General features: G+C 42.2%; 2 protein-coding genes across 4 annotated transcripts; both read left to right on the forward strand.

Annotated features, from left to right (window-relative positions):
- Positions 1 to 14122: 14122 nt before the first annotated feature.
- LOC310871942 (uncharacterized protein) lies at positions 14123 to 19853 on the forward strand. 3 transcript variants are annotated; one of them, XM_083783585.1, is made up of 10 exons: positions 14123 to 14288; positions 14481 to 14587; positions 14979 to 15021; positions 15131 to 15280; positions 15627 to 15747; positions 15951 to 16163; positions 16529 to 16612; positions 18399 to 18540; positions 18747 to 18909; positions 19076 to 19853. In XM_083783585.1, coding segments are annotated over exons 3-10 (1110 nt in total). In that variant the 5' UTR covers positions 14123 to 14288; positions 14481 to 14587; positions 14979 to 15019; the 3' UTR covers positions 19311 to 19853. The 3 variants fall into 3 exon arrangements, with proteins under 3 accessions (XP_083639711.1, XP_083639709.1, XP_083639710.1); XM_083783583.1 differs by having other exon boundaries at positions 14496 to 14587; XM_083783584.1 differs by having other exon boundaries at positions 14505 to 14587.
- Positions 19854 to 22177: 2324 nt separating this feature from the next.
- cspg4ba (chondroitin sulfate proteoglycan 4ba) lies at positions 22178 to 52433 on the forward strand. Its single transcript, XM_083785027.1, has 10 exons — positions 22178 to 22371; positions 26208 to 26371; positions 30010 to 33582; positions 33674 to 34147; positions 34847 to 35023; positions 38796 to 38994; positions 42070 to 42201; positions 48380 to 48552; positions 49362 to 49545; positions 49678 to 52433. The coding sequence occupies exons 1-10, from the start codon at positions 22290 to 22292 to the stop codon at positions 51741 to 51743; spliced, it is 7224 nt and encodes a 2407-aa protein (XP_083641153.1). The 5' UTR covers positions 22178 to 22289; the 3' UTR covers positions 51744 to 52433.
- The last annotated feature ends 3473 nt before the right edge of the window (positions 52434 to 55906 follow it).

Genomic DNA, 55906 nt, shown 5'->3' on the forward strand with positions numbered 1-55906 from the left:
GCTCGTCACGAGCTCACACAGTGAGTGAAACCATAACATGGGTCAGTTAGCTGGCCAGAGAATGTGGGCACGTGCCCCCATCAGTGTGCGGGTACACAGTATACGATAGACGGTGATAGGTGTTTGTATGAGAGTTACAAGAATGCCTCAAAGGACAATCAGTGTTGTTGATGATATAATTACGCTAGTCCAATGATGTTTCTGTTGACAATCATACTCATCAATGTTAGTCACACACACAAGATGTTCTCTTCTTCCGAAATGATACAGCAGCGACTCACACGTCAAATATTTGGTTATTAATAACATCCTCTTTCACAAAAACCAAGAGGGGAGTACACACAGTGACTCTCCAGTGACGTGGCTAAGGAGAGATTATATGAATGCACAATGATACTCTGTCTGGCCTTGTGTGCATGTGTTTGTATATCCTGGGGAAAATGCCAAACCCTGAGAAATCTTGAAAAAATGTATTGTGTTGCAATAAACGTCGGCTTACTCACCTGTACAGTAGCTATGCCTTTTTTTCCTGTCAGCAAGGCTTTGCAATGGCATTTATTGTAGGGGTGGTGGAGTGTGTTGTAATCTCTGCCCCCAACCACATTGTGACCACCATCTTTCCATAACAACATGCTTCACATACTGACTGGGACATTGTGTCACCTGAGTATCCATGCTTTTCAGAGCTATAAAACACTCAGTAGAGGGCAGACCTCTACCAGAGCACCACAATTAAATGTGCACAGAGACAAACACAAAAAGGAAGTTGAAAGATTACATTTAGGATTACGTTTTTCTCCCTAATAATAAAAGGTATTGGTCCAAGTCAAGTATCAAGTCAAACTTTTCATGACTAAATGCAATGGATAATTTTGGTAGGCTGCTTGGCCATGAATTAACACCAAAATAATGTTGATCATATCTGTGGCTGTGTTATGTGAACGAGAAATCTTAGTAGTGATTCCATTCACTCTCATTCTGTGGCAAAGCAGCTCTCAAAATCACGTAATCATGAATAAAAAATCACACCCATGTGAACTGAGTGGTGCAACTCTGTGTGGGGGTCCCCGGAACCTCCAGAATAATGTTGCCGGCCCGGTTCCGGTGAGCTGCCCCACTTCCGAAACGGTCGAGAAATGACAGTTACTGTGTGGGGGAATTAGCAGACAACACAATCTCTGTCTCTCTCTCTCTCTCTCTCTCTCATGCACGCACGCTCCACTTTGTAATTAGCAGGCAACAGTGCAACACTATCTCTCTCTCTGTTTCTAGCACAACAGCGCCACTTTTGCCCCTATTGGTACCCTAAACATAGGGACATACGGACGGACGTACGGTCATAGGGATGGACATAGGGAGGGAGGGACATTGCTGTTCCTTGGAGTGTTCAGGTGGCCAAGTCATAGACCATGGCATATGCGGAGTATGTGGAAGTGCTGCTCACACGTGTGTGTGTGTGTGTGTGTGTGTGTGTGTGCATGCGTGCGTGCGTGTGGTTGAGTATGTAATGTATGTGGTTGTGTGTGTTTGTGTGTGTGTGTGTGTGTGTGTGTGCGTGCGTGCGTGTGACGTGCGTGCATCTGGCAGGCATATGAACTTTGAGATATGATAGCATGGTGCCTTGCTGATACATACATACTGAACCACATACATGCACGCCTGCACAGACGTGCGCGCGCGCAAACACACACACACACACACACACACACACACACACACACACACACACTTAGTAAGGGAGTACATTTTATTTATATAGCACTTCTCACACAGGGCACACGTATTGCTTTACACACAGTATCATTAAAACTGCAAAAAGCATTCAAACAATTAAATCTAACAATCTGTGCAATTACTGTAATATCAGAAACAAGACAGCAGACACATTTACACAACGCACGCACGCACGTGCACGCAGCCACGCACACACACACAGGGAACAGCGTGGAATATGTGACAAAAGCATACATACATACATACATACATACATACACATACATATATGCATAAACAGTATGTACAGTATGTAGGCCTATGTATATGCCTCAGAGTATGCATGTTTCTGCAGTGCATATACCGATATAATGTATGTGCAAGTGAAGTATACATCAATTTGCGAATGCAGTATTCAATTTTTTCTCTGTTTCTCTTTCTGTTTGTTTGTTTTTTACATATTGCCAGCATCTGCTTTGTTCAACTCTGTGACCTATCGTTACCCACTTTCACACACTGAAAACTATCAGACAAATAGTACTGAAACCAGCTGCAAGCTAAGCTAAAACCAATATTATGTATAGTCTTCGCAGAAGAAGCGAATGATCAACAGTGTGTTGTTGATGCTTTAGAGACAAAAGTACAAACTGGACTGTTTGTATCTTGCTTGATTTATCGTCATCATTATTGATTAATTCATGTTTACAGAACTCGCTGAAGTGTCTTCCTCATGAGAGTGACGCCACAGTTGTGTCAATAATGATGGTAGAATTACACCCTCTTGTGTCAATAATGATGGTAGAATTACACCCTCTTGTGTCAATAATGACAGTGCAATTACACCCTCTTGTTTAAAATTGATGGTATCATGGTAGAAGAAGTACTCAGTTAATTCAAAGTAGTAAGTAGTAAAAGTAGCAATACCACATAAAAATACTCCTTTCACTGTTATGTATTAAGGACTGCATTGAAAATGTAATTTGAGTAAAATTACAAAAGTATGTTTCTCATTATATTAGTAAACCTTTGAACAATAACAGCTCTACAAGCTCAACGTGTCACATCGCAGCACATTATAGAGTTTCTTGTAGATCAAAAAGGATTTAAATGGTTAAAGCTGTGCCTGCATTATGTAGCTTTCCTCATCTACTCCGGTTTTCCTGCACAAGTGCTGACATTTTTACCATTGAGCTAATAGAGCCTGCTTGCTTGCTCAGGGGATTAATTTAAGATCCTGTGTCTAGGTGAGACATGACCTTTAACACAACCTAAGAAGAGCAGGGAGACAACATACAACCACCCTATACAGATTGGACAATATTGCATTATATTCATTAACAAAAGGTTACATAGTACCGCTATAATTGTGTAATAATGATATAAATCTAAAAGTAACTTGTAACTAAAGTTTTCAAATATTTGTGTGGAGTCAAAAGTACATATGCCTCTGAGATGTCATGGAGGCAAATGTACTTCAAAATGTTTGGAAGTGCATGTTTTGAACTACATGGAAGTCCAGACTGTTTTTCTACAGTCCAGACAAACAGCCACAGGTTAATAAAGGACAGCTTGTCAAAGCAACAATGCAATGAGGCCACAACACTACTGCATGTGACACAATGTTATTGTAGTAGGCTATTGCATTTTAATCTCCGGTACCGTTGGACCGATCTTTGCAAGCACTTTATTTTTAAACATCCCTAGCGCTGTATTTTGCATGTCTTAAGTACCAGGACTTATTACTTAACTTAAGACCTGGAGGCGTGATCAATGCCATTTCGATATTGTGCGTGGCCAAAGAGCATTGACCACGCCTCCAGGTCTTAAGTTAAGTAATAAGACCTGGTACTTAAGACACGCAAAATACAGCCCTATATATTCTCTTATACAATATAAGTCAGTGCATGTGATTGCAGGACAACGGACAGTTCCTCACACCTAATTGCCTAATAAACAACTACAATACAGACCTACGTTTATGTTTTATTTCACTCATCATTAGTAGAGGTGAAGGTGGCAATTGTGGCCTCTATGAAACTTCCTAGCGTTCAGTTAATTTTGGCACATTATGCATGCTGAAGCAACAATGGCGTCAAAACAAATCTGATGTTGCACTAATTGTAGACCTTGTAGACCTTAGGAAATATATATATTATATATTTATATTTCTGAATAACATATTTTTATTTAACAGCGCACAGTGCACACAGTCGCCACAGAGTTGCTCACAAATGCCCCTGTAGTGCTGACAGTGCACTTTCTGCTACTATTCCTACAATTTTGTCTAAGGTATCACAACAAATATTTCAGATTACATTTCAATTGGTTATGTACACTACAGTATGCCTTCCAAATTTTGCGGTCCCATGATAAGCAACATGGCTTGACGGAGACCTGCGCTAGCACACTTTTCTAGTTTACTTAATTAGATGAGCAGCTAACCTGAGAAAAAAAAGTACCCAGATGACAGTGAGGTGGCAATTTAAGAACTTTTAAGACCTGTTTAATACCTTAAAAAAAAGAAAGTTGTGAGCTTGTAGATTGGCTATTTCCACAATATTTATCTGTGGAATCAGGTAAAAAAATTAAATGCCTGAACCTCTACAATTCCCAGTGCTTATCAGGTTGGGGGGGGGGGGGCCCAGTTCAAATATTATTTAGGGGGTCGCGGTCTGAAAAGTTTGAGAACCACTGTATTAAAGAACAGACAAATCTCTTTCCGCTCAGATAGAACACAATCATTTAATTTGACGTGTATAGGCAAGGATGTAGAGCTTGAGTTTACTGGCTTTTACAATTTAATAGGATCTCAGTAAGAGCTAGTGATCAAGTCCAGATAGGAACTTGACCAGGCTCTGTTCCTTTCCATAAATAGCTAAAATAACTGATGAAATGTAATCACATATTAAGATACAGTACAATCCATGAAGACAACGGTTTGGGTTGGCCAATCAGGGAAGCCGATGCATACAATCAGACCCACGGGCTGACAGATTCGATATTTGTGATATTTGTGGTCTGAAATTGGTCCGTCCCGATTTGGCATTTGACACTGCACACCTCGCTTTCCGAGTTACTCCTGGGACACACAGAGATATTTGGTAATGATAGTATAGATGGTACCCAAGTCCAAGGGATCACCTGTAAGCAGGATGGATTAACCACTTAAAGGACGCCTTCACCCATCTTCATATAATTGGTCCTCACTGATGCTAATTATAATTTGGCACCATTTTTGTCTAGTCAGTCTGTCTCAGAGGAGTTTGATGGACAGTTCAGAAACCCATCTACCAGTGACATCATCGCTGGGGAATCTGTCTACTCAGTCTGTGTCTCAGAGGAGGGTGGTGGACAGTTCAGAAACCCGCCTACCAGTGACATCATCGCTGGGGAGTCCAAGCTAATAGAAAGTGCTTTCTATTAGGCTTTCTATTCCTGGAAGCTATATTGCTCTCGCGTTAATACAAAAAAGATGAAAAAAATCTTAAATCTTGTTAAAAAACTGTGCCATTTTACGATTAACATTTGTGAAGACCAATTATATGAAGAAGTTTAAAATGGGTGTAGTCGTCCTTTAAGTCTTTTTTTTTTTTTAAGTGGTCTCACTTAAAGAAAGAAATGTTCACAACTTAACTGGCATGCAGTGTGTTGTATCCTGTGTGTGTAGTATTATGGACAGTATAGAGGGTAGAGTATGCACGCGTCATCATCATCAAACCTGGAAGTTATGCAGGAATGCCTACTGAGTGGCCAAAAATAAAATTTCTGGCCTTCACAACCCATACATCCAAACAGAAAAGTCTGATTGCATTAAACAACGTTCAAAATTATAAACTAACTTTGCATGTTGCTTTGCCACTCGATGTGCCATTCATTTTAAGCATGCGCATACCCTCTATTATGCATTATGGACAGTTTCTTTTCTATACCTCCTGTTGGGGGGATTTCATCTGCGTAAAAGGCCACCATCGTGAGGAATGAGATCCGGCTCTGAAGTGTCTTTGCTGTCTCCCCGGGTTAGCCGTTAACAGCAAGCATTCCACAGTGATGTAGATCAAAGAGAGAAATGCTGGAGTCATTAGTTGTCCGCCTTGTTATCCCCTGACAATATGTCTGTTCCCATGGGGTTGCATTGGGAATCCTGGAACTGGACCGGTCAGCCAGACACTCGGGTCCAGAGTCTGTCTGAAGCACAAAAGGGTTTCGTTTGAGGGATGTATATCTGGTTATTTGTTGACTGTAGCAACACCTTTTCGAACAGAATTTGAAAATGCACATGAATGGTTTTTTAATGTTTAATTTTAATAATGTGAAAAGAAAAGAAAAAAAACAAACGGATAAGACTCAGACTCAGCAGCCAATGGATGGTCTCAGGAATGGAATTGTTGGCAAAATTTATTTTTTATTTGAAACATGCATTAGAACCTTTTTGAATGATGCCGGACTTCAGTGTGCATGTGTTCACCTTTATCCTCAAAGGATTTGGAAATCCCTGATTGTGAAAATATATACAAAAGACAAAATATATATAAGACAAATATTGCAGTTACAGTAGACATTTTGCACATAGGCTACACTCTTGTGGTTCAGTGCTGTTTTTTTTAAAGCCCTCTAATGCAGTATTATTTAAACAGTGGCTGCATGCTCATAATAATAACATTCCTGCCTGGTACACAGTGCTACATCGCGTGCTTGGGTTGTTAAGACAAGTGCACAAGAGGTGAGAGCCGCAAAAAGGTATGACGCACTGAAACGAGACTCCTCGCACTCCTTTAGCCCCCTGAAAAAGCTGGGACTAAATAAAGAAGAAACTGTTGCTGCGACAGACACCTCTGAACCCTCTGAACCTGTGCACGCACCCGCAGCAACACAGATGCAGGCACGCACACACGCATGATTGCACCGCACGCACAACACACACACACACACACACACACACACACACACACACACACACACACACACACACACACACACACACACACACACACACACTTGTCACTTCCACTAATCACCTTATCAGTCTCTATATCACCCTCGACTATCTTACCTCAAGAAACACTTCTACTTATTTCTTTCTCTATACAGCGTGCTTGGGAGCATCTTCACTGGGCTCTTAGCATTCCCCACGGTGTGTCTGACAATAATGGCCACTCTGTTCCCCATGGCAATCAATCAAAGGGCCCCCCTGAAAAACCACTTCGCCCTCTGAACGCCGACATCTCTATCTTTGCGTCTCCTCTGGCGTCCCTGCGACTCCAGATGCAATTCCGGGCACCGGGATACCTAGAAACTGAGCCTTGTGGTCATTGCCAGTTTCCATGACTCCCGCCTGTCAAAAGAGCAAAAGAGGTTTCTTTCTGGACCGTATATGTTTGCAAAGTCCCCGTGAAAAGATGGCTCTGTGTCTTGAGGACCAGAGCCCACCGGGGGCAGAATTCCACTGTGACTCTGGCTAAGATGGGTTTGTGCAGAGTAGTGGATGGAGGGGAGGGGGTAAAAATGCACAGAAGCGGCATGTTTGGGTCCTGGCACACTGCCATGGATCAGTTAGAGGCTCCGGGGACTGGGGGCTCTTAGGAGGGAAGTAAACAGGCCAGCGAATGTTCATTTAGCTTTTTTCACCAGCAAACACACTTTCAGGTGCGCAAATGCAGACGTGCGTGCGTGTGTGTGTGTGTGTGTGTGTGCGTGCGTTCGTGCGTGCTAAATCACACAGGCCGACTAATATAGCCTAGTGTCCAATCCAAAGACCTGGACACCCAGACACATCCAGACACATCGAAGGAGGCCGTCCTAGGGGTTCTGTATCAACTTATTTCCTACTTCCTATTATTATGTTATAATTACTAGTTGTACCTTATTATTATTGTACCTTATTATTATTATTATTATTATTACTTTATTATTATTATTATTATTATCTCTTATACCTGTTTAGAATGTGCTTTCCCACCGTCCCTATACTGTCCTCCTCATGTCGCCCTAGACACTACTTCTCCAGTCACAGAGATCCGTCAAATCTCATCTATCCAGCTCGTTCACCCAGTCACCATATTGTGGTGGAGGGAGGACTATGGAACTGCCACGCAGCTACCAAAAAGAATATGCCTGAATTCATTTCAGGCCACGCCTCCCTCAAGTCTCTGCATTTCCTTGCTCTGACTGAAACCTGGATCACCCCAGATAACACTGCAACTCCCGCCGCGCTCTCTGTTTCACACAACTTCACCCACACCCCTCGCCAAACAGGCACAGGGGGGGGTACAGGGCTACTAACATCCCCCAAATGGAATTTCCGTGTCTTAAATCTCTCTCACCTTTCTCTGTCCACATGTGAATTTCATGCTATCTCAATATCACAGCCAGTCCCCCTCATCCTCATTGTGCTATATCGCCCTCCTGGAACTCTCGGGAACTTCCTGGAAGAACTAGACTCTCTGATCAGCTCGTTTCCGGAAGATGGCACCCCTCTGATTCTACTGGGTGACTTCAACCTTCCTACCGCAGAGAAGTATCTTCCCGTTACATCCCTTCTGGCCTCATTTGACCTCTCCCTATCTCCCTCCCCTCCCACTCACAGGGCTGGTAATGTTTTGGACCTTGTGTTCTCCAGAGCCTGCTCTCCCTCCACACTCTCTGTTACCCCCTTAAGTAGGTCTGACCACCACTTCATAACCTTCTCCCTCTCTCTCTCCACCCTCCCGCCTAAACATACTAACCCCCCGAACGTCACCTCCCGACGCAATCTCAAATCCCTAAACCCCTCCTCCCTCTCATCCTCTATTCTCTCCTCTCTACCCTCCCTGGAGTCATTCCTCTCCCTCTCACCTGACACTGCAACCTCATCCTTCCTCTCCTCTATCTCATCTGCATTCGACCAACACTGCCCGCTCTCATCCAGGCCAGCTCGCTCATGTCCACCGGCTCCCTGGCTATCTGAAACTCTCAGATCTGAACGAACACCTCTAAGGGCAGCCGAAAGAAAGTGGCACAAGTCAAAGCTACCAGATGACCTTTCACACTTTCACTCACTCCTCTCTGCCTTTGCCCACTCACTAACCACTGCTAAAACCTCTTTCTACCACACCAAAATCCAATCCTGTACTTCTAACCCAAGGAAGCTCTTCTCCACTTTCACCTCCCTCCTTAAACCCCCTCCCCCCACTCAACCCTCATCCCTCACTGCTGATGTTTTTGTCAACTACTTCGAGAAGAAGGTTGATGATATCAGCAGCTCCTTTCCTCCCCTCCCACATAAAGTGGCATCTGACTCAACCAACACCAACCCCAACATACCATGCATGTCCTCCTTCTCTCCTCTTTCCCCAGACGAGGTTCTACAACTAGTAACATCCTCTAGACCTACCACTTGTCCTCTTGACCCTGTCCCGTCTCCAATCTTCCAGACCATCGCACCTGATCTGCTCCCCTTCATCACCTCCATCATCAACACCTCAGTAACCTCAGGCTGCGTCCCATCTGCCCTCAAGTCAGCCAGAGTAACACCACTCCTCAAAAAACCAACCCTTGACCCCTCAGATGTCAAGAACTACAGACCGGTATCACTCCTTTCATTTATTTCTAAAACCATTGAACGTGTCGTCTCCAACCAGCTCTCTCTCCATCTCTCACAGAACAACCTGCTGGATCCCAACCAGTCCGGATTCAAGAAGGCCCACTCCACAGAAACTGCCCTGCTGGCAGTCACAGAAGCACTACATGCTGCCCAAGCTGCTTCCCACTCTGCAGTACTGATTCTCCTAGACCTATCAGCAGCATTTGACACAGTGAACCACCAGCTGCTCCTAGAAACCCTAGCGGAGCTAGGCATCGGTGGAACGGCACTAAAGTGGTTCTCCTCCTACCTCACCGATCGGACCTACCAGGTTTCCTGGAAAGGTCTGCTATCATCCCCCCGAACCCTCCAAACTGGGGTCCCACAGGGATCTGTACTTGGTCCCCTCCTTTTCTCACTGTACACTAAATCCCTTGGCACTATCATCTCTGCTCACAATATATCCTATCACTGCTACGCCGATGACACACAACTGTTCCTATCCTTCCCCCCCTCTGCCACTCAGGTGGAAGAGCGCATCACTGCATGCCTGGCTGACATATCACAGTGGATGTCCTCCAACCACCTCAAGCTGAACCCAGACAAGACTGAGCTTCTCTTCTTCCCAGCTAAGTCCTGCCCTATGCGGGAGCTAACTATTTCCGTAGACAACGCCCTGGTAACGTCTGTCCCAACAGCCAGGAATCTTGGTGTTGTCCTGGACAGTCAGCTCTCGTTCAAAGCTCACATCACAGCTGTCACTCGATCATGTAGGTTCACACTCTATAACATACGACGAATTAGACCGTTCCTCACCCAGGAATCAGCCCAGCTCCTAATCCAGACAACAGTCTTGTCAAAACTCGACTATTGTAACTCCCTCCTTACTGGCCTACCAGCATGTGCACTTAAGCCTCTCCAGCTGATCCAAAATGCAGCAGCTCGCTTGGTCTTCAACCAGCCAAAATTCTCACATGTCTCCCCCCTGCTCCGCTCCCTCCACTGGCTCCCGGTCGCTGCCCGCACAGAATACAAAACTCTGATGCTGGCATTCAAAGCAACCAAAGGTATGGCTCCCCCATATCTTACAAGTATGATTGAACCCTACAAACCCTCCCGCGCACTCAGATCAGCCAACGCAGGGAAACTGGAAGTACCCTCACTAAAAACGCCGGGACAACGCTCCACACGTCCCAAACTCTTCTCCCTTCTGGCTCCAAAACTGTGGAATGCACTTCCCATTGCAGTCAGAACTGCAGCATCACTCCCAATCTTCCGCCGTAGCCTGAAAACCCACCTTTTCAGACTCCATCATGGCCCATAGCACTTACCCTAACCCCTTAGATAGCATTTCTGTTGGCTTAGATAGCATTTGACACAGACTTATAGCATGTTATGTAGACAGCACTATAATTGTATTGTATATAGTCATAGCACGCCATAGTACATATGTATAGCATAGTAGTGAATATGTATAGTTTATTATGTATAGTGTATGTATAGTTTCATCATATAGATATTCCACTGTTACCTTCTTAGCTTACGCATGTTTCATGATAAATGCTTTTATGTGATGTATTCCCATGCTTTTGTTCTTGCTTAAATGTAAGTCGCTCTGGATTAAGAGCGTCTGCTAAATGCCTAAATTGTAAATTGTAATTGTAAATTCGTGCGTGCATGTGTGCGTGTTTGCATGCGCACACACATGCATTGCACATAGGCTTGGCCAAGTAGCCAGTAGTCAAACAGACTTGCAGTTGCCACACCCACCTGCGCATGCCCTCACACACACACATGCATCACACACACACACACACACACACACACACACACACACACGCACACACACACACACACACACACACACACACACACACACACACACACACACACACACACACACACACACACACACACACACACACACACACACACACACACACACACACACACACACACACACACACACACACACAGCGACTGACTTCAAACAAGTTAGAACACCTGGGCCCAGCCTACAGAGTGACTCACCGGAAGCAAAACAGGGAAAGCCCTTCTAAGACAGACAGATATAATATGAAGATAGGTTGTGTAATACCCAGTGTTTACATTCTAACTTTCGGAACACCTACAACAGTGTCTTGAAAGCATATTCATGACAAACCTTATTTTGTTCTTTTGAAATATTTTCTTTAACAATAGGCCATTGTACTGATGGCATGGCACTGATGGCAGTAACCCACTATATCTCCCAGACCCAGACTCCCTACAAAGTCAGAGTTTGAATGAATGTAGAATTAATGCAGGATCTAATTTGCACACTTATATGAAGAAAATTCCTCTCTCTCACACTGATCACCACGTGATCACCCTCCCAGAGCTGTGCCAATGTTGGCACCTGCACGTGTGCCTAAGGTTGCTTACCCCGCTCTATATGATTTATGTCCTAGGATTGAATGTACAGTAAAGAGCAGGATCTCTCTCCATTGGAACATCTCTTAACCATCTGCCCTTTAAAACTGACAGCTAGCCTACATACAGTAGAAGTATGACATTGGTCTCAGGTAGCCCTAAGTGGCCATATGGGGTTTCTAAGTACGTAACACAGACATCTATGCAAAATAAACCTACAAATATTTCTCTTTTCAAACCCTTTCTTTGTATTATTTCTGACCTTTTCTTTAAAATAGAAACGTTTACACTTGCATTCACTTTCTGGTTTGTCTTGTTGCAGTTTCTCTAACATTTACAATGGAGTAAAAGTAAAAGTAGATAAGAATAGTCAGAAATTATTTTGATATTGAACGGATATATTAAGTAATGATGCATTGCAAATGTAAATCATTGTGGCCGTAATAACTATAAGACATTTTTGACCTTGTCAGCAATGGCTGCCACGGTATTATAATTGTTCTTGTCTGTGTCAGTTGACAAATGAAATAATAAAAGTGAAAGGTCAAGATTAAAATGAAGGTCATTGTCAATGATCAGTAGGTGGTGCCAAAGAGATTATTAACTTTTAGCTCAGGATCAGGTCAAAATCTAAATTCAGTAGGCAATTGTGTAGGCAGGGTTATTTATTTATGTATTATGAATAATTGATTGCATAGGGCCTAAATGGAAACAAGACCACAATAACTTTTGTTTAGTGCTATCCCTTTTGGACTGAGTGTTTGACTGTACTCTGTTGCTGTTTACATTCTGTCTAATAAACTATTCAATCAATCAATCAATCAATAAGACGAATAGTTTGCAGCACTATTGAGATTCACTAGATTCTCAATAGTAATGAAAACTATTCTGCAACATGATTAATGAGGCAGGGCAGGCGTCCCTAAATCCTGAACAATTTCAACAAACTCTCGAAGAGTTAACACTCACAAACAACTTGAGCATGATTGAGCAGAAAGATTTCAATCAACATTAATTCATTCATTTAAATGCATGCTTGACAGTGACTTGTTTAAAACATGAACATGTGCAAGTGCTGAACGTTAGCATTTAGCCTCTCTCTCTCATAGCAATAATAATAATAAGAATAATAAGAATATATTAAACATCTTGATTCACTTCATAAAGCAAAGGGATTTTGATCTTTTCTTTATTTTTTTGTCTCAGTGGAAAGTGAGCTGTTTTCCAGTCATTTTCACTTATTTCTAGAATGCAGAACTACACACGTCAATCGTTATTATCTTAATACCACTATGCATACACTAATTCACTGAAGGATAGTTTCATTCTTAAAGGTGCACTCTGAGAAACACAGGGAACCTTTACCACTCTAGCCAAAACGGGCTGACACTGCTCAAACTGCCAACAGAAAGCCTGACTTTGCACTCCTCGAGAAGTAGCGTTTCCATTGTGGCTTGTAGAAAAAGCACCTGGGACTCCCCACATCGCAGCAGATGGGTGAACAACCACACTCCCACCCAGGGCTGGAACCTTGCTCTGAGGGGCCAACCATAACAAGAACTGTACAACTGACCAGAGCTCACATGCTGCTCCCCCTTACATGAATGTGCAATTCTGCATTATTGTTGAATCCAAGCTTTTCCACACTGTTCATTTAACTCTGAGAGTACAAATGTAACTGAATGGATAGATTTTAGAGGATTTTAGTGTTCGTGTAGCATCTTTACTATTACTACTACATTGCTACTACTACTATACTACTACATTCCATATTTTTGCAGAAAGACTGAGAAACGTAAATAAATAGCCTATATGCATAGACATAGATCTTTCTATGCAGACACCTATACAACTTAAAACCTAGTCCTTTTGTCTTACAATATAGTTTCTGATTAAATGAAATTACATAATATGACTTTATGTTGACATCTTCATTTAACATTTAGTTAATATAATTATGATCGTCTCCTAAGAGAGAGAGAGAGAGAGAGAGAGAGAGAGAGAGAGAGAGAGAGAGAGAGAGAGAGAGAGAGAGAGAGAGAGAGAGAGAGAGAGAGAGAGATAGTTAAAAAGGAGAGAAACTCATCTTTAAAGCATCCATCACAGAATGCTACCTCCCTCTGGTGGAATTACATGGTAGCAGCAGAAAATACTGTATGTCCCAGACAGCCAGGGGAATTATAATGTATGTATGATCTATCCCTTTGATGCACACTGTACATGCATAATGTTGATGCTTTGATTTTTACTATGTACAGCACTTTGGTCAAGCCGGAAAAACGTCACTGCGCATTGTACTACTAACTAACCGGAAACGGTCACAGTGTAAAGCAAAGAGTAGATATACAAGCTCACGCGCGTCGCGTCCGCCATCCGCTTTGAGCTTGTAGATCGGCTGATTTACGCCGGCCGCTCGCTCATGCGCCGTACAGTCCGGTTATAGTGTACTACAGTAGGATAGGACGACACCAGATCTGGCGACAACAAAATCCAACCAACCTGTCGAAGAAATAAAGACTCGCCTTCAACGCATTGCCTTGGTCGACTGTAGAATTACAGACGTCTAAACACAAGTGATAGATGTCGAGTGAGTGATCCGCATTGGGTAAGCAAAGACGAATGACACATTTTCTCTTGCATCCGCATCCGCATCCTTTCTGCCTGGGTCAGTATGGTCCATTAGCCATGATGATCAAAATGTCAACAGTGTATTAATGTGTCGTTTGAATTTGAAATAATAGTAATACAAATCACAAACCTCTTACGTATTGCATGCTATATTGTTTACCTTGACTAGTCTTCCTAACTGCAGTTTATTCAGGATTCAGGAAACGAATGGATGGATGAAAATGCTGTCATAATTGATGGAATTGGAATCGACCACCAACGCGTACATGAAAACAGGTGAAAGGAAGCTGTTAAACAACTTAACAAGACGTATTTAACTCGTATCACTTAGCTTATAATCATTCTTAATAGCATTGTGATTCTGAAAAGATCAACAAAGCCGCACAGAATCACAGTCACAGATACATAACTTCCCAATGGTTCGCATGACGCTTGTCCTTCACGAGCGGAGCAGTCGTTTCAGCCAGGGCAATGCAACATTGCAACCGTGCAGTCACTACAGCAATAACATTGGGTCCCAGAAGAGGGCGCTCGCCGCTCGCCTTAACACAGTTGTGAACCAGACTAATTTTCTAGGGAATTTGTTCACGCAATCCTCATGTACTGTAGTCTGTACACAAAGGTTACAGATCACAGACTGACTCACATGTTGTCTATTGTTTTACAGAACCAAATCCCAAAGAGAAAGCACTGCAACAGAATTAAAACATGTAGGCATATGTATTTGTGCAATAATTTAACAGGCCTTTCAAAAATAATCATGACTTTAGACACTTTTTAACATTTTGAGCTTACGACTTCTCCTTTAAACTCTTTAAGGAGTGGCCTGAAAAGTCACGTTTCACTCCCCATGGCAGCAGGTGCACTACTGGTGGGCCTCCCATATTCCATTTCACTAGTTGCCCAGTGGATATACGGTTGGCCCAATAAGCCTGGCTATAAAAAGTACATTGAAGCCCTGAAACCAAGGTAACTATATTAGAGGCACTTTCTTTCTTTCTTTTTGTTTTTGCAATAAAATACTAAAGGGCGATCCACACAAATACATGTGTAGCAAAGGGTATATAATACTGTACATTAGTTAATTTTAGTTACAGAAAAGGTGATGAAGGCATTCTTTCTGATTAGAGATCTTTTTAATATCATGCATTCACAATAAATGCCTGTGTTAATTTATCCTTTTGTAACTACCCTAACCATCATGGGACAATTTGTATACTCAGAGTTAAATTATACATTTAGGTTTTTACAGTGTTCCTCTTTCAAATGAATATATTACATGACCTCTTAATCTTTCGTTTGAATTCTCCGTCAGGCGAATATATTGTTTGACCAGAGCTGTGCTGGAAACATTGAAATACCTACAGTATGGCAAGTTGTACTTCCAATGGAAGTCATGGTATAAGGATGCTGAAAACCGTAAGCATTATACAAAGGTGTGTCACTTGCAGTAACGCTACAACAGATTAAGTATACAAACTACTGTATGTATTCAAATGTATACACTACAGACTTATTTTGTTTGCATCTTTGGCCAAGTGAAATCAAACACTAATACATCCTAGGACCTAGACCATCTATATTGCCCAGTGCACCCGTGTAAAAACTAACATTTTTGTTTGCTTGAACTCTTCAAAAGGGCATCACGTTTGGGCGTCGAAGCAACAACCTGGATTTGTACTACTCTCCCACACTGGACAAGTGTGGAAATGGGCCTGTGCCTGTGGTGGTGTTTATCTATGGAGGTGCATGGGGCTCAGGAGACAGGTCCATATACTGTCTGTTGGCCAGGCAGATGGCTGAAGAGCTGAATGCAGCGGTCATTTGTCCTGACTACTGCCACTATCCACAGGTAAGATGTTCTCAGCAACATACAGTACAGTTCATTGTTCCTGCCTAAATATCGTAGCTGTCGGTGAAAACCTGGTACCGTACTTTTCAGGAACTGCAAAAAGTAACCTGCATGTCTTCCAATGTATTCAAAATAGTTATTATTTAGTCACAAGCTCTTGTTAATAGTTAATACTTTTAATTGGGAGGTTGGTTCAATATTTATAAAACCCACAGACACAGAGACAGACTTTCACTAATAATTTGCACTAATAATTCTCTACCCAGCATTATTGGATAAAATTAGCAGTTTTACTAGGTACTACATTGTTTTTTTTAACTCGCATTTCATGTTTTTTTTAACTCGCATTTCATTTATATTTCTAGTCAAATGTTTTAGGTATGGTCCAAGATATTGTGGATTGTCTGGTCTGGGCACGAGAGAATGGAGAAAAGTTCAACCTTGACAAAGTAAGTTATTTTTATGTACAGCATTGTACAAATAAAGTGCAGGCCTATTACTATTATTATTTCATTTGTCGTATACACCACATACAACATAATTTGATACAAAGCTCCAGCAATACAATATGCATTCTATTCTGATGCAGAAGTGGAAGTTATCTGGCTCTGGTCCATAGCCTTACTGCTCTTGCTGCTGTTGCATTAAGGCTCTGCCACTCTTTACTTCTAGCCCTCGCATGAAATGCAGACTAGCCTCTCCTCTGTAGCGGAAACTTCTAGACCCACAGGAACGTGCCCAGGGTTCCGGCCCGGTCCTTGCGAGCCGCCCCACGCCAGAAACGGTCGAAAAATGACAGAGTTACCGTGTGGGGGTCCCCGGGAGGTCCCCGGTACATCCAGACCGTAGATATATATAATAATAATAATTAATAATAATAATAATTATTATATATAAAGTCTAGATTGCTCAAGGCGGAATCTGACATAGTTCACCCGACGGCCATCTTACTTCGGGGCTACAGTACAGTATGTTCAATGGCAGCTCAAACAAAATAGTTATAACTCGCTCAAATCTTGACGGATTTACAAACGGGTTGGTTTATTTCAAACGTCAACGTGGCTATGATTCAGAACGCTTTTCTGCTTAATTTAGTTTTTTTATATGAACATCGTATAAAAGCATATATGTATGCGTACGTCTCTGACCTTTATAACAAACCAAACCGTTAGAAAATCGGTTGAAAATTGAGCAAGTTCTGGTTATTTAAAAGTACATGTCCCATGTAGCGACGTCACTCTCCATTGGCCAGAGCGCGGGTGAGCCATCTAGCCTTCTTATATATATCTATGATCCAGACCTCCAGGAACGTGCCCAGGGTTCCGGCCTGGTTCCGGCCTGGTTCCGGCGAGCCGCCCCCCGCCCGAAACGGTCGAAAAATGACAGTTACCGTGTGGGGGTCCCACCCAAAATCTCTATTTTCATGCTCAGACAGACCCAGCCAGGGACCTAGGGACCCAGGGACCCAGCCAGGGACCCAGCCAGAGACAGACACACATAGCTCCAGTCCTTAATGAAGTGGTTGCACCATTTAAAAATGTTTTACCTACTCACCAATGCAAAGGCGGTTTGTGTAATTAGAAAGCCTACTTTCCTTAGTGGACGCACTCTGAGCCCCCCACCACGCGTATAAATGCAATTTTTGGCCAGAAAGGGATTTTTTTTTGTTACTCCACTTTGCCGAAGTTTTTCCTTCGGGTAAAAAAAAATCCCTTTCTGGCCAAAAAGTGCATTTATACGTGTGGTGTGGGGCCCAAAGTGCGTCCACTAAGGAAAGTAGGCTTTCTAATTATTGGTGAGTAGGTAAAACATTATCTTTATTTTCGCTTCAGAGGAGAGGCTGGTCTGCATTTATGCGAGCCCCGGAAGTCGACCGTAACATAGCTCTAAATGCTTCGGCATTAGAGCTATGGACCAGAACTACAAGTTATCCTGTTCATAGTGTTACATAAAACATATGTTACCATTGTGGTACATACTGTACCACATACTGTACCACAATGCACACAGGTTCTCATGGGTGGTCACAAAGTAATGGTGCCTAATCTGACCACAACTGCAAGCTATAACGCCAGACCAATCACATACTGTCTGTCACAGTGGCACAGATCGCTGAGTGTCCAATGACAAATTGAAAGGATAAATGAATGTAACAAATGCATCATCACACAGCACAACACTTTGATATGCATTTATGATTGTGTCTGCATTTTTGTGGCATTCATTTCTCCACAGAATAACATAGTGCTGATAGGCCACTCAGCAGGTGCACATCTGTCCGCGCTGGCCACCCTTTTTCTTATTGAAGGTAGAGATGAGCTCTTCATAGAGGCAACCAAGCAGCAGGAGACTGCAAGGGCAGTAAGAGGAATTATTGGTAAGCCGACTCTTTCCCCCCGCAAACGCTCTAGTCTATCTATACTATAGATACAAAAAAACAACATTTAATTGAATTTTGGATTAACTGTTACACTCCTAGTTGTCTCCCATTACACCACCAGAACAGAGTTAAAATCATCAATGTAGTTGACTCATTGCATGTTTTCAATCCCATTTCTTTTTCATGCTTCCTTTTCCGAAAAGGTTTGAGTGGTGTGTACAACATCATGGACCATTACGAGCATGAACAGATGCGAGCTGTTGAGTATGTCTCCACCATGCACAAAGCCATGAACGGAGTGGAGAACTTCCCTTACTATTCACCCACACATCTACTGAAAACATTCAGCGAGGACAAACTAAAAAGGTGAAAGATTTACTTGTCGACTGCGCACGCACGCACACACACACGCACTCAATCACTCACTCACTCACTCACTCACTCACTCACCCACTCACTCACTATGGTTTTTGGTCGTACAAAATATAATTATTTCTCTCTCCTGTTCTTCTATTGTCCCTGATTCTGCCAGAGTGCCACCATTCGTCTTGCTCCATGGAACCACTGACATAATTGTTCCTGTGGAATCTTCAACAAAGTTCTCAGAGCTCCTCAAGTCACTATCTGTGAAAGTGTCTCTGTACCTGCTCCCCAAAGTTGACCACACTGAGATGGTCACTGACCTCATGATGCCAGAAAGGCACTTCTACCATTCGATCTACAGCTGTATCAAACAAGAGTATATGAAACTAATTGTTACATGTTGACATCTCACCACCAGCACATTATCACTCACTGTGTGTGGTTTCATGCCTCCATTATGTACTGTATAGTTCTCTTATCTGTTACCTGAAACAGAATCATATTTATGGATTTAAACTCTGGTTCCATCACTTCCATGATGATCATTCCATGGTTTTAAAGATTCTCCGGTCCAATTCCTCGGGATTGCGAGTAGAGCTAAATGTTGCTTCTGTTTAATTGAATTAATCAGTTGATTTAACTGAAATAACTTCTAAATAATCTTAAAGAGGGGGCATGATCATAAGCCTTTGTAAATTAAATGAATTACTAACTGATTGTTATTTTTTCAAAAGTACTGTATAACATTGGACTCAAGATGTTAGCAAAAAATTTTACCAGCTATTGTCTTTTTACATTAAGTTAAGTTGTAGGTACAGTTACAGGTGCATTTTGAGACTTTGACGTTATCTACATGCAATGAAAATGTTTATGTTGATTTATACTAACATCTTGTTCTTAGTATCTATTTATTGTTTCAAATATTAAATCCACTATAATGTTCTGGATTGATTGACTTGTATGGTCTCATTTCATTAGCTGTGTGAAACAAGTACTGTAGGCTATGTACATCTAAACACTCTAAATGTCTTACTAATCACTTTTCATTTGCCTTTACATCTTTCAATTTGGTTACTATGCTTGACAACTGTTAAGATCTTGGTTTTGTCTGTCTCCTTGTTTCTGGCTGGTTAGATGGGATCTGTCGGCAGGTAGAGGTAGTTGTACACGGGAGGCATACTATCATCCGACAGAGCATTGCTCCGAAGGAGCAATGCTCCGAGGTGCGCTGCGGGTCGGGAGAGGGTTGCGGTTAGGTTTAGGTGTCTGCCCCGGGGGAGGTTAGGGTTAGGGTGAGGGAGGAGGTAGGTTGTCGTTCGGACCAATGCTCCGTCGGATGAAAGTACTGCACTCGTTGTACACAGAGAACAGGAGACATTAGTCTGGGAGTCCGGGAGTGGAGGCTTACAGTCAATGCTGCTGCTGTACATGGACTGTGATGGGGATGGAGGGATTGTTGGGTTTGAAAGATTTACCAAAGACATTTTACAATACATAATTTGCTCTCTCACTTCACTCTGTTATCTCTTAATCGCAGCTCTCTACTGTACCTCTGTCTCTGTATCTCAGGACACTAAGGATGCTATGGTTTTACGTCAAACTAATTTGCGCTGGCACTACAGCTAGCAACATCAATGGTACATCACTGCGGTTCTGTTCTGACCTGGAGGATTTATCTGCCATTCTCTTTTCCATTCAAATAAAATCAGTTTGGACTTTGGATTCATTCAACCAAAATGGGCCATATAAATCTGTAGGTGCATACACTATGTAAGATATGTGCATTCTGCAGCACAATAGACCTTCACATCCTGGAACGAATGGCATTGAGACAGGTATTGATGTCTGATGATGTGATGTGATGTTATGTATTTAACGAATGCATAGTAGTCACTTTGTCCAGACAACTTGAGCATCTAAGTGTCACACTGCATTAAGTTTAAGACTTTTGGAAGTTTGCTAGACAATTAAAGCATTATGTTAGTGCTTTTCATGTTTAATTCTAGTACAGTACAGTGAGTACAGTGATACCCCCTCACCTCTTCTGTTGCAGCGACGCAAACATGTTCTCCATATATTGGACAGGGCAGAGTTGGCCTGTAGACAAATGCAGGGAAACGGGAGCTGTGATTTCAATTTATTTTTCACTACTATATATTTACTTTTCTCAAATGATTTCATTGAGTAGTTTTGTGATCTACAAGTCTTGTGATCTACATGGAGACGGAGTGCAAGACAGGTTTTGTCTCCAGTTACTAATTTTGAAAGGGATGCTCAGTGGAGCGCATAACACTCCACCAGGAGGCATGACCCTGCCTAGATCCATTATTGTCTGTGTGGTGCATGACAATGTCTTGGCATTGTGTGTGGCTGCATGTATGAAAAGGCAGGGGGGCTATGAAAAAGGATGCTGATCGATCGTTAATATCCCATGTCAATTTTGTTTGTACTGGGACAAACTGGGGAAACAAATCAGGTTGGGAATGTAAATGACAGCTGTCTGTGTGTCACTCTGTCCTGGGTCGGTGTAACTCGGAAAGTGTTTGAGAGAGGCCTCAAACTTGGTGCATGTGTCTCATGACGCTGACCCATCGGCTTAACTGATTGGCAGAGCGCCGTGTAACTATTGTGCTGCATGCATAGCCAATGTAACTTACATTTATTATTACTGAAATATATAAAAATAAATTTACATACAATGACCGGTACCAATAATCAAAATAAATGTGCCAAAATAGACCATTTTGACTATGTTTAGGATAAAACTAAAAATATGTTCTTACATCATAGACTGGTCCACTGAAAACGTTGTCCCCTGAACGCTGGCCCTGTTGCCCTCACTATTTTGTTGTTGTTTTGTTTTTAGCATTTTCTTTTTGTAAAGCACTTTGCGCTGCACTAATGTCATGAAAGGTACTATAAATGATATTTATTATTATTATTATTATTATTATTATTATTCACCTAGGATATACCTTCTTGACCTTGACCAATTTAATGAACAAATTGAAATTGACTGGTAATGTTGTATGAAGTTTCAGGGTTCGAATTTGATGATGATAAAACCCTCAATACAAATAAAAACAAATAGGTAAACCATCAACACAATGATTGGCCTTTGCTACACGCACGCGCACGCGCACACATGCACACACATGCACACGCGCACACACGAGGCGGAGTTACGATGGATTTGCAGCTGTGTGTGTGGGTCTCCTCTCTCTGCAGTGAGTGAGTGCATAGCTGAGCACACTCAAGTAGGAGAGGAGGAGGGCAATTTCTACCTGAAATAACTAGACGATTAATGACCGGAATCTAAAGTCAAACACATCTGTAAATATGTAAATACTGGACTACAGACTACAGATTTTGACACGTAAAATATGGAATCGCTTCTGAAAAGCACAAAGAAGTTGTTTTTGTACGGTCTGCTTTGGTGGTCGCTAAGCGAACTGGCATTAGCAGGTAAGAATACTTTTTGTTTATCTGAAAAGTTATCTGCCAGTGACGATTATGCCGATAGCAAAAACATCGTAGAGAATTGATAATGCTACGACGTTTCTTGTCTGTTCTTTGAGTAGTCTGCACAGCTTTAAATCAGCTCCTTCTACCACTGTATTAGTGCCCTGTATCCCCCCAGGCTACGGCTACAATGTATCTTAATACGCGGCTAGAAGAACCATGCTATTTTAGGTTAGTTAGGCTGTGTGGCTGTTTTATTACTGATTAAAATAAATCCATCTGTTTAAATAATTATATTAAAAAGATTAGTTGGTATTACCGCTACATTTATTACTGAATTACTGTATTAAATAATAACACCAGCTTAATGTGTTTTAAATGCATGTCATGTTTCAATGATTGAAAAAAGCTAATGTTAAAGTGTACACAGGTAGAAGATGCAATCTACTCTGCAAACATTCTATGATGCTCAGTGCACTGTAAAAACTATGGTCAACAGCAGGACATTTTTTATTCAACAACATTGAGTAAATAAAATGTGTTTTTAAAGTGACATAAAACCTTATGTTGTAATTTACTTGTAAGTAAACATTCATAAAGTTGTCTCCTGGTTTTTATACTGGGATTTAGGCTGCAATTATTGTTCGCTGTTTCTGGTGGTTGTGGATAATTGAAAGCACATACAAATATAATATTTCATATGGTCTCATCCATAGCATGTTCTTTCATTCCAAGTAACTGCAGTATTAGAATTCGTTTTTACATGGCTGTTAATTTGATGTACCTGTCTGGCTGCCTATGGCTTGAACGGTTCTGTCATTTGTTGTACCAACCACCCATTTTTCCCCTCAAATTAACCCTGTAACTGTCAGTTTACTAAAAGGTCACAAGCTTTGTTCTTTGACAGAGTTTGTGGAATCTCTCTAGCAAGGTCTTTATCACAGAGACACTGTTTACTTTGTACCGTCCAACATGTAAATGCAGGGCCCAGGTTCAAATACCACCCTGTTTCTGTGTCAGAACACAGGTCACAGGTGTATGGGTATACTTAGGTGAGGTTGTTCTTTTATGTATATTACTGCCACAGAATTGTGGAGTCACAGACCTGAGAAACAAGTTGAGAGAGATATTCTTGTACCACGTTTGTTGTTTAATCCTCTGGCATCTGGCATTTTGTTTTATAATGGAATTGTGGTCATGGGTGGGATGGCTGACTTTTAAACTCTGTACAGTGCAGTCCATTGCATACTATTTTTAGAGCCTGACCTATTCTGGATCTTTGGTCTGATACTGATATTAGGGACTAAGGATTAATCTGGGAGTAATCTGCCTAACAGACGCATGCACGCACGCAGCCACACACACACACACACACACACACACACACACACACACACACACACACACACACACACACACACACAGTGATTAGCATGCTGTTATTTGAATGTGTGTGGTAAATGGTGCGTTTATAATATATACTAGTGCTTTTATCCACAGCGCTTTATGTAGGTTGTGCATTACGTTCACCGATTCATACACAGATGGCAGAGGAAACCAATGCAAGGCACCAACCTGCACATCGGGAGCATTTGGGGTTCAGAGTCGGTGTTCGGTGCACTGAAATGTACAATTTTAAATACAATAGGACAATTTCTAAGTTATCTCAACCATTGTTTTCTGCATAATGTTCTATAGAAAAGGTTTCATATGACATCAGTACATGTCGGACAACATATGCCGATACAGATATATCTGTGATAGGACATTATCGGCCAATTTTAATATTGGGTAGTAGGGTGCACTCTTGATTGTTTTATGAAAAAACAAATGACAATCATCCATATTCTTATAACTCTATCTGTCTCACACAAATGTTATTTTTCCAACACGTAACATTACCGTAGGGCAAATCCCTCAACATGTCCTGATTGATTGCTATTTTTAAACTGCTCTCGAAGAACACGGTCACAGGCAAATGCACAACACAGGAAGACTGTGGTTGAAGCCAGCCATGAGACGGGAATTGATATGAAAGGCAGTGGGTGTCATGCCAAAAATACAGCTGGTTGCCACAAACATTTGTATATCCGTGTGCAAACATTGCGATAAACTTGCTTTGATACTAATGGTGTACATACTGATCAACCAAAAAGTCTATGATATTACCAATATTGATATGCATAAACAAAATCGCTTTTGCTAAATGGCCAGCTTAAGTTTGACCTGTATTGATCACTCTGCAGTCAGGTATTGATGGATGACCATACAATTGATGTTGAAGACTTAAATGACATGGTATGGGGGTTTAATTAAAATGTTGGGTTTGTACTAGTACATAGTAAATACTGTATGTAGCCCCTTTGTAAGGAAAGAAGTGATTGTGTCTCTCTCAGAAAAGAAAGCATGTTACTCTAAATCTCATTAGAAACATTGGAGTGGTGGTGGTGCCCAGGTTTTTAGGCTCCACATTCCAGATTACAGGGTAATGTGAAATGGCAGGGACTAGCGGTGGAAGCAACAGCTGGGTCCAGCCACCACAGTGTTTCTGGAACACGCGGCTGCAGACAATGTGAGGATGTCAGAGCCTTTCATGTTCAGGTTGAAGGTTCCTGTCAGGGCAGTGCAGGTCCCAACGTGTCTGACTCCTTCTCGTCACCCTCTCATCCTCTACCTTTGTATGCTCCAATTGTGCCATTACAGGGACCTCTCCATTTAAAAATTCAAACCTGGTGTTTCGTTTTCTACAGTCAACGTGAGCACAAACGTGTTTGCCTATTTACAGTACATGTATACATCTAACTATAAGCAAGATGTGAAGGGTGAAGCATTTTTTGAAAATAAACGGTATACTGTTGGACATAATAGCCAAGAAACGTGGCTATTCTGGCTGATAATTATGAATTAATTTGTTATGCATACAGGTATATCTATTCTGCACACATAAAGATGTGTGCGAGCACCCTTTCAAATATGGAGGTGCTTTCAAAATGTTGACCTTGCCTCACAGAACTATAGGCATCCTGCCTCAACCAATATAATGGAGCCTGTTTCAGTAGTAAAGAGCAACCAGGCTGATAATAAGTTCAGCCTCTAGATGTAAATGTCACATGTTGGCTATTGGCTAATGGCTATATTAAGACCACAATGAGTTGCTCACCCAGCGCAGCGTGATTATGAATCCCACCAATGTTCTGGGATAGACCCGCCTTATGATGTGTCTGTACTCTGTACAGTGCAAACACAGCAGCAAGATTTGTGAGCTGCTGTGATAGGAGAAGGATATCAAATTGAACACAACCACCCTAAAGACTAAATATTGTGTGTATTCCATCGGCAACGAGTGATCTTTGTACAATTGATTTGTTGAAGACTCTGACTTTCAAATGTACATACATTTAGTTTTGATTGTATTACTGTATTGTTGTATTGCGCCTTTTGCTTTGGCAATGTAAAAATGTTTTCTCATGCCAATAAAGCTTTGACTTGTTCTGTAGGGTAGGCCTATGTAACTGCAAATCTATTTGTATTTTTTGTTCATATTCTTTTTATCCCTGTTCCTACCTATCCTTAACAGAAATGAACCGAAGGTTTAAGTCTGATTCATACATCGCCATATGATGGTATTGAGTGCGGAAAATGTTTGATCTACAATCTCACTCTGTGCATCACAATCACACCGCTTTGTGAGCTTGTAGTCCGGCTGTTTACATATGACGGGGCATAAATTAATTGTGATGTGTCCACAAAACACAGTAAATGCCAAATGTGTACATCATTTCTCTTATATCTCTCTCTCCCCTGTTTTCTGATCCCACCCCACCCCCCGCTCTCTCCAGCTTCCTTCTACGGTGATGGCTTCGTACAGCTCAAGGCAACGGAGGCGTCCGACCGTAACTCGCTCCGCATTCGCTTCCGAACCTCAAGCGATGATGGCCTGCTGTTCCTCGCTGCTGGTCAGACCGACCACCTCATGGTGGAACTTCATGCAGGTCGCCTGCAGGTTGGTACACCCGTAGCCTCAGTGTGTGTGTGTGTGTGTGTGTGTGTGCGTGCGTGCGCTTGCGTACGTGAGTCTGTGTGCGTGTGTGTGAGTCTGCGTGCATGCGTGAGTGTACGTTTGGTAGCATGTACCCACACATAACAGACAGCTACAAACTACATCCCCAAAGGCACATACTATGGTGTACACACGTGCAGTGATAATTGCACCTTAAGCTATATCTGTATCTCAGCTGTCGCTCAACAGAACAGAACCATCTGACAGAACCAGCTCACTTGATGTGATTGAACTCCAGGACAGCTGTGTTTTGTCACACCAGGGCATTTAAAAAAGAAGTTAAATGGAAATAGACAAGTAGACAGATCATCATCCAACTGTAACACATCTGGGGCCTCGTGCATAGAACATGAGCGATACCGGAGTTTTGGGTCCCCATTTTGTGTTGTGGGGGTGCCCAATTCAAACTAGTCTCCGCACAGAAAGGCCCTTTCGCCATCCCCACCTAGGGTATGGGCGCTGATGACGCGTAAGGCAGGATTCACTCCTAGCTGTGAGGCGACAGTGCTACCGACTGCGCCACCGTGCCCCCTATATTCATTCTCTTTAATAAAGAGACAATATATTTTCAAGTGGGTTGCACATTTGTTCCAATCAGGAGAGAGTGCATTTTGTTCCAGCTCAAACGTTTTATGCTTATCCTGTGTGAGTTCTCTCTCCTGATTGGATAACAGTGGTATCCCGACCTGAACATATCTTTTAAATGTTTATTAAAGGGCTGTTGAGACAGGGAGACTCCTGTTACTGAATAAACACTAATGAATACTATCAGAATATAGAGCCAAAGCTGACTTTAGGCTTCAGTCATTATCAGGCAAATGATCAGGCACTTGATGAGCAGGCACCTTGCGGTGAAATTCACCATTCACCATAGAGGAAGAAAGTCTAGTTATGCTCAGGAATTAAGTCTATGATATCGTAATTGACATATGAAAATATATGCATTTTTCAGTATCCCTTATTCCAAAACATGCAAAACCTTTGCCCCAAACCAAATAGTACAGTACTTGTAGATAATGACTAGCATTCAGTAGGTATTTCACCATGGTTTCACACAATACCGGGTCATAATCAAATGCAGAGAGTATTTTTGCTTCGCGTCGTAGATAGGTTTTACATGATTAAATGGCCATAACTATATAAATTGACAACTAAAAACATGAACATAAGCTGTCTTTCCAAAGAATTATGCCTTTGACTGTATGTAGATTCACAACAATAAATAAAGAAGGTTCCGTTTATGATTCTTAATTCTGGCCTAAGATCCAAAGGCTGTTATGTTATAATTTCTTCACCTAGGAAGACTGACCTTGTTTAGGAAGGGTTTATGTTCCAAGCAGGATGCCTGCACTATTTAGGGCATCCTTCAAGACTGCTACGAAAGCCTTCTGCAAGCAGCTCTGTCAGGCTAAATAAGCACACAAAATGGACAAATGTTGTAATGCACATTGAGGAAAAACATTTCAGAACATCCTGAGATATGTATATACTTTTAGTTCAGTTACACTCAGCATCACACTGGAGAAACATTTGCCGTTAGTCCTGAAGTGAGTCACACTATTATGCTTTGCATTGTTTTACTTCAGTGAGCATGATTGAATCCCTTGTATCGCTATTCGACACATTTAATTGTTATGCTAGTTTACTTTGCAGATGTTGGTCACTTGTTCTCATGTTTTTGTTACTTGGATTAGTTTTTTCTTGACCAAACAATGTTATTGAGATAGCATGTTGCTTTTAGACAGATTCTAGGTTCATTGTGTTTGCCTGGATTCCTGGGATACTAGTTTCTTTGAGCCACTACATTGTTCTCTCTGCATTCTAACTAAGGTGACTTTTTACCTTGTTGTTTATTGGCTAGAGTTCATGCTTACTCTTCTTATTCCGATCTCACACTTCTAAGTTGCTATGGAGAAGAGCTTCTGCCAAATTCCTAAATTGTAACTCTATTTGTAATTGCCCAGCCCCCCCCCCCACCCTAAACTGGCATACCGTAGGTCACCAAATAAACTTCCCCACTAAAGTTTGTCCTCAGGCTTTGGATCTCATTCCAAGTGAGTTAGAGATGTGCACTATTACCCTGAAAGCCTTGCTTGAAATGCCGAGACACAACAGCAAGCCTTGACAAGCGTGTCGTCTAAATGCCGGATTACCCAGAGATGGTGACATGAGGCTCCAAGAATATAGCTAAAGGCTAAAAGATACATAATAGCGGTCTTCCTGCTGGGAGACACACACAAAGATCACTGTTCTAAACATCAGGTGACATAGTGGAATGTAAGCATAGCACTCTGGGAGTATGCAAATAATCATATCGTCATTGTCTGGAAACCTTCAATGGTTAAATATTTATAAAACCCACAGACAGACTCATCCACTTCCAACCTGTTGTCTGTATTTTGAGCATGTGTAGTGTAGGTGAAAGTTTCCAAAAAGATTCAAAATAGAAAATTCAATGTGTTTACTCTTTTATGTCATTTCGGTTTATTTAAGAGAAGCTGTTAATGCCACCATTTATTATTTTTCAAACTCTGTATTTAAATAATGCTTCTGTGAAAAAAACCAATAAACAAAGTTATATATATATATAAAAAATTAAAAAAATGTATCAACTTGTAGATGAGTTATTTTCACTACTTTTGCACAACATTATCATAAAGTATTTAAAAGTAGGGTATTCATTTATGAAAAGGTAAATATGGAGTTACAAGGTTAATGCCTGACAGCGGCGATTTACTATGTCAAACAATTAATGGCTAGTGAATTATTACAGTTTAGAGCTTTGATTATTTGTATTTTTTTAGTTGAGTTCTGATTATTGCAAAAAGAACTAAAAAACATCAAAATATGTTGATATAACAATAACACAAATCTTTATTTTCATGTTTGCCGTTTGTTTACTTTTATAATTCATGAAGACAGCACTTTAAATTGCTTATTTGCGTTATTTATAGTATCACTCAACATTAAAACATGGCAAAAACTGTTAGGAAAACAAAAGCACATATCTAAATAGACACAGGTGACAGACTTGGCTACATTGCGATGTATGCCAGAAAAACAGTGTTGTGAGCTCAGGGCTGTTACTCAATCAGGAAGATAAATCTCAGGAAGAGGACTGCGTGTTTTTCTGTTGTATTAATAAATGTGGCAAGACTTTATATGAAGGTCTGGTCTATTAATGCATTTGCACTTTTTTGAAAGCAAGGAATATGTATAAAACCTTTCTCTAGTCTTTAGTGAGTGGACATTTTTCAGTTAGTGACACCATTTCCCTAATACACAAGGTTGTAATTACATGTAGTACAGTTACAAGTGTACAGTTACATGTAGTACAGTTACATGTGTACACTACAGTTACATGTGTACAGTTAGTGACACCATTTTCCTATGACAAATACACAAGGTTGTAATTACATGTAGTACAGTTACATGTGTACAGTTACATGTGTACAGTTAGTGACACCATTTCCCAGGCTATGACAAATACACAAGGTTGTAATTACATGTAGTTGTTGCCTTGCATTGTACCCCTATTCACGTGCAACTTGTAATCTATTGGTTTTCTTTCTAACCCTCAGGTGAAATTGGAACTTGGATCAGGGGAGCAACTATTGCATTCCGAGAGAAGCACCCAGCTCAATGACCTGGCCTGGCATGTTGTGGAGGTCCACCATGAGGAATACAATGTCACTCTGACCGTGGACAAGAACTCCCAAACGAGTCTGAAGGTGCCAGGGCACCATTTTGATCTCGACATAGCAGATGGTCTCTATGTCGGGGGCTCAGGTGGTCTGGACAAACTCTACCTGCCGAGTGACCTGACCGGCTTCCGTGGCTGCATGGACGAAGTGACCTTCAACGATCACGACGTCTTGTCATCTCTGAGGCCTTACACGGGATTCAAGAGCATCCATGAAGTCTCTCTGGGCTGTAGTCCACAGTTCTTTGCCAGTGAGGAGGACCCCATTAGCTTCTTCAGTTCTAGGGCCTATGTTTCTCTACCACCTTGGAGAGCGCAGCAAGAGGGAGTGTTTGAGTGTGTCGTGCACACTTCAGCAAAAGAGGGGATTATCCTGTACAACTCTGCCAGAGAAGGGGATTTTGTGGCCGTGGAGATCCAGGAAGGTTTGCCGGTGGCATTGGTGGGGAAAGGCGGAACCAAAACAGAGCTTCGGTCACTCACATTCATCAACGATAAGAAATGGCACACTGTCAAATTGTACTTCAATTCAAAAAGCCTCCAGCTGACTGTGGATGAAGAGATGGTGAAAACAAATATTGGCTCTCGCTCCAAGGGCATTCAGCTTAGAGGTCCTCTTTTTATTGGAGGCATTGATGATAGCACAAGGTCAGAGGTCAGAAAGATGGGGCTACTCTCTGTGTCTGGAAAGCGTGTGCGAGGAGGGTCACTGAAGGGGTGTTTAAGGAACATCAGAGTCAATGGTGTTATGATGGGTCTCCCCGCTACTGTAGTCACCAAGGATATCTCAGTTGGCTGTGAACCAGAGAAAGATCCAGAGCCATCAACCACCATGAGTCCAACTGCTCTTCCGGGTTTCCAGTTCCATCCAGTGACCCCAACACCAGCACTTTACACTTCCACACTGGCAAGGGGCTTGGACAAGAGGTATGGGTCTAACTTTGTGCATCTTAGGAATCTTGTTGTCCCAGAAGGTGGTCGAGCATCCCTTGAGTCTAAACATATCAAGGTTCTCTTAGATTTCAAGAAACTTGGCATTCGGCAGTCTCAAATTATGTTCAGAATTAATGAACAGCCAGTGCATGGTCAGATTAGACTTGATGTTGACCAGGATCAGGAGGAGAACACCTTCAGCATGTTGGACCTCTGGCATGGCCGGGTCATGTATATCCATGGAGGCTCGGAAGACCCAGATGATGCCTTCATGTTTTCAATATATTCAAGTAGTAGGAAGCAAGTTCCGGATTACTTAAAGGGCAATGCATTGTACTGCTTCAACATTACTGTAACCCCCACCAACGATGCGCCAGAGTTGAGTCTCCCCGAAGGGAATCTCTTTGTCCTGTTGGTGAACTCAAGGAAACACCTAACCACAGACGTTCTGAAGGCCACAGACATTGACAGCAACCAGACCAAACTCATCTTCTCTGTGCTGGGGAACTTGAATGCGGATGCAGGATATCTGGAGGTTGAAAATATCCCTGGCTCTGCAGTGTCAATGTTCTCTTATTCAGAGTTAGAGGAAATGAAGGTATACTATGTTCACACTGGTGTGAGAAACTCAAGGATTGTGCTAAGGGTTAGTGATGGGGAAAGGGTTAGCAATACTGTGGTTCTTCGGGTCATGGCCATAGCTTTGGAATATAAGATCTCCAACAATACAGGCATTGAGGTCACTCAAGGAGAGTATACTGTTATTGGTTCAAAGCAATTGGCTGTGCAAGCAAATGCAGTGAAACAGGTCATAGATGTCCGTTATGATGTAACCGAACCCCCTCAGTATGGAGAACTTCAGAGGCTTCACTCAAGTGGTGAATGGAGGCCCACAGACTCATTTTCTCAAAGGCTTCTTGACAAAGAGCGTCTGAGGTATATTAGCACTTTCCAAGAAATCCAGACATCCAATACAACTGATTACTTTAAGTGCAAGGTTACTGTGGCTAACAGAGCAACCACTGAACTGTTTTTCCTAATCACTGTGAAGTGGGTGAAGTACAGCCTAGAGCGGAATGTAATGGCAGATATGGACAAAGAGAGGGAAATGATACTGGACTCCGAGCATCTTCATGTCACAGCTGAAGGGGCAGCTCTCTCAGAGGATGAGCTCTTCTTCAGGGTTCTCACTATACCAAAGAAAGGAAAACTCCTGCTTGATACTAAAGTATTATCGAATAACTCTACCTTCAGCCAAAGAAATGTAACAGATCGACACGTACACTATGTGCTAGTGGACCGACCTCATGAAGACACGAGTGACAAGTTCAAATTTCACGTGTTTTCCAAACATGTTCAGTCACAAAACTATGACTTCCAAATCTCCATAAAAGCTGACATCAATAGCGCTTTCATGACAAGTAACGGACTCTTAATTCTGGAGGGGGAAAGTAAGTTGATTACAAAGGATGAATTATTTGCAGAGACTTTGAGTACAAAGGATATGTTTTACACTGTCATAAGCAGTCCGAAACATGGAAAACTAGCCCGAATTAGTCAATCAAACTCTAATGCTAGTTATAGCAACATCCTCACATTCAATAACAAGGACATATTAGATGAACGTATCATGTACATTCATGATGACAGTGAATCGACCCAAGATGAATTCACGTTCATAGCCTCCACCAGTCAAGAGTTCAAAACGTCAATTGCTGAGGATGAAATTGGGTCCAAAGAAGGAATGTTCAACATATCCATCCAGCTAGTCAATGACCAAAAGCCAGTACGTGTTATTGACAAAGTTTTCCATGTAGTAAGAGATGGACAGAGATTACTTACAAGAGAGGACCTGTGTTACCATGACGCAGACACTGATTTTGATGATGGCCAATTAATTTACACCCGTCGCGGAATCCCGATGGGAGACCTGGTTCTGGTTAATGACACTTCTCAACGGCTGTTCCAGTTTCACCAGAGGGACTTGGATGAGAAACGAGTGTTGTTTGTCCACAATGGCGCGAGCACTGGAAGGTTTGTGCTCTTTGTCTCGGACGGGAAACATTTCGTCTCAAGTCTCTTGGACGTCAGCGCTCACGACCCGTTCTTGAAAGTTGGCAACAACACCGGCTTGTTGGTTCAGAAGGGCAGATCGTTCAACCTTTCCACCAGTAACTTCAGTGTCATTTCAAACTTGGACATCAGAGATGATCACGAGGTGGTCTTCAAAGTGTATGAAGCCCCTAAGCATGGGGGACTGTATCTCCAAGACACACATGTGGAATCATTCACACGGTCTGACTTAAAGAAGAGTTTGATTTCCTATCAGCACGATGACAGCAAATACTTGTCAGACTCCTTCAATTTGACAGTGACAGCCAAAGGCGTTGACCTTTCTGCAAGAGTCAGTGTGAAGGTTTACTTGGAAAGTCACCAGAGACCACCCATTGTGCAGCACAGCAATAGTCTATTGGTAGAGGAAGGGAAACCAGTTAAGATTGATGAAACTAAACTGGAGGTAAGTGTTTGTCAAAGACACTGAAAAATATTTATATACAGTACAAATAAGGTTATTGGCAAGTAAAAATTGTTTGTTGTTACTGTTCCAGGTCACTCATGAGGACAACCTGCCATCTGAGATCGTATTCACAGTTAAGGCAGCCCCTTCTCACGGCTTTCTCACGAGGTTTGTCGAGGCGGAAGAGCGATACGCAGGAAGCAAACGGCCTCCCATTTGGACATTTTCGCAAGCCGACATAAATGCTGGAAGCATTCAGTACATGCAGCTGGATCCCAACGAGGTCAACGACACCTTTACCCTGGACGCCACCAACGGGGTGACAAATGTCAACAGCATCAAGATTTCAGTTGATATCATCCCACGCCTCATACCACTACAGGTGTCCAATTTCACAGTAAACGAGGGTGCCTCCAAAGCATTAACACAGGAAGTGCTAAAGGTCACCAACCGACACTTTGGTGGAGTCAATTTCCTGTATAGTTTGACCGGGCTCCCTCAGCATGGTCACATTGAGCACTCTCGTTACCCAGGTGTGGGCATAACCTCTTTCTCCAGGAGGCAGGTAAGATATTTGTAACGCATCAGAGATCTATCATGGCAACATTTTCATTGATGTTTCTTCCTCCTTTCTTTTTAAATTATAATAATATATTTAAAAAATATTTAGGCTTTTAATTATGTTAAATTTTGGTCTTTAAATATGACTTTTTGAAATCATACAGTACTATAGGCAGGGTTCCCACAGTCATTGAAATTCCTGGAAATATATATTACAAAATACGTTTTCCAGCTGGAAAATGTTTGGAATTAATCAAGAATCCTGGAAAAATAATAAAAAGTATTTTTTTGCCAAACGGCTTACGTGATTGCAGCCTATTGTGTACCGGACATGAGAAAAATAACGGATCTACAAGCTCACAGCTAACATGCTGCAGCGTGATCCGCCCTAGGATAGGTGGTGTGTCAAAGATTTGGCACTACATTTGGAATGTAATTATACCATTATATATTCTATGCTTTATTCTTGCTACACTGCCTGTCTTTTGGCGCATTGCACATAGAAGTAAGAGAGTCAGTATTGCTCTGAATTATTGTTATATAGGTCTGGAAATTGGTTTAAATATTCTGGAAAGGTTTTGGAAAGGTTTTAGAAATACATTGGTAAAAATGTATGGGAACCCTGTATGGGTGGATTTCTGATCTGCAATGCATTACTTCTCTGTCAGGTCCTAATCATTTTCACCTAATTTCACAATCGCAGGTGGAGCATGAGTTTATTTACTATGTCCACGACAGCAGTGAGACCTTGGATGACAACTTCACTGTTGTGGCCAATGACACCGGCCTGAGAAAGCAGAGCCTGGCGAGGACATTGTTCATCCAAGTTACAGCCGTCAATGATGAACCTCCTGTTATTATTGCCAACAGGGTCCTCAGGGTGAGTATGCGATGCTGGCCTATATTTAAACCACAGGCTATTTTGCTTCTGGCCCCATGGCTTCGTGTCAGACTAGCTTCATGTGGGTAGATCTCTAAATTGCCACGGCTGACTAGCTGGGGTAAAGTATGTTAGCTATGCGGAGGAGGATTCAGTGGGTCTGGCAATGCAGAACAGACATGAAAATAATTGTGAGAGGCCCCAGCCTGCTTCACATAATCACAGGGAGGAGACAAAGCATTAATGGTTAATTTATCACTTTTGGGCGGTCTGTTAAATGGCGCATTTAATGTATACTGGTTTGTATGGAGTTGTCTGGAAGTTACTTAGTTACAGTGTCATGCTTCTTATGGAACAAAAAAGGGTTCAAATACATTTCTATATATGGACACTTAAGTTGATACTACTGAAAATATAGACGCATTTGCTTGAATTCCATATACTCATAGATCTGTGGTTGAGTGACCTGCTGATATATCTTGGAAATAGCACACTCATGACCTTGTGGCCTCCTTTGCAGTTGTCTGATCTCTATTTTCTGTCTCTCCTCACTATTATTTACAAAACATAGTCAAAACCTAGAACGGTATATGGGACCGTGTCTGAAACACTGGAGGGATTAAAATTATGAGCACCATTACAACAGGAATGGTGGTCTATAAATAACAATGATTGAATGACATTTGTGGTGAAAGGGTTAATTTACCACCAATGCATTCCACGTCATTAACAGAATACTATTGCATTTGCTTACAATTTACATTGTCCTTAGCATTGACTATGAATAGTTCTTGTCATGTCTATAAATATGCAGCCGCATATATTTAATTTAGCTGGAGGAGAGTTTTCATACAGCCAATTCTCAAGATTTGATCCATATATAAGATGTTGTAGTTGTTCACTTTTGGTTAGCACATTGCATATTCAAATGTCTGCTAGAGAGGGAGAGAGAGACACAGAGAGAGAGAGAGAGAGAGACATGGAAGGCCTAATCTATTAGAATGGCTGAGAGAGAGAGATATATGGAAGGCCTAAACTATTAGAGTGGCTGAGAGAGAGAGATATGGAAGTCCTAAACTATTAGAGAGGCTGAAGTACAGAGCACTACTTTGAAGCATGTTTTACCAAAGGCCTTTGGGCACCCACATACCATAGGGCTGTTCTGAAGAGGAGAGCCGTGTACACTTAACTTGACTGTAATACTAAATCCTAACTTGGTTTGATACATCTAGAAGTGGAGCAGGTGCGCTTCCTCTGCTTGCCTTATTTGGCCATGGGTGCTCAGCGAACAATTTATACTCGGATAAGAAAACCAACTCCAAAACGTACAGGTTTGGCTTTCAAGCATTTTCTAAATTGAATTATCTGTAAGCATCCTCAATATGTCTTCTCATAAGGAAAGATGATAGACCAGTGAGGTAGTTAATGTTTAAGCTCTTATTGTTTTGACTAGGGACACAAGTTGACTTGTCCCTAGGAAACTGTCCACAAGGTGGCTCTCTACCACCACACCTTTTGTATTGCATCCTTTCTTCTTTGTTATTTCTTTACTTTCTTTTCATTCTCAGTTGCAACAAATCACATCTTAATTTACTGTTTGATTACGTAAAATAGTTTTCATACAATTACATTGATATTCCAAGTGTTAATTGAGAGACGCATATCCTTTGCTGTTCTTATGATAAATTATGAAATATAGACCAGATGGACATAATGGCTTCTCTGTGATTTGTGGTCACAGGGTGCTTCCTCTCCGGCGCACACCACGCGATAGAATACACTGAGCAGGAAATACATACAATATATTGTAGTCAAGTCAACATATTTTTGTATGTGTATGTACAAATGTAACCAAATGGACCCGTCCACTTGGTTACAATGGTACACTCGAGTTTAATCAAGACTGAGGATTTCACTGTGTATGTCCTATCATATTGACATGCTGACTGCGCTGTGCTCTTCATTTCTGTGCACATATATATCACCCTGTACCGGATGACCAGTATAGGGCCCTGCAGTGTTATGAGAATTGAAAGGGAGTCTTAATGAGCTGTGGAAATGGATCTTATGTGTTTTTCTTTTACTTTGAAATGGATGAGTCACCCTGTTTGTCTGAGTTATACCGTTGGGATGTCCCGTGAAGAGACTGATTACCAGAGGTGTAGTCATATAGGAACCCAGACAGAACACACACACACAGTAAAATCCACAGTGTTACTCTAACTCTGGTTGAGTAAGAATGTAAGCCAATGGACCCTCAATTGGTCCATGTGTGCGTTACAAGTGGTTTTATTGACAGGGTTTTACTGTGTATGCTGACACACAGACACAGCTGACGCACAGCTTTGACCATCGTGCGATGCCTGCATTTGTTGTACACACAACCACACAAGCACTTAAAGATGTTTGTTCTCCCATGTGCACGGTGGAGGATTGTGGGTGGCCGACTGGCCGGGTGCTAATGGATGAAGGACGCCATGCAGTGAAGTCATATGAAGTCAATGCTAATTAGTTTGACTTGTGATGCATTCGGAAGAAAGCGTGTTGCTTGAGGTTTGATGTAATTGTGATGTAAGCGGATTCAGGTTTTTTTTGTAAAGGAAATGGAGATACAGGCACAGCAGATAACTTCATCATTCATCTTAATCACTTGTCTTAAACCACAATACTTTACTGACTTTTTTTCCCCCCCCTCTACAACAAATTTCTTTGCGGAAAATACTACCTATCTACCAGCTCACAACACATTGCATCACGAGGCATTGTGAACTTGTAGATCTGGTATTTGTGCAGAATGATTGCCTATTACGTATGCCATGCCCTGAATAGTGACGCTAGTGTTCCAAGGGGTTAATATGAGAATGTGTCTATGTGACCGTCCTGTGACCGACTACAGGAGCGTGTCATTTGATGTCTACCACTTTACGATTCAGTGCTCCCTGTGTTCTTTGTGTCGATTCCACTGGACAAGCTAGACAGACGCGCTCGCCTCGAGGCTTTTGGACATACTTGGGAGGAAGCCATAATTGTCTCGGCGTTGCTGCGTCCGCATCTTGTCGTTTACAGTGCACAGCATCTTGTCATGTACAGTGTGGTGTGTCCGCGTCTCGTTTGCAAATGCACGGCTATATTTAGTCACGTCATGTGCAGTGTGATGTGTCCATGTGTTTGAGTATGATGCCTAAAGAGAGATGGAGCCAGATGCATTTCCTTCAGGTTAACCTTTTGATGCAGATCAGTGAGCATTTATCTGCATCTTTCCTAGTTATCTTTGTGGTATTTATTTTGTTGAGACCAGGCTGTCCCATTACGCTTTGCATTTAATATGTATTTCCATCAAGAAAGATAATTCACGTAGAGCTGTGCGGGAGTCTATGGGAAGGATTATTGAGGGGCATCTGTTTCTGTCACTACTCTGTTCCATCCATACAAACCAGATAAAAACTGTGATTCACAGTTTCGAAATATGTGTGAAACTGTCGAATACAAATGTGACAATAAGGGAAGGGCACAACTGACTTGATGAGGTGCCAGCCAACAAGTGTATGATTAAATGATGAGTTCCTGCTAAATTGCAACAATTTAGTGAGTCATAAACTCAGACACCTTCCTTTGTCAGGCTTAAACACTCAAATACATACTAGGCTACTATCAATAACGGGCCATACATAAACCCTCCAGACCAGGAGGCTTTTAGTTTGTTTATAATATAATTTATAATCCATAATCCACTTTATATGGTGGATTATGAATGGTCCCTTTTTGTGTTCAGGTATGGGTGGCTTCTGTGACGGAGATCAGACCTGAGGATCTGAGTATTCAGGACTTGGACACTCCACCAGAGGAGCTGTACTTCATGGTGACTCCACCCAGTAATGGCCACCTGGCCCTGAAGAGTGCCCCCATGAAGCCACTGCTCAACTTCACACAGGCTCATATAGACCAGGGACAGCTGCTGTTTGTTCACAAAGGTAACGACTGTCTCCCCGTTGCTGGTTCGCACGCACGCACAGTCGCACACACGCGTCTCTCACACACACACACACACACACACGCACACACACACACACACACACACACACATGTTGGGGAAAATATTGTACATCTGTTGTGATTAGTTGTTCCTCTTGACTCCACTAGAGCGTGCTGTTTAGATTTGCAAAGAAGTGTTGAACTTGCACAAGTGTGTCCATTTCTGAACTTGATAGACTATGATGTACTATGTCGTCTAGCAATGTGCCTAAATTACTTGTTGATCCCAGTAGGAATAAATGTTAGGTTGAGGTGTTTAATAGCCTGGCGCTGTTGAGTTATTATGCCAGATAGGCTCTGCAAACATTTGATGGTGTTGGCCTTAAATAGACTTCTGCTTACTGTTCTGATGTTAATCTGCTTCAGCTTTGCCTCAACATGTACCATCATCAAAGGTTCCCTTACGGAAAAGGATATGTCTTTCACACATTGCTTTCTGCCATTACACACACCCAAGCCTAGAATCTTCACAAAACGTAACATTCGGATTTGATTGTTCAAGCTTTATGTGACGGATTGCTCTGATCGTCTCGTCTTGATTTAGAAAATCTAGATGTGAAGGCAGAGTATCAGCAGCTAACACACTTATTGTCTCCACCAGGCCGAAGGCATGGGGGGAGAGTATGTTTTGCACTCCGTCCGTCCGTGTGTCCGTCCGTGTGTCCGTGAGCAGCTAATCTCGGCCACCGTTAACCCGGTCGATGCCAAATTTTGCACACACACTCCCTGGATGCCAACGATGAACCTCTGCCCCAAACTTTCCAGAACGGCCTGTTATAGCGCCACCAGGAGGCCGCTTTGTGCAAAACAAGTTTTTGCACAGTACACCTACAGATTTTGTCCAAACATCACGCAAATTGGTACAGAGTCTCTCTAGAGCCATTCAACGAAACCGGTCTTTCAGATTTCTCAGACTCCATCCTGATTGGTTAAGATTGGCTTCCAAAGTTCACAGGAGTGCTCAGTTTCAAACAAAATGCTGCAAATCATGAACACATCGCGTGATTTCCATGAAATTGTGCACCCACATTCCCACTAGACCGAGGACGAAATGCCACATGAACAATTTCAACTCAGCCTCAAGGTGGCGCTATAACTGGCCGAAAAGTGTTTTTACCTCTAACTGCACAGATCTGTGGATAACTTTGTATGCCAACTCCCTAGAGGCCAAGGAAAAACCTTTGCCTGGAATTTTTCACATCTGCTCTTTATAGCGCCACCAGGAGGCCGACATATGTAAAACACATTTTCTATTATTACTCCTTCAGATTTTATCCAAATTTCACGCAAATCGGTACACATGATCTCCATAGTCATGTGATCAAGACAGGTTTGTTTGATTTCTCATATTCCATCCTGATTGGCCACGATTGGCTCCTACAGTTTTCAGGAGTAGCCCGCTTTGTACAAATCGCCACAACTCCTCAACGCAGCGTCCGATTGCCATGAAACTGCACGCATATTCCCACTAGGCTGAGGAAGAAATCCTGGTGGAGACCTGTGCCCAGAAGGGCACTTTTTCTAGTTGTATCTGTGTTGCAGAAAGCACACCGCTGTTTGTTTCACCCAAGTAAGATGCAAATAGAAGACCTCACAAAAATAGCCTTGCAACAATCATACACAGTAGCGGTTAGAAACTTGTATATTTACAATTTATCCACAGTGACTTACAACGGCTTGTTTAATTTAGAATGCAAAGAAAAAAGTTTGTTATATGAAGTAACTAGCCGCAATTTGCAACACTAGATTTTCTTATAATGGATTGAATCTAGAGTTGCAATAACCTTGACAGCCAAATCGAAAATTTCTGATCTGCTTGTATTAAACAATGTTAAACTCAAGTTTGAATGATCCTCTTTCAATCTGCAAAGCGTTTATTTCATAAAAATCAACCGTAGACATGTTATGAGCGTCGTTTTCATTAACGCGTCGCCTTCTGCCTCCTGCAAACTGGTGGTACGCAGTGCCGTTCAGTGACTTCGACGAGCACTACCAAACACTACCAAATGATCACCATTTATACTTCATTGCACAACAGTATTAAGGTACATTCAGACGAGCATCGATTAACACAGACGCCTGGATCAACGACAGGTCTGCTCAAGAGGCAAAAAAAAAAAGCTCGACAGAATCCAGGTCTATAGTCAGTCGCAGGCGTGTGCAAAAAATGAGCACGCGCGTGACAATTTCACAGGCAGGAAATTCCATGTAAATATGCTTGCGTTGTCGCTCCCTCGAACTGCAGGCACGAGCAAGAGAGCGCGCCACTGGGCCCAGGTTAAATTCATGCATGCATTTGTGATGTAGGACGTGACGTAGAGGTACCACAAGAACAACGCGAGGAGCCAACCAATCATATCAACGCTTGAGGGGGGCCTTCAAAACGCCACTGAGCAACTTCCATTGAATTTAATAGCCGGGGGGGGGGGGGGGGGGGGGGTGGCTGTCGCTCCTCATCCGGTCTCTAGCTATATTATAACTCTATGGGCGGAACATAAATTATACTTGATGGGCTGCAGCTGTGCGTGCACCAGCAGGCTCTGCTGCCGTGATCGTGAGCGCTCCCTGCGTTCTTATGACAGTGACTGCAGGTGTGGTTTTGAGGACAACTGCTTTGAATTGCTATTATTGTTCATACACAACAGAAATCAAGGATTATTATATTTCAAGGACGAGCGATCACAATAAAAATCCTAAGCATTCTTCCTCCACACTGGGAGAAAAACAGCATCTGAAAGTTTGATGGTGCATTTTTACACTTGAGTGCAGTTCGAATTTTTCCATTGCATCTTACGAGAGGTGGGGTTCATGTGGTGCCCGGCCTGCGCGCGTGCTTATCATTGTGACGTTGTCTGATAAGGCGTCTAATGCAACTCTAGATTAAACCCAAAATATAGTATTGCATATTGCGGCTATGAAGTATAACTAGTATAGCAGGTAGCATTAACCTACAGTTTTAATATGCTTACAAGGGAAGTCTACCCACCCTTTTTTGTTTTTTTTTCCTCACAAAGGAGCCATGTCTGGAGGGTTCAACTTCCAGGTTAACGATGGGATCAACTTTACCCCCAGGCAGATCTTCAGCATCACTGCCAGTGCATTGGTCCTCAGCCTGGAGAGCAATCATCCTCTCAAAGTGTTTCCAGGTAAAACCTCTTCTTTCTTTATTTTATCACTGTTGTTTTAGTTCTCTCCAAGATTACACCACATAGAGGTGTGTGTGTAAAAGTAATAAAAAGGACATATTGGCGTCTTTGGGCCGGTGAATACCACAAATGCCAGGGCTGATTTTCTGTGCCAGTCCGCGCCTGGGGTAGGCAATTATAAGCTTTTAGCTTTAGCCTATACCTTTTCGGGCCACTCAAGTGTCTTGTATAATGTATTGTAATTTGTTATACATGCTTGTTAAGAAAGGTCCGAAATAAACTAAACTATGTCTAGCTTTTTCTTTCCCTGTGCTAGTCTGACAAATGCATTTGCTCCATGCTGCAAGGAAACATAACCTGACTGTCTATTAAGGCTTGAAAAATCATTTGGAACTTTTAACTGGAACACTTACCGTAGTTCCAAAATATGACTTCACCCAACTCCCAGACTAGTGCATCACAAGCTGCAGTCATTGCTTTATTTAGGGAACTTAGTCATTTCCCCTTTAAAAAAACTTGGGGTCTAAAAATAACATTTTTTTTGGTCTGTCTTCATGTTGGCTGGTTTGTGAGTTAGATAGCGAGGCCTGCAAACAGCCAACTGGCACGATCCACTGTTTCCAGTCACTGGATGAGTGGGTGCTTGAAGACTTGCAACTGAGTGGCAGCTTTCTTTTCCCTCTGCACCAGTGTGCCTGGCAGGGAACAGAGGTTGGTGGCACGGGAGGCTTTTGACAATGAGTGGCTTTGATGCTAGAGAGGAGAAGGGTGAAGAAGGGAAGGGGAATGCCTTCACATTTTCACCGGGATAGAAGCATTTGCTATTTACCACAGATTTTAGGGGCCTTGTGGAGAAAAAAGAAACGTTAGCCCAAACGAGGAAGCACAAATGAGGAAGCTTGTTTATTCCAATAAAAATTCTGGTAGCATACATATACTTACTTAAAATAAACAAGCTGTCTCTGCGATATTGTCGGGGAGGTGTCTCTGTATCGTTTTAAGATACAGATTTAGCTAAGTCCTGCCCCATGCGGGAGCTAACTCCATAGACAACACTTTGATAACTTCGGCCCCAACAACAAAAAAACCTTGGTCAGCTCTCGTTCAAAGCACACATTACAGCTTTCACTCGATCCTGTTGGTTTACACTCTATAACATACACCGAATTAGACCGTTCCTCACTCAGGAGTCAGCCTAGCTCCTTATCCAGACAACAGTCATATCAAAACTTGACTATTTTAACTCCCTCCTTACTGGCCTACCGGCATGCTCCAACTAACAGCAGTAACATTAGCGTTTTCTCTCAGACAGTTGATTCTTCATATCCATATGAGTGAAACCTCCAGGAAGATTTGTTTATTTTTCAAACACAGTTCTTATATGAACTGTATGGGGAATATAATACAAATAAATAAATACACAAACCCGTGGACTTAGCGCCCTCTAGCGATATTGACGTCAGACTTTGGTGCTCTATCTATAAATGTACCATGTACTGTACGTACGTGTGTACGTCTGTAATGCACGTAACTCGAGAACCGTTCGCCCCACTGAAATTCGACACACACGTTCCACACCCCCACAGGGAGCCCGGTGTCAATCCGTCTGACCCACGGTTGTCCAGAACCGCCACAAAAGGCCTCTGCCCGGGCTCTGGACAGGGCCCCTGCCCAATGTCCATATGGAGCTGGCCTGTTCTGACATCACAACACTCCATATTTGGACATGCCTGACACAGAACTCCATAGGAATAAATGGACATAGAGAGACAGATACAGAAATCTTCATATATGGGCATAAAAGGGATCTCCAACTTTGTGGAAGAGGAACTTCCATCGTTACTGACTGTGCTGTACAGCCGGGCACCAGTCTAGTTACTGATAAAGCGAAACAAGTACATTCGTAATCATCTATATTAACAAGTGAGAACTTGTACCCAACTTGACTTACTTGACTTATTCCTGTAGGCTCCTAAGTGGAGCATAGGGCCGCAATCACACCCCGCCATCGGACTCTGTTTTGAGCAGTTTTCTTCAGCTGGGCCCACGATAATCCGGTCGACTTTGCCTCACTCTCCACTGATCTTCTCCAGGTCTGTTTTGGCCTCCCCACTTTTCTTTTGCCCTGTGGGTTCCAGTCCAGTGCTTGCCTAGTGATGTTGTCAGTAGGTTTTCGGAGGGTATGTCCAATCCACCCCCACTTTCTCTTCTTCACATCCTGGCTGATGGCGCTTTGGTTGGTTTTCTCCAACAGGCTGGCATTTGATATTTTATCAGGCCACCTGATGTTCAGAATGCGCCTTAAGCACCTGTTGACAAATGTCTGGAGTTTGTTGGTGGTAGTGTTTGTCACTCTCCATGTCTCTGATCCATAGAGGAGAACTGACTTGACGTTGGTGTTAAATATTCTGATTTTATTATGGAGGGACAGTGCCTTGGCGTTCCAGATGGGTCGTAGTGTGGTGAAAACGTGTCTGGCCTTGTTTATTCTGCTTTTGATGTCATCGTCTGATCCACCATCCTTGCCCAGTATGCTCCCGAGATATGTGAAGCGGTCAGTCTCTTTGAGGTTGTCTCCCTGTAGTTGGACTGGGAGATCCTGTTTGTTGTTACTTGTACCCAACACATGGCAAGAAACCCAAAGCCACAACAGCTACGTCGCTATTGCAACACCCACAACACCATCTTACACACTACACTCACACACACTCACACGGGCAGTGACGTCACACAGTTACCCTTCGCAGTGTTGCAACGCTATCTCCTCCTATCGCGCCCATCGACCACACTCAACACCACCCGCCAACAAATGTTCATTGCAGTGCCACCAAAGATGCCTCCTGTCCACACTCACGGCGTCAATGCATTTGTTTACTACAAACATTATCGCCCCAAGCACCGACACCCCCGGAACACTGTTGCCCTTTCACCACGCTAAATTCGCCAGGTCTATGCAAGTGAGCACAAATTACATTTTTCATTTTCATTTTCATTTCACAAAATTCATTCACAAGCCCACAAATGCCCTTCAAATGCCATTCAACACACACTACGACTCGCTTACAATTCGCGAACCTGGCAACTACTACTCCGTCTTTTAATTGGCTACTAGCTCTGCCTCTCAGCCGCTCTGATCTCCGAGTCTCCATGACAGTTCTGTCCACTGTCCGGACTCCGCAGGAGAAAAAAACGAGGAAGGAGAGGAACTTTCGCCTCACGATTTTCCTTATTCCTTCTAAATCTCTGTAAATAAAATATCGCTCTCTCAGCGAATCTCTTAGTTACATCAACATTGTTCTTTGACACTTTTTGCTTTGTACCAAACTATTACAATTACACCGTTCGAATTTGCCATTTCGCCTGCCAGCCATACTGCCGAGTACATTTGATTGCGCACACACACACACGCACACGCACGCCTGGAAGCCACGATCTCTCTCTCTCTCTCTCGCCACGCACGCACACACACACACAGGAATAGCCGCGCAGCCTATACACGGCGGCAGCGAGACAGGACGTTATAAACTTGAGTTTCATGAAATAACTGTCTTTCTCCGCACGCGCACGTGCGCACACAAGTGAAATTATTCAAGTGAAATGCGTAACGCCAATATTGGGCTAATATAGGCTACCAATGTGTGGGTAGCCTACAGGGATTTACCCACGGAATGAATATATATATATATAATCATATATACCAGGGCTGCCCACACTTTTACCCACGGAATGAATATATATATATATATATATATATATATATATAATCATCTATACCAGGGCTGCCCACACTTTTTTTTACTTCAGAGCTACTTTCAAAACGACCAGCTATACCCACCAAATAAAACTATCATCCCATTGCTGAAAATAGTTACAAAATGTAATTGAGGAGCCTTTCATAGGCTACATACAGTGGTGTCCCATTCGTCTGTACCAGGCTGACTTCTATAGGTTTTGAAAGGTACCTTTCATTTTATTATTCTTTATTTACCCAGGGAAGTAGCTGAGCACAGGTGCTCATTTTCAGCAACGCCCTGCACATCGAAACACACACACACACACACACACACACACACGCACGCACGCATGCACGCACGCGCGCGCACACACACACACACACACACACACACACACAATGTCATGTCAAAGGTACCTCTGGACGCCACACCTCTGATGGGTGGGGTTTAGTCTTAAGGGGTGTGTTTCTTTCACCCACTGTGTAATACAATAAATGGACGGTAGGTGGCAGTAGTACAGAGGCCAGAGAACTATAACACAAACGCACATGGAATGGGAAATAGAGGGGGGGAAATGGAGGGTTTTTATTTTTGGTATTTCACTTTGCTACTGATGATTGTACGCAACAAGTATTGCATTGTGTGTTTGAGCTGACAGGCCCTTTTTGATGTCAATCAATCAAGTCATCTCAAGTCATCTCAAGCGGCAGATGCAAAAATCTTTTTTTATATTAAAATTATATATATTTTTAGGGCCATGTCATGTGGTCACTGCAAAGCCTTTGTGATCTACAGTATACTGGTAGATCCTGATCTACCTTTTGGGCACCGCTTAACGTCAGATCAGCGGTTTTGTCGGCCAGCGCCAAAAATGCTCCCCGACAGCATAATCGGAGCAAATACCGGGCAGTGTGTATGAGCCATAACGTGTTGACTACACTACACTAATAAGGACACATAATAACAACTAATAACCCATCCATTACTACATGTGGAGTCAACTCCCGCAATTTCCTTCTTCCCATAGTGCGCGGCAACGTAACTCTGGGATGAGCGGCCGCTAAGCGGCCGCGAAATTCTAGTTTATATAACAAAAGAATCAAAGGGAGAAAAATCCATCAATTTGACAGCTTTTACAGATTATCTTTTGTTTGAAGTATCTCATCTATTCTCCACAGACATTTTCTTCAGAGCTCATTCAGACTTATAGGAGAAACGTTTGTGATCTTATACCAGTTGCTTACTTTGGGCAAGTGCTTGGGCACTTTGCCATGGTGTTCTTGTAAGCATTTACATGAAGTTTTCCATTCCACTGTATTTCAAGACAGCGTTGAACAGTTCCACAGATGGCTAGAAAGTTCACTATACAATTTAAGTAAGCTTGTGTAGGTTTAGTCAAGTCAAGCACAGGGGCAGAGCCTTTTCAGTATGGGTACCATTAACCATTATTACTAACTATATTGCAAAGTTTACTACATATTTTACAAATACACACATACAATGTTCTACAATTCAACCTTCATCACAAAAAAAATCATAATTAGTGTTTTCTGTAAACCTTTATTTTGATAAAAGGGCAAGCTGTGACAGACAGAGCGCAGGTAGCCAGAACTTTGAATTTTAAGTAGTTGAGTTTATGCTCTTTGGTGTGTGTGTGTGTGGTGTGTGTCACACTCACTACTGCATATGATTATCACATTTCATTGTGTTATTCACTTGTTTTCATTATTACTGTATTACCTGTGACTTGTTTCATGTATGCATTGGCAATGTAAAACATATATTGAACGTGTGACGTGATAAATGATCCCCAGTTTCCATCGTTTATCAACACACGCAAATTCATCTTCAGAATAAGAAGCACCTCATTCCTGTTTGTCTTCATTAATACATGGAGGTGTTTCCCCCTTACTCCCCCCTCTGTCAATGCATTGTGAGACCAGTGCTCGCAGGGAGCTCATCCATTTTAATGTTTGGTTTTTATGCAACACACTCAAATGTAGTTGGGTTTTGTTATAAAAATGTCTGCAGTATAACTTTATTTTCACACATCAAAGGGGTTTTGCCTGCCTATTCCAGACATTGTTTAGCGTAATGTGCTGCTGGAAGATGTGAAGTGCTCAATTCAAAGCAGCCACACACAAATGTGGCCATACATAAGCACAATGGCAGACATGCAGCTATGTTGTTGTCGTTAATGTGAAATTATACGTGTGAGACTGACCTCTAATGACGTTTTATATATTTTACTACACTATTTTGATTAAAGTAGTGTGTAATGCCATTGCTTTACTAGTAGAAGAGGACTATTTTCTACAGAAAATTGCTAACAACAGATATTTTGTGCCAAATGATCCCCACAGCTAATGTGAAATGACATGGATGTTACTTTACCATGCCATTCATTTCTCCACCATCAACTCCTTCCCCTTCGTCATGCGCAGGCTCGTCAACGCCAATCACAAGGGAAGATTTGCAAGCTGTGAGCAATGACAACAGCGGCACCTCCAACCGCACGATAACGTTCAGTGTGATTCGTCGTCCTAAACTGGGGAGGCTGGTGACCATACAGCCTGATAATTCCACTCTGGACATCTCCACCTTTACACAGTCGATGGTAAGGCATGGCATGGACACATCACGTTAGAACGGTTAGAATTTCTTGAGTAACTGAAAAGTAATTTCAGAGCATACCTATTTACACGCACCTCGACTGGTTGCACGGCCAATAAGGCGAATTAATCTAATCTATAAAGTGCACTTCTCTAGCGCAGATCTCTGCCAGGCTGAGTTGCCAACCCAGGGTTCTTAATCACATGACTCCAGAGATAATGTGTACCGAATTGTACAGATTTTTAGCTAAAAGTGTGTCTAGAAAATGCTAAATGACAAAAAAATCCAGAAAGGCACAAATGAGGAAAACAATATGCACCTCCCAGTTTTGAAATGCAGTGCTGGACCCAAAAAGTGATCAAATGAAGAAAAGTTGCATCATGATTCAAGGAATCCAGGGGGAAATACTTTCATAGTATGTTCAAGAGTTATAGCCTTGATGAATTGCTATTTATTTGAAATGAATTGTAACGTTCTGCATGCTTATTTATTGGTCCCTCTCATGATGTTTGTGTCTATTTGTATGTCTGTTTTTAGTGCACTGAAACAAATTCCAATCAACTCTGTTGACATGGCATGGAGGGGGGGGGGGGGGGTGTTTTCACTCTGATTAGCAGTTCACAGACATACACACACATAATTAAAATTGAGCTTTTCTAACTAAAGGTCTCATGTGAAACTTTCATATGAATTATTTGTGGTGATAGCGTGGCAGGAATGCGATGCTCAGTGTCATTTGGTTAGTGTTCAACGCTGCTAGTTGAAATGATTTATGACCCTGTGTCATTTCTTTTTGCTGTGTGTGTACCTCAGGTGGACAAGAAAGAGGTGATGTACATTCAAAGTCCCATAGAGTCAGTGGGATGGGCAGCCATGGACTCTATGACATTCTCTGTGGCATCACCTCCTGCATCTCTGGACACTCAAACCTTTAAAATAGACATTTCCTATGAGAACGCTGGGCCTGACTGCAAGACACTGCTAATAGCAAACACAGGTGTGGATAACCACTGAATGTTTTCCCTCATATTTAACCCATTTTTACCTGAGATTCTAAAAATGTCTTCTACATCCTGACCCCCCCCCCCCCCCCTTTTTTTCCTTGATGTTTTTGAAAATGTCACGTCAGGTGCCGTGGTAACGGAAGGGGAGAGCGTCGTGATCGATGAAACGATGCTGGACGCCTCGAACCTCATGTCCAAGCTGCCGACGCCTCAGCGGAGCTCCCACGAGGTCTGGTTCCAGGTCAAGTCTCTGCCACGGCACGGCGCCATCGTGGTCGGTGAGAGAGACCTCACCAGAGAGAAGCCTAACTTCTCCCAGTTCATCGTCAACAAGTACGGCATCACCTACAAGCACGACAACTCGGAGACCACTCTGGACTTCTTTGTCTTCGACACGTGGGTGAATTCCAAGGGGAAACCGGCCCAGCGCCCCAGTGAGGACGGCGATGTCGTAGAGGAGCGGTTCAATATCACCGTCACTCCCGTGAATGACCAGCCGCCTGTCCTGAAGACCAAATCCCCGAGCTTGCGCGTCGTTCAGGGAGATACGGCGGTCCTCGGGCCTGAGAACCTCAAGGTCGAAGATTTGGACAACCCTCCTGATGACATCGCGTTTTCCGTGATCAGCAAGCCCAGCAATGGGTACTTGGCCCTGGAAGGGAATATGAATGAACCTGTAGTGACCTTCACGCAAGCCCAAATTAATAACGGAAGTGTGCACTTCGTCCATGATGGAAGTCCTGCCTCTGGTGTTTTTTATTTTAGTGTTACTGATGGACATCACAAGCCAGTTTACAAACTCTTTAATCTAGAGGTGACTGAGATCATTATTTCATTGGTTAACAACACTGGCTTGATAATTGAGCAAGGTGAGACGTCAGTTTCACTAAACCAAAACAACTTGGCCGCGGTTTCCAATGGGAGAAACACTACCATTCACTACCAGATTACAAAGCCTCCAGATTTTGGCAAAATGTTAAGGGATGACAAAGAGGTCACACAGTTTGAACAGGACGATCTCCAAACTGGAAGGTTGACCTACCATATGGTGACCCTCTCCTCTGCCGTGGACAGCTTTGAGTTCATTGCACTCACTTCAGAAGCCAACCTATCTGGCCAAGTGCTCAACATTACGGTTAAACCTTTGATACAGTTTGGCAAAGATTTGAGGATTCCCAATGGGATTCCAGTCAAAGTAAACACTGATTTCTTCAATGCCGCCAAACTTGCCAACATAAGTGGCAGTAATCCTGTTTTTGATATACTTATCCAGCCAAAGTATGGGAAAGTGGTTTGGACAAAATCGAAAACGTCCATGCATGCTGTACCAGTTGAATCATTCTCGTTTCAGGACGTGAGGCAGGGAAAAGTCACCTTAGATGTCAATGCCAACATGACAGGAATTCAAGAGCTAAATGATTCACTGGTGTTTGTCCTGAAAGCTGAGAATGTGCAACCCGCAAAAGCGGTGTTCCATTTCACTGTTGTGCCGTATGACCCGATACTTTTCCCCACCACAAAGAGTCCAATCCCACCCACCACACCTTTCCTTCAAACATTGAACCAGACAAGCACAATCGGAACAGCTTCACCAGCCTTGTCATCAACCTTCGTCGTCACACAGAGGCCGAACAAAAGCCAGCAGAAGCTTAAAGGACACAGCCGCTGGGGTAACGCTAACCGGACGGGCACTTTCAGTACAACTCTCGGTAGACCGACTATCGGGACGGTGGACATTCCCTACAGGATCACGCCGGTTCGGGTGGAGTCATACCCGCAGAAAAGTTCCAACCCCCTCCTGGTCATCTTACCTCTGTTGGCGCTGCTGCTGCTCGTGATCATCTTTGTCGTCCTGGTCGTCCTGCTTCGACGCCACAGGCAGAGGAAGCAGAAACCACCGGTCACCCCAAAGCCCCCACTGTCACCAGTCGTACCGAACAGTCAGCCCTACCAGGGCCAACCACAGAGGAGCACAACAGTTCCTACAGTGACCGTCACCCCACTGAGCCCAAGTTGCCCAAGCAGCCCGCTCCTGGAAAGGCTATTATTGACACCGAATCAGGGCATGGTTTTCAGCACCCTCGAATCATCCATTCCCACATTGTCGTGGAGCAATGCCGACTCGGTGGCTTCTTCGCAACTCATTAGAACCACCACTCCACCTCTTCAGAAGAATCAGTATTGGGTATGATCTTTGAGCAAACATTTGTTAAATGTGAGTTGGGGAATTCTGCTGATCATTGACTACACATCAAAAAGTATTTGTATATTAGAGATGGATAAATTATTACGTTTATGATGCCCTTAAAGTGCAATAGAACAATCGGCAGTGTTGGGGTAATGTAATGCATTATGTAATATTACTTTCATGAGTAACAGTAATAATATCACTTTCAAGAACTGCTACTTATATCCTAAGCTTCTAATGAAGTCATGCATAATGTAATGACAATGTCTAAATAGTGAATGGTACTTTCTATTTGGACTTTTATTTAAAAAAATATATATCAAAATGCCGGACATTGCCAGTACCTTTTTCAAATAGATTATGCTGCGGCTTGAATCATTTGAGTTTCAATATGATATTGATATTTAGGCTGCTAAAATATCATTTTAATATCAGTAAGTAATTATTGTGGCATTCTTCTCTATTTAATTTAATCTACCCTCTTTCATTCAATATTATGCCCTATTATATATACTTTTGTAACACAAAAGTTATATAACATTTTTGAAAGTAAACTTGCCCAACATTGAACATCAATGTAATAATAATTTAACATAAATAGTATAGTCTAGTCATCCACTGCAGGCTTGGAATAGGGATGGGAATAAGGAATAGTTTTGCAACCGGTTAGCCGACATCATTTTCCAGTTATATAGTGGTTATTAAGGAAGTTAAGTGAATTGGATGGAGCCCGCACACCAAAGGTACTAGCAAGACGTTCTTTATTTAAATACTGACTGTCAGTATTTAAATAAAGAACGTCTTGCTAGTACCTTTGGTGTGCGGGCTCCATCCAATTCACTTAAGTTTCTTTTAGCCCAGCACCCAGCCCGTCGATGTGCGTATTCTACGTCTGCTCTAGTTATTAAGGAAGTTATGCAGGAATGCCTACTGCGTTGCAAAAAAACGACTTTCTGGCCTTGACCCCATATGAGCCCATACATCCAAACAGAAAAGTCCTATTTGATTGCATTTAATGACTTTAAACAACATTAAATTCACTTTGTCACTCACTTTGCCACTCGATCTGCCATTCAGTTTATATAAATGAAAATCTATTAGAATGTCCAGGTAGCTCAGTCGGTAGAGCTCTCGCCTTTGAACCACTAGGTCATGGGTTCGATCCTGGGCACCGCCAACTCAGCATATGATTAGCACGGCTTGGGTGCGGCAAGCCATGCGAGAAGTACTGGTTGCTGATGGTAGGTGTGGTGCTCCACCTCAGCAATCCATCTCCCAGGTGTCTAGCGCATTGTAACTGGGACTGGCTCTCACGTGTTACCGGCTGATACTGACAATAAGACACTCCCGACCTACCTACCTATCAGAATGGTATTTATAGTGGGCAAGGCTCATTTCAAATTGCAACATTCAACATGGTTGTAGGCCTAATAATAATAATAGCCTAAATTGTGTCATCTGTACAGGTCATCAAATCAGAAAAAAAAAATTGAGGCGATTTAACATGTTCACCTGTTCGGTGTGCTATGCTGTATTTGAGCATAATTTTTGCAGAATTGACACTCAAGCCCCAAACCAAGCTACAGGTTCATTTTTCTGTGGCTAACTTTTTAGTCAAGCCATTCTTTGTGCAGCATTAGACCTACCAGAGATTCAGGACAACCAGCTGTGAGTGTGAAACCACTATTCTTGTGCCTGCCCAATTGTACAAATGACATCTCCCCCATTATTTAACCAAATAACATTGTCCACAAAATGTGGAACATTTATCATGAAAAAGTATACAAAATAACCATAAGCCATTAAGCATGTTCTTATTTTTTTTATTTTTGCTAACTGTTGACAGCCCTTTGAAAACCGTTAACTTTGACAGTAACTTGTTACTATGGCTCAAACCCCAAAACAGCTTGATACTCAAGTTTAGTCGAGTTGCTAACCTTGTTAATTGTTCCTCATGCACATTGAAATCTTGTGGGCAATGATAGTCAGTTTGCCTGAGTATAAAAGAAGAGGTAAAGACCAACTTGAAACTGTGAATGCTTAAGACTGGTGCATAGATTTATTTTTAAGAATTTCAATTGATTGTGCACATTTTGTATTTTTGTTATGTATTACACTTATATTCTAGCAGCTCATTTTGTAAACTCAGGTATTTTGTTAATTGTATTGCCCTCATGTTACTGTAATTGATTGCACAAGCTGTAACATATTGAGGTCTTTAAGCATCGGTACCTCTTTTGGAGTCATGATCACTGTTCTTAAGGGTCTTTGAAGTCCCTTCAAATTAATTTAACTACTGTAGCTGGTTTTGTACCAGTATTAACCTGTTGTATATATTTTTTTCTGTATCTCTACTCAAAATCAACCTATTTTTAATATGTTATTTTTTATCATTACCACTTTTTTATTATCATTTTATTACGCACAGTATTTTATTCTGAAAAGTGTATACGAAAATTCAAACCATTGAGGGTCAATCTGTTAATGGCAATAAACGATATTCTGACCTGGTATATCTCAGGCTTAAATTAGCCTGTATTTTTGTTCGTTCATTTATATAATTTCTACGAACAGAGATAGTAGTAAGTATTACAAAACCATTAAAAAAATTATTGGTGGTCCTTTGAAATCACAAAACTAGGGCTGCAACTATTGATTTTCTTCTTAGCGATTATTTTATTGATGTCCTTTTTTTTATTACCGGTATTTTGAATAATCGAGAAGCATGTTTTCTTTATATGCTATTATACTAGTCATACCCGTGCGAGCTTAAGAACCGCCAAATGCAGGCACATGAGGCGGCTGTATGCCTCGCAGTACTCTCCCCCCTCTCTTTCTCACTGCCACTTATATTGGCTCATGTGGCACATATACGTTATGCGATGCTCAGCCAACGCATAATTTTTTTCTTCTTTAAGATTTATTTTTGGCTTTTGTGCTTTTATTGATAGTTACAGTGAAGACTGACAGGAAAAAGGGAGAGACACGGTCGTCATAAACGAGACTCGAACACGCGACACGCTGTCGGGCCAGAGTAATTCATTACTAATGAATACCACTTTGTTATAACTTTAAACTGCCCTTCTTGAGGACTGTACAGTAGTGTATATTGATATCTGTGATATTTACGTATATGCCTATAAGGACAGGCTATTGTAAGGAATAGTCAATGTGCATTCATCTGCCAGTCAACAATATGAACATGTTCATGACTAAATACAACCTGAATATCTGGTTATCAGCTTATTATGGGTATCGTTTACTGTACTAGCTGAGAAATATAATATTCAACGTTGTGCATGCATACGCAGTCAGTCAAACAAATGACAGTAAATAGCCTGCCCTACTGTACGACAGTACAGGGAATCATTTTCAGGGGCTTGTTCAACTACAGATTGTACTGTTCCAAGCAGTTCCATCTCAGAGAAATAACATATTTCCTCCTCTGTTTTCTATTTCAGACATTTTGTTTATGTTCTATTTCACTGATGGCTCTGCTAGCACACATAGATTCCTGACAAAATTGTTGCCACAACCTTTATTCTTTTTGTAATTGACAAGTCTGGCCTGCATCCTCAGGTGCTTGCTATGGTCTCCTGTTGTCCCTCTACAAGTACAGGAGTAGCTTGCCTTTTACTATACTGTTTGCAGGTTCTGACAATCTGTATGCTGTAAATCAAAGGTACTACTTAAATGAGTTATGTATACGTTCTTTCTTCCCCCCCCCCTTTCTTTACAACGTGTATAGGGTTTGTGATTGCTGATTTTAAGCAGTCACACACAACTGACTCAAACTAATTTGACTAAGTTGGTTGTAACCAAACACCTGTTAAACAGTACATCGAGCTAATTGATGAATTGATAAACATGGGACAAAGCATGCCATCCCCACACAGCCTCTATCAGGATGGCATGATTCAACTGCTCTATGATAACCGTCCAGGAAGGTGGCTCTGGCCTTGGGCCGTCACAGTGCTGTCCATAGGGATATCCCTTTGGTCCAGTGGTTAAGATATGGGATTTTCACATGGGAGTCCTGAGTTCGAAACCTGGGTGTTATGTTGGTGCTGTGATCCGACCAGGTCGGGTTTCCCCCGTGGGAGGAGGTCAAAAGGGGTGTGAGTGTATAGCAGACTGGCTCAGAGCCTCAGCCTGATGGCTTGCCC

Source organism: Protomyctophum parallelum (genome assembly GCF_964188405.1).
Source record: "Protomyctophum parallelum genome assembly, chromosome: 15".
Lineage (NCBI taxonomy): Eukaryota > Metazoa > Chordata > Actinopteri > Myctophiformes > Myctophidae > Protomyctophum > Protomyctophum parallelum.

Bases quoted from the DNA above. Each gene is read 5' to 3' on its own strand.
- LOC310871942 (XM_083783585.1), top strand. The intron at 16,164-16,528 runs GTAAGATGTTCT...TTATATTTCTAG, and splicing joins ACTACTGCCACTATCCACAG to TCAAATGTTTTAGGTATGGT. The intron at 18,541-18,746 runs GTAAGCCGACTC...TTTTCCGAAAAG, and splicing joins GGCAGTAAGAGGAATTATTG to GTTTGAGTGGTGTGTACAAC.
- cspg4ba (XM_083785027.1), top strand. From the start codon at position 22,290: ATGGAATCGCTTCTGAAAAGCACAAAGAAGTTGTTTTTGTACGGTCTG. The intron at 22,372-26,207 runs GTAAGAATACTT...CGCTCTCTCCAG, and splicing joins AAGCGAACTGGCATTAGCAG to CTTCCTTCTACGGTGATGGC. The intron at 48,553-49,361 runs GTAAGGCATGGC...TGTGTACCTCAG, and splicing joins CCACCTTTACACAGTCGATG to GTGGACAAGAAAGAGGTGAT.